The sequence below is a fragment of the Pogona vitticeps genome, chromosome 6, assembly GCF_051106095.1.
Source record: "Pogona vitticeps strain Pit_001003342236 chromosome 6, PviZW2.1, whole genome shotgun sequence".
NCBI lineage: Eukaryota > Metazoa > Chordata > Lepidosauria > Squamata > Agamidae > Pogona > Pogona vitticeps.
The window spans coordinates 8458366-8517500 of record NC_135788.1 but is presented as its reverse complement, the minus strand read 5'-3'; the positions used below and the strand labels follow the sequence as shown (position 1 = coordinate 8517500).

Sequence of the window (59135 nt, the reverse complement as noted above, 5' to 3'; positions counted from 1 at the left end):
CACAGAGGAACGCTGGAATGAAGAACTGCTGGATAGCTCAGTGGTTTAAGTGGAGCCAGGGGTTCAGAGTTCAATTCCCCACAGTGCCTCTCTGACAGGAGGCTGGACTTGATGATCTATAGGGTCCCTTCCAGCTCTGCAGTTCTGAGATTATCATTACAGTGGACCCTCTACTTAAGGAATTAATCCGTATTGGAATAGTGGCTGCAAGTCGAAAAGTCTGTAAGTCGAATCTCCATTGATCTACAATGCACTGAAAACCGATTAATCCCATAACCAGTGGTTTTTATTCTATTTTTATTCCATTTTGGTTTTTTTCTGGTCTGTAAGTTGATTCTCCGGCTGCAAGTCGAATCTAAATTTTGCAGCCAGAGAAGTCTGTAACTCGAAAAGTCTGTAAGTCGAGCCGTCTGTAAGTCGAGGGTCCACTGTATAGATTACTATCAATTGAACTCTAAAACATCTGGAGGGCATCGGGTTGAAGAAGTTTGGGTCACACAGCTTGGAAATGTTGCTTCTTTTGGACTACAACTTCCAGAATCCCTAATCGCCAGCTGATGGCCTAATAAAGGTGTTACTTCAAAATAAATTTTAACTGCTGGATAGCTTGATGGTTTTGGTACCTAGCTGCAGAGCCAGAGGCTGGGAGTTTGATTCCTTGCCATGTCTCCCTGATGGGCTAGACTTGACGATTCATGGAGTCCCTTCCTGCTCTGCAGTTCTGGGATTAGAGAGCTCTGGTTAAATTTAGCTGTGTTGGGACAAAGAGGAAAAAAAACCCACAATCTCTTGTTATCCTGAAAAATGCAGATTCTAGGGAAATGTTATAATATGATTGTGATTTCTTCTATTTATACCTTGCCTTCCCTCTAAGGAACTCAAGGAGATGTAAATGTTCTCCTTCCCCTTATATTATCTTCACGTTGACCCTGTAAGGTAGGCCAGTCTGAGAGGTTGATTTCATGACTGTGTGGGAATGCACATCCGCATTACAAAGCCCTGAAACATAATTCTTAACTGCTAGACTCCACTGCCTCTCACAATGGCCAAAGAATTGTTTTGTAGATAGAATTGTTTTCTGAGAGCCATTCACCTTTGTCTCATAACAGCCATCCCCTCAAACCATCCTACTTCTGTAAATTACAACGTTTGACACATGTCCTACCTTCTTGTAATGCCTCTCCAGACAAGGTCACGAGGAAGATCCATTTCCCTTGGTGACCATCTTTTCTTTTGCTATTATCTTTTCATTTTCCCCCCTTTCTTTCCTTTCGTTCTTCCCCAGTCGGGAGCCTTGACTGTAGTGAGGAATTTGACCAAAATGATAGAAATCCTCTGCCTGCAGGCAGCAGTGTATTACTATGGCACATTATTACATTACAGTAATCCAACCACACGTAGGCAGAAAATTGAGGTAATCATGGTCCAATTCCCCACTAGATCCTCCCACAGAAAGAGCTTGGGATTAAGTGGTGGAGTATGTATGAATGTGAGTTTAATATGTTGTGCCGCCTGCATCTATAGGTACCTTTTGTCGATCACAGCAAGTCCTGCGGTACTATGGTATAAGTGGGGAGGAGGCTACGTTGGCTGTAGGAGCTGGCCTTTAAAATCCTTAAGGTAACGGCTGTGTCATTTAGAATGTTCTAAATATCTGAAAGTAGCTCCTTGAAATGGTAGAGAGGGTTAGCCTTATGTTATACATACAAAGAAAGCAGGTGGTTGCCTCTCCTTGCAAACTTCTCTAAGATCCCGGCTGCATTTGTGGCAGAATAAAGAGATAAACCTTAGAATTGCAGAGCTGGAAGGGACCCTATGGATCATTGTCAAGGAGGCCCCGTGGGGATTTGAACTCGTCACATCTGTCCCCTCAGCCAGATGCCTAAACCACTGAGCTAGAATCAGAGTTTATTTATTTATTTATTTATTCATTCATTCATTTATTCATTTATTCATTTATTCATTTATTCATTTATTCATTTATTCATTTATTTAACTTATATGCCGCCCACACTACCCGAAGGTCTCTGGGCGGCTTACAGCATTTAAAATACAATAAAAAGGCAAAATAAAAGGGCAAAATAATTAAAATGCAATTAAAATATATATTCTAAAAATTGCCATCAGACCTACAGCTGATATTTCAGTTAAAAGCCATTTGGAACAGGAAGGTTTTGACCTGGTGCCGAAATGTCATCAGTGTCGGCCCCAGACGAATCTCAGTCGGGAGGGCATTCCATAGTCTGGGGGCCGCTGCCGAAAAGGCCCTTTCTCTACATTTCCCAAATGTAGATCAACCAGTGGGAAAGATACATTTTTGGTCTACAACTTCCAGAATTCTCCAGCTGGCATGACCATTGACAATGCTGCGTGGAAAATCTTGGAAGCCATATCTAAAAATATTAAATTGGTATGCTCTATTAGCTACCTACCCCGCCCCACGCATACCTGTTGTTCCAGTTATCATTTTGCTAGTAAATGAAAGAACTAATAAGCTTGCAAAAACTCAAAATATATCATAGTATTCATGACTGCACCGATCTGCCCAAATGCAGGGCTGGCTCTGTGGAAATCAGACAGCAAGTGCTTCTTTTAACTGTAAATTGATTCATGTCAAGGTCTTGAACAAAGGATTTCCTTTTCCTCTCCCCATCTTGTTTACTCATTTTGTTTTCCCATCTTAAAGTTCCAGGTAGGGAAAATCAGGTGCTGGAATAGGCCAGTTAACAACTTTTGAGACAAAAGCAAGCATTTTGTTATTGCTATGTCCTGAGTACGTAGCAGGTATCACCCTGGATGAAAGCTTGACATCCATAAAACTCCTACGTTCTTATGACAGAGGAAGAAATTGAACCACAGTGACTGAAAAGTAATGAAGGAGTGCTGAAGTCGATTTCAGACCTGTGTGAACCTGCAATCAGATACACATTTGGCAGCCAGTGAAATTCAGTAGCAAAGGCCTGGCTGGGTGTGGCACCCATTGAAATAGAAACCTTTGCTACAAAGGAGAACTTGATTAGTCTCTTCTTGTTATGACAGGCTGAGAGTGTGCAGGACATTTTCTGGCTTCTATGGAAGAGAGAGAGAGAGACAAGGTAGATAAATTTGTCTGTTAGCCGCCTAGAGTGGTCCTTAGTTGACCAGATAGGTGGGATATAAATCAATCAATCAATCAATCAATCAATCAATCAATCAATCAATCAATCAATCAATCAATGGCCTGCTACCTTAATCTGCTCTACAAACACCCAGAATATGGTTGCAGACAGATTTCTGGGAACAATGTATGTTTTATTTTAGGGTCACAAAATATTGCTGCTGTCCCTCTTTCCGTCAGTTCACGAGCATTCATCTGCCACAGTAATAATCCTGGACCCATCAAAATCTTGGGACTTAAGAAACATGTAATCATGATGGCACAACAGTTGGGTGCCTACAGAAGGCAACGGAGGTAAAGATTGCAAAGATTCCCTCCCTTATGTATACACCAATATGCTCTGGCTAACTAGACACACAAAAACAAAAACACACCCAACAAAACCCTAATGTGACACATACCTTTTACTGAGGAATGTTAAGTCTGGTTTTGGTTTTCGTAGCTGCAACAACCTAAGGCTAAAATATTGAGAGAGGTTTATCAAAACTCTAAGCCCTCTCTTCCTTGATGACTCAATGAAGTCTTAGCAGCATTCATAATACTGTAGAGGTTTGGGAAGATTTCTCAGCAAGTCTCTGTGGTTGCTGCTAGAGTGGTTGCTAATGACTGTTGCGGTTTTACATTTAATATAATGCACTGGGGTTTTTAAAATTCTAAAATATTTTTAAATGTCATGACCTGTTTGGAACTATTGTTGTTGTTATGTATCGTCAAGTCAGAACCGACTTACAGCGACCATAACAGGACTTTCAAGGCAAGTGAGATATTTAAGGAGCGGTTCAAATCTGCCCTGTTCAGAGAAGTGATTCTGACACTGAGCAATCATTCTTGCAAATGAACCCTATCCTTACCCCTTGACCTTTAGTCCAGTCGTGTCTGACTCTAGGCCACGGTGCTCATCCCCATCTCCAAGCCGTAGAGCCAGTGTTTGTCCATAGACAGTTTCCATGGTCACATGGCCAGCGCAACTAGACGTGGAACGCTGTTACCTTCCCACTGTAGTGTTACCTATTTATCGACTCGCCTTTACATGCTTTCGAACTGCTAGGTTGGTAGGAGTTGGGACAAGCGACGGGCACTCACTCCGTCACGTGGATTCGATCTTACGACTGCTGGTCTTCTGACCTTGCAGCACAGAGGCTTCTGCGGTTTAACCTCCAACACCACCACGTCCCACATTGATGCTCATACCTATGTTATGTGTAGCATAGACTACAAGGATGAAAATATTTATCCCAACATAACTGAGCCACCAAGCGCCCCTGGTGGTGCCAGGACTGATTATACTGGGCAAATCTCAGCCTGTATTTGTGCCATTGATATCTGGGAAATGGCAATCAATCGAGACCCCAGAATTCCAATACAAGAAGACAGAAAACCAATTTCCTCACCATCTTAATTTGTCTTTCTGATCTCTTAGAGCAAACACATTCTCTGCTTGTATAGGAATAAAAATGTCATTTTAATTCCGAAAGCCAGATGTCAATTTTAATTAAGATGCTTATTTACAGATCCATATCGTGCTTTCTGCAGGAGCTCACTCTCCTCCGCTTCCAGCTTTTGCTTTCAGAGAAAAACTGGTACAGTTTGTGCGGTAACAAAAGACCCATTTGGCATTGCCTGGGTTCCAAATTGCAGAGCTAAAGGGGGGCAGGGATGACGCAATTAAATATCTGATAATTTAACACCATGATATATCTGTGATATATCTCAGTCATCCAGGTGAGGTTATCTGGAAGTTGAGTCATGGCAACTGGACTTCTTTCTTATTAGGTTGAAACCTTTCACTTCTCATCCAAGTAGCTTCTTCAGTCTGAGGAGAGTTGGTAGGAGATCCTTGATGTATCCTCCATGGTTGGTTTCACTTCCCCCTGGTCTGAATAGGCTCCTTAGAAGGGCAAAGGACTGGGGGGTGAGGGATAATCTCACTTCTGCAGTCCTTCACCACCCATTGTCATGGGTCATTAACGTTTGTTAACAGTGATCTTTCTGGTGTATGTGGTCCTAATCCTTCTGGGGACGGATGAAAGGGGAGCATGATAAATAGGAGACAGATTATATCTAAGGCCATATCTAAGACCCAGCACCTGGGAATTTGGGCAAATGTTCCTTTATATCTGCCCCTCTTCCTCACACGTGGTAGCAGCTGAGCCTTCTGTCCTTTCACACAAGGACTGAGTGGTGGGACACTGGTTAAAAAAGGGAGAGAGCAGGAGAAGCTTCAGGATGGTCATCTTATATTGAACAACAAGTTTTACAGAGAGGAAAACAATACCCGGTCATGGGTTCCTATCTGGGCAAAGAACACTACTTGTTATTGAGAGGTGTGACCTTTCTCTTATCATGGATGACTCTGGGAAGTGTTTGTTATAGCTCCGTGGCTTAGGTCTCTGGCCATGGAGCCCGAGACTGGAATTTTGATCCCCACTCTGCCTCCTTGTCAGGGGCTGGACATGATGATCCACAGGGTCTCAAGAGGCAGAGAGGATGTGAAACGCTGTAAGGGAGATGGTGCATATGACATGGGAAGGAGGCGGGAAAGAGGGACAAGATGCTGGGTCTGAGGGCTGGTCATAGAAGGGAACGTTACCTTCTCAGCTCTGTTGCTTAGGCTTTGGGGTGGAATTAAAAGGCGTGCATAGTTTGAGGAAGCGAAATGAGGAAGTGAAATGAGGAAATCCATTCTGACGGGGAAATCCGAGCTGTTACCCTGACAACGCTTCACTCCAACATGTTTGGGTTGCAAGGGTGGGTAGAGAAAAAAGAACACTTCATCAAGGAGTAGTTATTTGTAGCATACAGTGAAGAGAATCTGCAAATGGAAATTAGACAAACACTATAGTTGGCTTCTTTAACAGCCCAATATGTCAAAAGGTAATCATGAATCTGCTTATACAGGGCTTCAGGATTGCTGTACATTTTTCTAGGTAGACACTTAATTAGGGTGCATTATCAGAAAAGAAGACAGTTATCACCACAAGGATGTGGAGGGTCATGGATAGTCACGGGTAGGTGGGGCTCATTAGCCTTGGAAGGCAGCCCATCTAGGAGAAGGAAAACTCCAATTTCAAACCTCCACTGCCTTGTGGCTATATCCACGGATGGAAAAGGCTTCAGGCGTTAACCTCGAGGCAAAATCCGGAGCCGGAGTCCTGAAGGCAGTTCATGACTGTGCAGTCACTCTCTGGCAACTCCTGCAGCATCAGTGGGAACCAGTTGTATTGGCTCTTGCCTTCCCATTGGACTAGTTCAGTGATGTGGAGAGGGGGGATTTTCTGCTTAGGTAACAGCCTATCTTCCATATTATTTTACCCAGGCTTCGTGCTCTGGAGAGGACACACCAGCTTCAAAACAACACGGGAAGTAGCAGTTACTAGTTATAAGTCTTTGCTAGATTGGCATAGAGCATGACACCAGGGTCTACTTCTGATGGTGGAAGGGTTCATTGCACCTCACTAGGTAGCTATCGCCCGCCTTAACCTGGGCAGCTCCCAGCCAGTAAGGTGCTGCCTTGCCACAGTCTGTTAACCACACAGGGCATGTAGGGTTTAGGGTGAAAGCCGACAAGCAGATCAATAACCCTGCACCATGCAACAATCATAAGAAAACATCTGCCCTAAAGTTGGGCATCTGGAATGTTTGGACAAAGACCCCTGGATTTTCTGACGACCTGCAGGAAATTGATGACACACACAAGACAGCTGTCATTGACATGGAACTGAGTAGACTGCAGATGGACATTGTTCCCTGGCAAGAGACGAGATTGTCAGACTCGGGATCTGTCAAAAAAAATTCTCATTCTTCTGGCAGGGAAAACCATTGAAAGAGTTCAGGGAATATGGTGTTGGCTTTGCAGTTGGAAATACTCTGCTGAGATCCATTGTTCTACCTACTGTGGGGAGTGAAAGAATCCTGTTTCTGCAGCTCCATTAATCAGCAGGACTGGTCACCCTTATTAGTGCATATGCACTAACACTGTTGTCCACAGCAGAAGTCAAAGACAAATTCTATGACGATCTGGCAGCTACTATTAAAAAAAAAAATCCCTGAGAGAGAGTCACTGTTTATTCTCAAAAACTTTAATGCTAGAGTTGGTGCTGATCACAATTCTTGGCCCACTTGTCTAGGTTGCTTTGGCATTGGGAAGATGAACAAAAACGGCCAACATTTGCTGGAGTTTTGCTGTTATTATGGTCTTTGTGTCAGCAACACATGCTTTAATACAAAGCTTCGACACAGAGTCTGTTGGAGACATCCAAGATTGAAGCATTGGCATCAGCTTGATTTGATCCTCACTAGATGCTCTAGCCTTCCTAGTATTATGGTCACATGCAGTTATCAGGCTGCTGATTGTGATACTGATCACTCCCTGGTGTGTAATAGAGTAAAACTGCAAATAAAGAGATTGTATCACATGAAAAAGGAAGGAAGACCACGAATTGACAGCAGCAAGACTCGCGATCAGAGAAAAGTGGAAGAATTTGCTCAAACGCTTGAGGAAACTCTTCCAGGCCCGGCTGGTGCAAATGCACCTGAGCAATGGGAACATTTCAAGAATGCTGTTTATAACACTGCCTTGTCCGCATTTGGCAAGAAGACCAAAAAGACGGCAGAATGGTTCGAAGCCCATTCGGAGGATTTGATGCCAGCCATCGAGGAAAAGAGGAGAGCTCTAGCAGCATACAAAGCCTGTCCTAGTGAGTACAACTTGCAGGCTCTTCGAGTTCCTTGTAGCAAATTCCAAAAGACTGCCGGGAGATGTTCTAACAATTATTGGCTTCAGCTCTGCTCTCAGATACAGATAGCAGCGGACACAGATAACATCAAGGGAATGTATGACGCTATCAAGCAGGCTTTTGGTCCAATACAGAAGAAATCTCTCTTGAAGTCTGCTACAGGCATGATCATGCAGGACCGAGCACAGCAGATGGAACGCTGGGTAAAGCACTACTCTGAGCTAGATCTTACAAAGGCCTTAAATTTGGTTAGCAGGGATGGCCTTTTTAAAATACTTCTCAAGTTTGGATGCCCACTTCATCTCCTTAACATCATCAGATCCTTCCATGAGGGAATGAAAGGCACTGTAGTTTTTGATGGCTCAACATCACATCCCTTTGACATCCAAAGTGGAGTGAAACAAGGTTGTGTCCTTGTGCTGACCCTGTTTGGGATCTTTTTTGCTGTCATGCTGCAACAGAAGGTGTCTATCTCTGGACTAGATCAGATGGGAAGCTCTTTAATCTCTCTAGATTGAGAATAAAGACCAAAGTCCAGCTGAAATGCATGGGGGACTTCCTCTTCGCGGATGATGAAGCTGTTGTTGCCCATTCTGATGAAGAGCTCCAGCAACTTATGAATCGTTTAAGTAAGGACTACCAAGATTTTGGACTAACAATCTGCCTGAAAAAAACACAAGTCATGGGCCAGGGCCCTCTATTACCATCTCTAAACAAGAATTGGAGGTTGTTCATGATTTTGTGTATCTTAGCTCAATGAGCTCTGACATTCTGTCCCTAGATGTCGAGCTGGATAAACGCATTGGCAGGGCAGCTATCATGTTCTCTAGACCAGTGGTCCCCAACCTTGGGCCTCCAGATGTTCTTGGACTTCAACTCCCAGAAATCCTGGCCAGCAGAGGTGGTGGTGAAGGCTTCTGGGAGTTGTGGTCCAAGAACATCTGGAGGCCCAAGGTTGGGGACCACTGCTCTAGACTCACAAAGAGAGTATGGCTTAATAAGAAGCTGACGGCATACACCAAGATCCAGGTCTATAGAGCCTGTGTCCTGAACACACTCCTGCACTGCAGTAAGTCCTGGACCCTTTGTGCATGGCAGGAGAGGAAGCTGAACACCTTCCATATGCGTTGCCTCCAACGGACTTTTGGCATCACCTGGCAGGACAAAGTTCCAAATAGAATAGTCCTAGAATGAGCTGGAATTTTTAGCATGCATGCATTACTGAAACAGCGACGTCTACGTTGGCTTGAGCATGTTGTGAGAATGGCTGACGGTTGGATTCCAAAAGATCTCATGTATGGAGAATTAGAGCAAGGAAAGCATGAATGAAATTACTTTAGAGAGAAAAAATAGAGGATGAAATTAGCTTAATAGCATTATAACAGTCAATATTAAAAACTAATTCGAAGCAATTGAACCAATATCCTATTTTTAAAAAAACTTAAACTAATTTAAAACATATTACAAAGATAAAAAGACATGCAACTCCTATTTATATCCACCTATGCTCAATCTATAAGTGTGGAAATAAAGGCAAATGCTGTAAAAATGAATGTTGAGTCTCCAGTGAGAACTCTTTGTGACAAGAGCCAAATGCAGGTAAGTGATCTCACTGCAGTTTTCCTACCATCCAGGGAATGTGCGTGCACATAGAAAGTAAAACCATAGCAATTTTCAAAAAACAACCCATCACCATTTTAAAATAGTCATACAATATTGGATAAAAGCAATATATACAACTCTCATAGAATAATAATAATCTCAGGACTGCAGAGCTGGAAAGGACCTTATGATCATCGAATCAAATCCCTGTGTAACAATATTCCTCTCTAACTGTCATCTAAAGGGTCTGAAGAAAATATGTTTTAGACATGATGTTGTTGTTTTTTTTAAAAAAAATAGTCATCAAATTAGAACTTGGGCATGTTTGTTGTTTGCACTGCCACTCCCATCATCTCCTAGCCAGCAGACCCTGGGAATTCTGGATTGTAAGGATTCCAGTCCCTTCAACCTGTTGCTAATGCCTGCATCCCTCTGCTTTTATGGAAACAGAGAACCTCTAATTGCATACGTGTGTGTCGGGTGTGTGTCTCTTCTTTTCTGTGATTTTATGCAAAGATGGCTGAGCAACCGATTACAGCTGGACAATAGTTGGATAAGAATGGACCCTCGCAGCTCTCCTCCAGATCACTCTCCTTCTCCTCTCTGCTCCCTAATTCAGCCTCTGCATTGTTCTAATTTATATTCTGCTCCTGCTGCTCTCAAGTGCCCTCTCCATGTCTATCTTTTGGAAACAAGGCTTTCAGTTTTGATTCGCTTCCATTTCTTTGCCATGACCTAGATAACGAAGCCTCTTCCACAAGCCAAGACATGATGAGCAACCTGAATGCTTTGCAGTTGAAGAATTTTAAGTGGACTCCCCTTTCAGAGTGCCATCGTGCTCTGTCCTGGGACCCCAGATTAACCCCCTGAAGATTACACCCCACAACAGTAGAGACAAGAGGGTTTACAGGAGAAAGCGACCACATGAACCAAACATTGGTGGGAGAGCCCCCCTAGGAAGCTGGCGGGAAGTGGTTTCCCCTTGGCAGGTGGGAAGTATAAAAGAAGATCTTCCCTGCTGAAAGTGGAAGACAAGGAGGCGATCCCACTCCAGAGGAGGGGCTGTCATTAAAACCAGAAGGGCTGAAGACCCTCTTAAAGACAGAGGAGGCAAAACAAACCTTTACCTGTAGAAGGAAGAAATTCCCCAGAGTCAGGAATGGAACCGGGGAATGGTGGGCCCTGGAGAAGTTTATGGACACCCCCCCAAAATCAAGGGAGTCACGGAAGGAGTGTCCAAATGACCCATCTCAGAAGCTGTCTTAAGTCTGGGAAAAGGAAGAGAGACTGAGAGTTTTGAGATAACCAGGAAGGTCCTTGTGGAAGAAGAGTGGGGGAATGCCCAAGAAGAGTGGACAGGGAATGACGGGGCTAAGGAATCACCCAAAAAAGAAATCCCAGGGAAATGGGAATATAACAAGGAAGACTCCTGGAGGGGGGTGTAGGTGCAGTTCCAAGGACCAATGGGAGGGGCTGCTAAATATGGGCCTGAATCCCCACTCCAAACTTCATTGTGGGTCAGCTCTGGTGTGCCTTAATCTGAAAGACACACAGTGTCAGTGGCAGCCACTACAAAAGCAACGTTATCAGTTTTGCTACTTTAGCCTATATCTGAAACTGGGAAGGTCCCTTTGGAGGTCTACAGCAGTGATGCTGGCTAGCACGGATGGGTAGTTGGAGACCCAACCACTCCAGCAAAAGAAGTCAAAAGAGATCCCATAATATTTGTCTAAGGCTGATTTAGATGCAGGTTAGGTGCAAAACTGGAAAGAACTGCAATGATTGAAACAGGAATACAGCACCTCTCACCACAGTCAGAAAGATTTTGACAAGGTGGTCCTCAGTGTCTGTCGATGGACAACTCTAAAACCCCATTTGGATGATTATTTTTTAGGTTTAGACAGGGCAGTTCTTCAAATGCAGACTCTACTCAGGCCTAGGTGTCCTTTACAAACAGAGGACTTCCCTCTAACAAGTACAGTGAACCCTCAACTTACAGACGGCTCGACTTACAGACTTTTCGAGTTACAGACTTCTCTGGCTGCAAAATTTAGGTTCGACTTGCAGTCAGAGAATCGACCTACAGACCAGAAAAAAACCAAAAGGGAACAAAAATGGAACAAAAATGGCCGGTTACGGATTAATCGGTTTCCAATGCATTGTAGGTCAATGGAGATTCGACCTACAGACTTTTCGACCTGCAGCCACTGTTCCAATACGGATTAATTCCGTAAGTAGAGGGTCCACTGTAGACTGATTAGGCCCTCTGCTTGGGCATGTAATTACGGAACAGCAATGTGGACAATCCCTGTTGTTCTCAGGTGTCATCAAGTTACTTCCAATGTAAGGTGACCTGCAGAGCTGGCTAAATAGCTCAGTGAGTTGGAGCAGGAGTAGGGCATTCTACCCTCACCCACACCTTCTGATAGAAGAGAGAGCCTATGTGGCCTTGGGCAAGCTGCATGATCCCAGAGCTTGACCAGAAGAAGGGAGTGGTGACATACGTCTGAGTATTTTATACCTAGAAGTCTCTGAGAAGGATCACCATAAGTCGGAACCAGCTCAAAAGCACACAGTAACTCAAAATGAATAACCTCCAAAAGGTCCTATCGTTTACAACCCTGCTCAGGTTTTGCAAACTAAAGGCTGTGTCTTTCTTCTTGGCAAGCCCTAGGCAGTGACTTTATTCTAGTGCCTCTGCCGGTGGAATCTCTTGGGAAGATGAACTGTAAAGTGTTGCTTAGCTGCCCTTCAGCCACGCCACTGAACTCACAAAAGACAAGCTTTCTCTAGAGTTAAGTTGCTGTTTTGGACTAGATCTCTTACTGGCCAGTCACTTTCCTAGCACGGATATTCTGAGAACTGTAATCCAAAAAGTACAGCATGTGAAATGCAGAAGGGGAAAGCTCCTCCTGTCTCCGTCTCCTGCAACTGTTAATCTGTGCAATGTATGACGTCCCAACCCCGCCCCCCACAAATCTGCACACCTCTAGTGTAAACCATTACTTACGAACGGATGGCTTGTAACCATGGTGGCAAGGAAGGGAATGAACACTTGCAAATACTTGGATCCCCCCCCCCCAATTCCAGTATGCACAGCAACACCAGTAATGAAGCCTTAAAATGTCTGAGTCACAGCCCTGCTTCCTGCAGTGTAAATGTTTCGCTTCTTTCCTGCCTATTGCCGTGGGGCTTGGCGTTATTGCTTTTGATCAACACGTTTCTATATCTTCCCAGCGTGAGCCGTTTTGACACCGGAGCTGTGCAATATTTCTCAGGTCAGCCTAGAGACCATATTTAGCTTGATGAAACTGGCAGGGCCTGCCCTTTTGTATTTCTCGGAGGAGAGAGCAATGTTCTCGGCAACGTCCACGCCGCATCATATTTTGCTACTAAATCTGTCTCTTCATCGCTAACTGGCTTGCCCTTCCTCCTCTATTGTATGTGTGGTGAGCTTAATTGACAGTTCCTTTATGTACGGCGAGCCTTCTACTTTCTTTTCAAAATACAGTAAATAAAGAAATAAATTCCTCATGATTGTTTTACTGCAAGATCCATCTTTTAATTGTTTGCTGTCCTCAGATGAGTCACCCCAAATTATAAAGGCCACTTAGAAACAGTAAGTATTTGCTGTAACTGTCACAAGCACAGAAAGAGCCATGCTTGAACTACTGACAGAGCATTAGACATGCAACTGCAGCGGGAAAATTCTTAGGAACTTCAGCTGGGAGAGAACATGGCAGTCAGACATAGAAGAATCATAGACTTAAAGAGCTTATTTGGCTACCTGTTTGCTCCAGATCTAATACAGCGGTGCCTCGACTTACAAACTTAATTGGTTCCAGAACTCCGGTCGTAACTCAAAATGGTTGTGAGTTGAAGCACCATTTCCTATAGGAATGAACTGAAATGCAATTAATCCATTCCGGCCAAAGGGGGAAAAGAAAAGAAAAGCAGACAAACTGTGCAAGACCCTTCAGAAATGGGAAAAAAGCAAAGGAAAAAGCAAACAAACCATGCAAGACTCATCAGAAATGCGATTAATCTGTTCCGGCTGAAGGAAAAGAAAAGCAAACAAACCCTGCAAGACCCATCACAAATGCAAAAAAATCAAAGCAGAAAGCAAAAAAATCGTGCAAGAGCCATTGGAAATGGGGGGGACCCCAAAAAGCAAACAAGCCCAACAAGAGCCATCGGAAATGGGGGGGGAATCCCCAAAAGCAAACAAACCCCGTAAGACCCATTGGAAATGGGGGGAAACCCCCAAAAAGCAAACAAACCCTGCAGGACCAGAGGCCACAAAATGGGGAAAAGATATGTTGTGTTGTTTAATTTTGTTTTGAGCATAACTCCCAGAATCCCACATCTAGCATGGGAGTTGTGATCCATAAAGGTAACTTCTCCTACTTACACACTTCCTAAGTGAGTGGGTCAGAAAACAGACAATCCACCATCTCATTTAAGCCACTGATTTTGGAGGTTACTGACCATGGGATTTTCTACAAGAAGGGGATTTTTATTTCTGCAGAGAAATATCCTTCATTGGCAAGGCTGTTAGAGAACAGTCCTCCGTTTGAAGAGCTTTCTAATCTGAATCCTAGTCAAAAGAAGTTTGGGCTTACCCAGCAACAGTTGTTAGCAGGCAAGGATGCTCAGGACACGGGATCACAACGTCCCTTCCCTACTACGGTGAGATGTGTGGTATTTCTATGCAACCTACAGTGATGGTTTTTTTTCAATTTCCATGAACATATGTAAAATCTCCATTTCCTTTTGGCCTTTTTTGTGTGCCCCTCTTTTTTTGACAAAGCCCAAATTGGCCACTCCATAATATATCAGGGACAATTCATGCATTCTTCTCCTGTGCCATTTGAAGTGTTACAGTTACAGGCTTGGCACCTCAGTGAGAAGCCAGCCTCAGACGCAGCACCTCAGGTAACTTGGTATATAATTAGAAAACTTGACATCCTTGTCTGTTTGTTCCCACCTGTCAAGGGTCTATGGAGAGACAGAGCCACTCTTCCTGAATCAAGCACTTTGCTAGAACATTGAATTTGTCAAAGCTGTCAGATCCTCAGCAATTAGTTAAATGCCTCCCACTTTCACCCCGTGTTTACTTTTCATTTCGACAGCTAAGGTCCCCGTCACTCCATCTCTGTCGCCTACTTTACCAAGGGGGGGGGGAAGTATCTGTTGGTTGTTTTCAAAAGTAACAAGAAGACAATGACTATTTCAAGGAGGGTAAGTTGTGTTCTTTAAGACTTGGAAAGATGAGGCTAAGTTTTTGTTGTTTGTTTTTCTAGCTGTCTCATTTAAGGTCTCACAGAGCTGGCTGAAATTAATTATTCTGAGCTGATGTTAATGAATGCCCCTCCCCCCGTGTGACAGGGATGTCAGCTAGAGAGCTTGACTGAATCTCCGCCGAACTACAGCAGAGAATCCTAATACAGTACTCCAAACTGCAAGTCCCAGGATTCCAAGAAATGAATAGGGTGGTTGTGTCAATATCTGACAGTGGAAGTGCCATAAAACTGCCATAACTGTACAATGCAGACACATGCGAAAGTAGTGGAGGTTAAGACCAAATGTATCATGATCTGGTGGCCAAGTAAGAAATTTTCAGTAACGCAAATCCTCAGAACCACTCCACTTGAAGGCAGTCCACGGGTTCCACCTGCCCAAGCCAAGATGAGATGTACTATTCCTGGTGTTACTGCCAGCTTCCTTCACTGCTGTCTTATCCTTGTGCCTACTAGATGTAGGCATCCTTCAGTCTCAAGAAACTATGGGAACATGCTCTGAATAGAGGTCTTGGGACAGTTTCTAGTGTGGCTGAGAAGGCCAATTCGAGAGTGACCATGCCTTCCACACTGAAGACAAATACAATCTGCCCCTTGTCCAGCTCCCTGATTTTGCTGGTTTCAGGACCGCCTCTTTGCCTTGGCCTGCTGGACAAGAGTCTCTTCAAATTGGGAGAGGCCATGCTGTATTGCCTGCCTCCAGGCTGAACAGTCAGAGGTCAAGGTTTCCCATCTGTTGAGGTCCATTCCTAAGGCCTTCAGATCCCTCTTGCAGATATCCTTGTATCGCAGCTGTGGTCTCCCTCTGGGCCACTTTCCCCACTACACGTACACCTTTGTGCCTACTACACCAAGAGAAATGCCAATCCTACCTGAATCTGCTGTTTACTTAGTGTTCCTTCCAAAGAAAGCTGTTGTATACCAGGAAGTCTGGCACAGCAAATCCCCGGTGACACCACTAAAATAAAATTTATTTATATTTACATTGTCAACAACACTCAACACAAGCCTCACAGTCCCAGCGATCTGTCCAGGTGCAGCCATGGATCCATGTTTCAGGATACTAATATAGCACACAGAAATATAATGGAGAGAAAGAAAGAGAAAACTCCAGAAATGACATGAACGGCTGCTGGGTATACTGTATGCCCTCAAATAGATTTCAACTTACACACAGCTTGGAAACAATCAATGGTCTCAGCAGAACCAAGACGTGCTAAATTTCCTGTCCACTATTACTCAAGTTGAATGCTTTGATCTCATTTTCCAGGAAAAGGATATATCACATTTTCCCATTTATGTGCTGTACCATGATGCTTCTCTTCTCCTTATACAATTTTACATTAATTTTATTTTTAAAATGTATGCACACACATACTTAGCATTCTCTATTTCTCTTCTGTTCATGTCTTTAAAGCTTTGCTCCATCTCATTGCTGAGATGTACTCTAATATTTACTGGGATAGGCAGGAAGAGAACTTTGCACATGGAAAGAGGAAAAATATGAGTCTTCCCCTAGATGGAAGAGGTCCATAAGGACACACCATCACTCCTTGAAAGAGCTATCAGTATTTGAAGCTTGGGCAGGTCTGAAAGTTGAGTCAAATTAGAATAAATTATTTTATGCATTGGTGACAAAGCCAACTTAATTCATATACAGTGGTGCCTCGCAAGACGATGTCAATTTTTTCCGTGAAAATCGCTGTTAAGCGAAAACATTGTCTTGCGAAACGCATTTTCCCATTGAAATGCATTGAAAACTTGATAATCCGTTCCAATGGGAATGGATTGTCATCGTAAAGCGAAAATCGCCATAGGAAACATCGTTAAGCGAAACACATTCCCCAAGTAAAAACAGCCGTCTAACGAAACAGCGACCATTAAAAGACCCGTCTAGCGAAGCAAGACCAAGCTGTCAAAAACATCGTAAAGTGAAAAACAGGGACCTAAAATTTAATCATCTTGCGAGGCAAGGTCCCTAACATCGTAAAGCGAAAATCACCCACAGGAAACATTGTTATACGAAGCGCAAGATCGCTCCGAAAACCTCATCGTAAAGCGAATTTGTGTATAGGTCAAGTTTTGGGGTTGTTCTGTGTCCACATTAATAACATTTTGGGGTATCTACATGCCAACGATCAATCTGCATTCCATATATCATTCATAGATGAATATTGCCTTGCAGAAAAGTTTTTGGTCAAGCTTTTGTAAACCTCAGTATGAATACATGAATTTTTAAACTTACTTCAAAGTAGAGATGCATCATGGGTTGCAGGTTATAATACATCAAGATCTGTTTCATTGCTTCCCTTTGCAGCGAGAAATTAATGTTTATCATCTTGGGAGCTCTGAAAGGCAGGAAATGAGGCTGAAAATGAAATATTCCTTCAATGGGATTTCTCCTACCTCCACCTATCTTGACTGAAAAGCATAACAAATTATCAAAACAGTATGAGTAAAAATGATGTTTGGGATGTGACCTCCCTCCCACCCTTCTTTTTTAATAGAAATCTCTCGATCTTTTATATCGGAGGCTCCACTTGAAGCTGTCCCTGTGCATGCTGAGAACCTCCTTTTAAGACAGGAAGCTAGGCCTAGGCTCAGCCACAAAGCCTTCCACCCTAAGCCTTTCCCCCAGATGAGTCACATTTAGGTGTCAATAGGATTCTACTTGTCAGGAGAGATGCCCAAAATGGAGAAATCTGGGATCTGTAATCCAAGGAAATGATAGCATATCCCTAATAATCAGGGATGGAGAGAAGGAACGTTTAATACTTGTTTTTAAGAATGGGGAAATATCTTGCAGTATTGTCTTCTCCTGTGTTCAACTTTTTTTTCTTCCAAATCTTCAGTTCTTTCCCTCTCAAATTTCCAGTCCCCTAGAATGAGAAGGAAAAACCACTGGGCCACTCAGGTATAAACCAAATCCCTTATGAATACACAGTGGAAGTAAAGAACAGATTTAAGGAACTAGATTTGGTGGACAGAGTGCCTGAAGAACTTTGGATAGAGGCTCGTAACATTGTCCAGGAGGCAGCAATGAAAACCATCCCAAAGAAAAGGAAATGCAAGAAAGCAAAGTGGCTGTCCAACGAGGCCTTAGAAATAGCAGAGAGGAGAAGGGAAGCAAAATGCAAGGGAGATAGGGAAAGTTACAGAAACTTGAATGCAGACTTCCAAAGAATAGCAAGGAGAGACAAGAGGGCCTTCTTAAATGAACAGTGCAAAGAATTAGAGGAAGATAACAGAAAAGGAAAGACCAGAGATCTGTTCAGGAAAATTGGAGATATTAGAGGAACATTTTGCGCAAAGATGAACATGATAAAAGACAAAAATGGGAGGGACCTAACAGAAGCAGAAGATGTCAAGAAGAGGTGGCAAGAATACACAGAGGAATTATATCAGAAAGATTTGGATATCCCGGACAACCCAGACAATGTAGTTGCTGACCTTGAGCCAGACATCCTGGAGAGCGAAGTCAAGTGGGCCTTAGAAAGCCTGGCTAACAACAAGGCCAGTGGAGGTGATGGCATTCCAGTTGAACTATTTAAAATCTTGAAAGATGATGCTGTTAAGGTGCTGCATTCAATATGCCAGCAAGTTTGGAAAACTCAACAGTGGCCAGAGGATTGGAAAAGATCAGTCTACATCCCAATCCCAAAGAAAGGCAGTGCCAAAGAATGCTCCAACTACCGTACAATTGCACTCATTTCGCACGCTAGCAAGGTTATGCTCAAAATCCTGCAAGGTAGGCTTCAGCAGTATGTGGACCGAGAACTCCCAGAAGTACAAGCTGGATTCCGAAGAGGCAGAGGAACTCGAGACCAAATTGCTAACTTGCGCTGGATTATGGAGAAAGCCAGAGAGTTCCAGAAAAATATCTACTTCTGCTTCATTGACTATGCGAAAGCCTTTGACTGTGTGGACCACAGCAAACTATGGCAAGTTCTTCAAGAAATGGGAGTGCCTGACCACTTTATCTGTCTCCTGAGAAACCTATATGTGGGACAGGAAGCAACAGTTAGAACTGGTCATGGAACAACTGAGTGGTTCCAAATTGGGAAAGGAGTACGGCAAGGCTGTATATTGTCCCCCAGCTTATTTAACTTATATGCAGAATACATCATCCGGAAGGCTGGACTTGAAGAAACCCAAGCCGGAATTAAGATTGCCGGAAGAAATATCAACAACCTCCGATATGCAGATGATACCACTCTGATGGCAGAAAGTGAGGAGGAATTAAAGAACCTTGTAATGAGAGTGAAAGAGGAGAGTGCAAAAAACGGTCTGAAACTCAACATCAAAAAAACTAAGATCATGGCCACTGGTCCCATCACCTCCTGGGAAATAGAAGGGGAAGATATGGAGCCAGTGTCAAATTTTATCTTCCTGGGCTCCATGATCACTGCAGATGGAGACAGCAGCCCTGAAATTAAAAGACGCCTTCTTCTTGGGAGGAAAGCGATGACAAATCTTGACAGCATCTTGAAAAGCAGAGACATCACCTTGCCGACAAAAGTCCGAATAGTCAAAGCTATGGTTTTTCCTGTCGTGATGTATGGAAGTGAGAGCTGGACCATAAAGAAAGCAGACCGCCGAAGAATTGATGCCTTTGAATTGTGGTGCTGGAGGAGGCTCTTGAGAATCCCCTGGACTGCAAGGAGAACAAACCTATCCATTCTAAAGGAAATCAACCCTGAGTGCTCACTGGAAGGACAGATCCTGAAGCTGAGGCTCCAGTACTTTGGCCATCTCATGAGAAGAAAAGAGTCCTTGGAAAAAACCTTGATGTTAGGAAGGTGTGATGGCAAGAGGAGAAGGGGACAACCGAGGATGAGATGGCTGGACAGTGTCTGCGAAGCAACCAACATGAACCTGACACAACTCCGGGAGGCAGTAGAAGACAGAAGGGCCTGGCGTTCTCTGGTCCATGGGGTCACGAAGAGTCGGACACGACTAAACGACTAAACACACACACACTTCCCTCTCAAATAGGTGATCTGAGAATTTTGCCAAATTCTTACAAAGGAAAACTTCATCCATTGGCATGGCCAAATTCAATAGGTCAAGCTGTTTCCACAATGCAGAGCACTGTGTTGTACCTGATGTATACAGCAGAACCACAATATCTACAGGAGAGTGGTTCCAAGCGGGTGCGCTATACACAACATTGTCTCTTGCTCCCTCGGTAAGGTAAAGGTAAAGGTTCCCCTTGATAATTTGTCCAGCCGTGTCCAACTCTAGGGGGCGGTGCTCATCTCCGTTTCCAACCCATAGAGCGAGCGTTTTTGTCCGAAGACAATCTTCCATGGTCACGTGGCCAGGGCGACTAGACCCAGAACACCGTTACCTTCCCACCGCGGTGATACCTATTTATCTACTTGCATTTACATGCTTTCGAACTGCTAGGTTGGCAGGAGCTGGGACAAGCAATGGGACCTCACTCCGTCACGTGGATTCGATCTTACAACGGCTGGTCTTCTGACCTTGCAGCACAGAGGCTTCTGCAGTTTAACCCGCAGCGCCACCACATCCCATGCACCATGGAAATGCATATAATATTTCAGTGAGTTTTTTTATTTAATATTCTCAGGCGGCTGATAAGTGCATGTGTGGATACTGATGTAGCAGATGGCGGTTATGTTGTATGTGTTAGAGACGTGGAACATGCTCAGAATAATAGGTCAAAACCCTTGAGCAGCATTAACATCATTCAATACACAGGAATTAAAACCTAGGTGTTCAAGGGCTGAATGGAAAAATATCTCAGTTTTGGCTTTTCCCAGTTTAATCCCTCCCCGTGTCATTCAACCTCCTGCCCCCAATTCCAAGCATGTGGATTTTCGAATCTCTTGTAAGGAGGAATTGAAACAAAATTCTGCCAACCCCTAGCATTATTTATTTCAGAATTTTAGGGAGAGCAGAAATTAGAAAAGTTGCTTTGTTGAATTAAAATGGTCAGAAACCCCATAGTCATCAACAGCAATGACTCTGGTGCTCAGTGTGGTATAGTATGGAGTAGTGGATAGAGTGATAGACCAGGAGACCTGGGTTTGAATCCTGCTTGGCCATGGAAACTTAAATGAGTGTGGTGGATGGAACTGGTAAAGCAAAACATCTCTCTTACCTTGAAAAAGCTGGATATGGTGCACACACATGTCTCCACACGAGGGAAGAGGACATATGATGGATAGATATTCCTCTGCAGCCAGGTAGAGTGGGGACAGGTAACAATTATTCTGTTGCCCACTGAAAAGGTCTTTGCCATTTTTATTTAGGTACCTTTTCCATTTAAAAAGAAAAATTCTGTTACGACGCTCCTCAAATCGGCTGATCTATTTATTTTCCCTCCCTCAACAGCTATGCAGCATAAATCTCGCGAACACTTAGTTTTGATACTTGGTTTTTTCAGCTGAAAAACAGCAAAGCCTCTGAACCACCAGATTTTTTTAATTTTTTTAATCCTGTTAGCCTTGTTCTTGGTCTCAAAGCTTTTGAAGAATCAGCACATGCGTCCTCGAGAGAGTCGATGCTACACATCAGAAAGCTCTAGGAAGCCAAGTGAAAAATAAAGAAAATTAGCTCAACCCCTGCAGGACAGCTGGCTTTTGTGAGCCTTGGTAAAATGTATGTGTCATCTGTGCTGCATAAATTCAATGACCACAAAGTGTAGGGAAAAGGGAAAGAGGAGACTTGGTATTTCATATCACACAGCGCCAGCGTAGCCTGAGGTCACTGGCCTAACGAAGGGCTTGTGTGTCGATGTGTGAGGAATGCATGGCAGTCCCCAACAAGACGCAAGTTAGCTGTAATCCAGGACCTTTCCAGAATGTTTATGAGATGGGTTGTAAGAAGCTGCCTTGTACAAAATGAAACCACCGATTCATCTACTCCTTGTATGCTGGAAGCATTCAAGAGAAAACTGGACAACTGTCTGTAAGATCTGCTTTGATTTGAATACTTCCATTGAGTTGGGGTGGGACTCGACGGCCTTATAGGCGGGGGGTGGGGGGACTTGAGTTGTGGAACTCACCGTCACATTGGACTTCAGTTGCACCGCTGACTCAACTTGGACTTGACCCTGTTTGTTTTTTTTTAATTCAGTGCCTCAGGCTTGACTCATTACTCGAATCCTGCCCACCCCTCCCTTTTCACCTGGGTTTTTAAAAAAGCTTGTTTTTAATAGGGACTTGGACTTGGGACTTGAGAGTCAGGACTTGGTACCCAAGACTCAGACTCACACTTGGGACTTGGAGCCACAGGCTTGCCGACATCCCTGCTTATGTAGATTCTACTGTCTCAGGGCATTGCCTTTCTGGCTCTCTAATGATTTATAGTGAAGAATTAAAGACTTAGTTATTCCCCACCCCCAACCCCGCTCTCATATCTTCATAAAAGGTGACCAGGTCTTTCTTTAAAAGCTCTGATTCTCCTTCCTTTTCTTGGATATAGAAAATATTGTGTTCTGGTGGTATTCACTACCCTCATCTCCCACCTTTTTTTGAAGTGATCAGAGTGTCTTTTTCTATTCTCTCTTTCTCTTTCGCTCATTCATACCTGGCCAGCTCTTACTTTAGTAAGAGTCTCCATTTTAATTTACAATAGAGTGAAGACAAAGATTTGACTCCCATCTGTCTCTTGTTTCCCCTTGAGTAATGTCCCTGCCACATTGGTACCCGTTCTACAGTCTGTTCCAAAAAGCCCAAATGTCACCTGCAAGACAGCTCGTTGGATCAATTTTAGAACATGAATAAAAATGGTAATGAAGCTTTGGTAGTAAAACGTTGCTCTTCCTTCTTCATTCCAGCACAGGAAGCCAAAGCTGTGGTATACAGCGGTCATTAAAGAAGAAGAACAACAGAGACAAAATGCCAGTTAATATAATATATTTTAGAATACCCAAGGTAAGGCATGACCTATTCAGAAGCAGTAAACTTTCTTTACTGGCACTGACAGGACCATCAGGGTGCACCAGCCAGGAAGGCGGCTGTGAATTTAATGCTTGCTTCTTCTTTTTTCCAGTCAATTGTCATTCGGCAACCCAGTGTTGCTCAAAGATGCTCAAAGAACACTGGTGCTTGGTGCTGATGGAGTGGCCTCTGCATATGAGGCCTCCCTAAGAGTCTTCCCCCTGGGGGGGGGGGGAAGGCAAGTCACGAGTTCATCAATGGGATTCTACAGTGGTAGGAGGAGGTGTGTTCCTTACTCTTTGAAGCAAAACTGGCTCTATCACTCAGCAGCTGCAGAGAAACAGAAAATGGGGACCAAGTGCAGGAAGACAGGTGTGTGATCTTCCATATGACCCTCAGGTGTGGCTCTCATCATCTGGATGTGTTTTGTAAGAGGTGCCATCTAATCCTTTGTCTCAGGCAGCAAACTCTTTTGGGCTGGCTTTGGCCAGGAGGAACATGATGACAAGGGGAAGCCCTCTTGAGACAATTCATCAACCATTGAAGAAGCAGCTGCTTCACTGTTGATGTTCCTCCCCATTCTTATTTCCTTTTGTCCTGTGCCTATCAGCTCGCTGGCCGGGACTGTCTTATCTTTTAATTTCCTTACAATGCTTAGCTTTTTCTAACATCCATGTTAAGATAATCTTCAGTATTTGTATCTTTTCTGTGTTGATTTGCCTCCTTCCCTCTTCCCTCTTAACACATGGATAGATATCTAATCTGCCTAATGAGGGTACATTCCATGCGTTTGATGGGCTGCGGTTTATGCCCAACAGAAATCTGTAAGTCCTTAAGCTGTTTCAAGACTCTGTTGGTTTTGTTGCAGCTCAGAGACCAATATGGCTGCTGCCTGAAATACTGTAGAAATTAGGTGCTTCACAAGTGAATGATGACAGTGTTTGAAACAAAAAAAATCTGGAGATGCTGACCCCTTTCAGCTTTTAGCACCTTATGATTGACATCTTTGTCATGGCACGTCAATCCACTGTTAGATAAAGCATTGCTATTCTATATTAAGTGTGTGGGGACAGTTGATGGAACAACTTTTCGTTCCATCAACATCTTATTTTGACAGTGTAAAAAGCTAAGAATGAAGAGAACGACTCATTGATATCTCCAGCTAATTGCAACAGAATAGCAGAATAACAGAATAACAAGGATGTTGCATGCATTCCCCACGGAGAAGTGGTTGGACTGCCGTACTGCAGCCAAGCCTCTGATCATGACCTGAGTTTGATACTTGGGTTCAAGTAGCTGGCTAGAGGTTGACTAGAAACATAATTATGCAACAATTATGTAGAAAGGCTCCTCTCCACCCCATTTCCTTTCCGACCTATTAGGGAGCAGGCCGGGTAGGTGGGGCTCGTCAGCCTTGGAAGGCAGCCCATCTAGGAGAAGGAAAACTCCTGTTTCAAACCTCCACTGCCTTGTGGCTATATCCACTGATGGAAAAGGCTCCAGGAGTAAACCTCAAGGCAAAATCCAGAGCCGGAGTCCCGGAGGCAGTTCATGTCGTTCTGGCAACTCCTGCAACATCGCTGGAACCAGTTGTATTGGCTCTTGCCAGAACACGGCGAAAGAGCCCAAAAAACCCACAACAACCATCAGATCCCAGCCATGAAAGCCTTTGAGAATACACAGAAAGGTCTTTGTCTGCTTCTGGAAGGACAGCAAAATAGAGGCCAACATGGCCTCATATGGGAGGGAGGCCCACAGCGTGAGACCAGTGACAGAAGAAGATCCTTCTCATGACCTCACTGGGTCCATGTGATGTTATGGACTGAGTAAAGCAAAGCAAAAAGCAAAGCGTGCTGCTTATATACCGCCCCACAGCACTTCAAGCACTCTCTGGGTGGTTTACAAGTTAATTAGGCAGGCTACACATTCCACCACCACCACCACCCCGTGAGCTGGGTACTCATTTTACCGACCTGGGAAGGATAGAAGGCTGAGTCAACCTTAAGCCGGCTACTTGAGATTGAACCCCGGGCCATGAGCACAGTTTTGGATGTAGTACAGAAGTTTAACCACTGCACCATGAGGCTCTTGCAACAGACTAGACTCGAGGAAACTGGGTTCAAATACCTGCTCAGCCATGGAAATTCACTGGGACTGTGGAACCGGTAAAGCCACTCCCTAAATACCCCACTGACCTTGAAAGCCTTATTAGAGTTAGTATAAGTCAGTTCTGACTTGATGGCACATAACAACAGCAGCAGCAGCAGCAGCAGCAGCATGATCTCACCAAATGTACCATATTTTTCCATGTATAAGATGATCTGATGTATAAAATGACCCCCACTTTTCCAACCCCAAATAAGAAAATTTGGTTGTTGCTTCCCCCCTCCACTTCCTAAGCCTCATAAAAGCAGGATCAAAGGGCTGCGGAAGTGGAGGAGGAAACCTGCGATCTTAGGAAGTGGAGGGGTAAAGCAGCGATGAAGGGGCTGCAGGATTAAAGGGCTGTGATCCTGCAGCCCTTTCATCGCTGCTTTACACCTCCATTTCCTAAGCCCTGCAGGGCTTACAAAGTGGTGGGGAAAGCAGCCATGAAAGGGCTGAAGGATCAAAGGGCTGCAATCCTGCAGCCCTTTGATCCCTTCCCCTTTACTTCCGTGTGGAAGACGACCCTCAATTTTTAGTCTAAATATTTTAGATAAGTGTATCATCTTATACACAGAAAAATGTGGTACTTGTGAGGGTGATGCGCTCGAGAGAAGCATCTCATTGATGATTTTAAAGCCCCAGCAGGCTCATAAAAGAAGATGCTGTCTTTCAGGTAGCTTGGCTCCCAATTGTTTAGGAAATAATTGTCAATCAGCATAGGCTGCAGTTGTGAGCTTGACAGGGCTATGCCTGTGTAGCTCTATTGCCAATTCATCAGCTGATATGTCATTGTTTTCTTCAGGCACCATATCTGCCACACTTCACAAGGAGACATTCTAGGAAACACATGAATAGCAGGAGGCAAACCAACTGTCCTTTCTCTGCCTCTTCACATGAGAAACGTATTCACTCAAGTGTGATTCTACAAAAGTGGAAGCCTCCTAGGAGACATTAAGCATCTTGGAAGGAAATATTTTCAAGGCCCTTGCTTTATTTTCATCTGTACTAACTGAACCGAAAAAGAGAGAGGGAGAGAAACCTGTTGGTGAAGAGCTTTCCTAGTTTCATTTATTGCTGTTCTCGGGATAAAGACTGACTTCTACCATTCCTTCTTTCTCTTTTTTCTTGAACGCAAGTGTGCAAGCAGGAATTTCTTTCACATAAACAGGAGAGACACATATGGTCCTTTTTAGTAGGTTTTCTAACATTTGGTAGTTCAAAAACTTCAGCCTAGAGTTCAGAAGCACTCCCTTGTTTCTTTTGGACTACCATTTCCAACACTCCCCAGCCAGCATTCTGAGACCTGTAGTCTGAAAAGGAAACATTTCCGGGTTCTGCTTTGGCTTAGTTACTCTGCATTTACTGCTCCTGTTAAAAGCAGACCTAATAGTACAAAGCTGGTGCTCTGATCCAATGAGTCATTTCATTTCAGTCCCTCCAGTGCACACATGGAGCTTTCCTGCAAGCAAAGTGTTCCATGTTCAGTACAATATCAGACACAGATGCATTGCACACATGTTCATTACATGCAAGAGGATACAGTCACCAGTGCACTGAATAGAGAATCTTGCACCCACTTGAAGTTCTGGATGTGTACTGAAGCACCAGTGAAACTCTATATTGCAATGCAGATGATCTAGAATGTTTCAGTCCTCTGAAAACCTAACTTTGGCTGCATCCTTGCACTATGCTACATAAATCAAGACTGATGTATCCTTTAACATTAACCACACGTTCAACCACACAGTCAACTTTCCATGTCGCTCCTTGTGATTCCAAGGAGAATTATGGGCAGCAGCTGCAGGTGATTTCTTTAGATCTTTACAAAACTTTACAGAGTGAAAAAGAGAGACTATGCAGGTCTCTCTTTATGTTCCTGTAATTGCCAGCATGTGACATCAGTGTGGTGGCCATCAGCTAGAACAGTGGTCCTCAGCCTTGGGCCTCCAGATGTTCTTGGACTACAGCTCCCAGAAGCCTTCATCATCACCTCTGCTGGCCAGGATTTCTGGGAGTTGAAGTCCAAGAACATCTGGAGGTCCAAGGTTGGGGACCACTGACTAGAAAACACTTGCCCCATGCCAGTTAGGGTTCTGGATCTGTGCATCTGAGCTATCATGCTTACTGGCAAATCCTGTGCTTTCCTGCTGGTGACTAATCACAAAGCCAAGCAAACTAATTTGCAAGCTAAGAGAGACATGGAAAGTTCAATAGTCTGATGTTCTAAGCAACTGAGGAATTCCTCTTCTAATGAAGGGTTGTCTATGATGCATGGTTTGCTCCTAACAGAGCTATTGCTTGTGTAAGATACCGAGCTCAGCTGCCTAAAAATAGTATAGTGAAGGACATGTTTTTCCCCCAGCACAGTGGAATGCTGATGGTGCTCTGCATTCATTTCTCTTTGCAAGAGACTGCAAAGCATCTGTCTTTTTTGACTAGCGAGCAAGAAGCAATCTCGGGTGAACTCATTTGTACTCTTGTCAGTCCAAGATATTCTGGAAGTTTTGTCCCTGCTTCGTTGGTTCTGTCGCAGAGGAAATAAGAATTGTGGCGACCTCTTATTTCCTGTACTTCCTGTGGGTTTTTTTTCCCCCAGTAGAAAGCAGTGGCAGCCAGACATAACTTTACCTGCCCCTCAGAGAGACCTCCGTGTTCTGAGACTAGAGGAGGTACAATGAGCCCCTATGTTTCTTGCCTTTCAGCCCACCAAGAACTTACAGTCTACTGTGGGAGAAACTCACTCTGCCATTTTGGGGTGAATTCCAGCGTCTTCTCTAGTCGTACCCACGGCTGCTTCAACACACTGTGTGAGTTCAGGAAATTGCACCCCATTTCTGAAAGTTAGCACAGGAATGTAGGCCTGGGCCTTGGTTTTCCATAGTGGCCTCTCCTTGGCTCTCAGAGCAACAGTCATCATACTACCTATGCCTAGTTTTTAGGAATACGAAAGAAGATCTATAACAAACACTACTAGCCACATGATATTTCCAGGCTCTGTCTTTGCATATCCCCATCTCAGTTATGGTCTTTGTTTGGAGGATACAGTCCAGAAAGTATCCACTCTTGTCGCCTATATGGTCTCATCCAGGTACATATCTGGATGACCTGAACCTCCATAGGCTAGGGGCTCAGGGCCACTGTTAAAGCGGGGCATGTTGTGAGGACGCGGCTCCATGTGGAGCAACAGTTCCCTCACATAAGGAAGTTCTGGAAAGCAATTGTGAGATATTACAGCTTTCCCTTACAGTGAGGGTGGGCCAAAAGGTTAAATCAGGATCTGCTCTGCCTGATTTTTAGCAGATTGGCAAATTTTGCACTAGGGACAATTCTCAAAGTTCTGGTTTTGGGTTTTTTTTTTTAAATCAAGTTGATCCAGCAAATTGGCCTGCCTCCATTTTTTATTTTTGTATTAGCACTTGAAAAGCAACATGTCTGGGGAGTTGCCTTCCCTCTCCCCAAAGTGGCATTTGGATTCCCCCCCCCCCCCAATCCACTCTCAGTTCAAAGTAGACTTGCAGAGATCCTGATTAGCCATGTTAAGTCTGTGCTAGCATACCAGGCAAAAGAAAAAGAAAAAAAATAAAGAAGACAAGCACAATGTGGCACCTTAAAAGCTAACTGCTATATTTTAATGCGTGCTTTCGTGGACTCTGAGGAAGTGAAAGTCCATGAAAGTTGACATTAAAATATAGCCATCTTTAACCTTCTTATGCTTAAGTGATCCTGATTTCCCCCTTTTACCATTGTGAACACTGAAATGTGCTTAAGGGACTTGCCTTTGAAATGTACCCGAACTGCACAGTAACAAACCTCCATAGCTTGGTGTTTTAAGTCTCTTGCTGTGGGGCCAGAGGCTGGGAGTTTGATTCTCCACTGTGCCTCTCCAACAGGGGCTGGATTCAAGGATCCCTAGGATCCCTTCCAGCTCCTCAGTTCTAAGATGATGATTACAATGACTTTCTTTTAAATCTGGAATGCCTTAGAATTTAATGAACAATGTGGTAAACAGAAGCTACTACAGTGGGGTCTCTACTTAAGAACTTAATCCATATTGGAAGGTGGTTCTCAAGTTGAAAAGTTCTTATGTTGAATCTGCATTTCCCATAGGAATGCATTGAAAACCATTTAATCCGTATCTGCTCTTTTCCGTCCATAGAAACCACAGTGGAACCTCTACTTAAGAACTTAATCCGTTTTGGAATGGTGTTCTTAAGTTGAAACGTTCTTAAGTTGAAGCAAAATTTCCCATAGGAATGGACTGAAAACCAATTAATCCGTTCTGGCTGTTTTTTTGTTATGTAGAGGTGTGTTCATACATTGAAGCATTAGTTCCCATAGGAACTAATGCAAAGCTGGTTAATACGTACTCTACCACTAGGGGGAGAATTTTTTTTAACCTAAGATGACCTAAGGTTAAAAAAAGAGCAGGAAAGGTTTTTTTTTCCTGTTCTTATCTTGGATTTCTGTTCTCAAGTAGAAGCAAAATTTAGCAAATGGAGCTGTTCTTAAGTTGGATTGTTCTTAAGTAGAGACGTTCTTAAGTAGAGACCCCACTCTATTCTTCCCTAGAAAAACCACATTTAATAACATCTCCCCTCCTCCCATATTTGGAAATCTGCAATAAAGATTCCCTCTTGCTTCAGAGCTGCAAGTGTTCCCTTTTCAAAAGAATGAACCATTCCGAATTCCATTATGACTGTGTCAGGTTGAGATGTGTTGCCCTTGATCTCAGCCAAACACTGACAGCCTCCAGACTTGTTATCCTTATTGCTAGATGTAGCGATGCTGTTCAGTCTGAAGGGGAAGGTATCTGCTATATTTCAACCCCGGAGGCTGGGTGGGAATGCCTTGTTCTCTGTTTCCATCAGATTTACTGCCTCCGAGCCCAGTTTATGCCCTTCTCCTGAGCTGTCCAGTTGGTCACTGTGAGAACCAACCTTTCATTTGATCTGTAATATAGAAATACTACAATGACTGGCTGGGGGAAATCTGGGAGTCCTAGTGCGAAAAAGTAACTTTTCCAAACTCCAGTTTTATACTCTGGCTTTTATATTCTCTTGTGAAATCAAACTAATAGTTTACAGCTCTTGCCTCTGGGCACAATCATTTATATTTTTCTGGCCTACAAATGAAGTAAGAAAGACTGTGTTATACCTACATTCCTTTAAGTCCCGATTATATATATTCAGCATATTCCGTGACTATGGGGGGTATTTATCAGCCAACATTCAAAACATGCCTTTTTAGCGCTCCTTATTATATTTCAGTGCATGATGTTCTGTATTTTTCCCACTGAACTGTCTAACTGTGTGAAAAGCAGTATTAATCTCCCAGTTGGGGAAAGAAAGGTTAGCTAAGTTGTTTCATTGCTTGTTACATATTATCTTGAACTTTAAAAGGTCCATAATAACACCTTTCCAATATATTAAGCTCATAACAAAATAAAACAAAAGCTTCTTTGTAATGCAGCCTCATGTTCATATGCCACCCCGTTTCTCTTCAAAGTGATGTTAAATTTGATGTGAACAAACGATAGGAGCACCATAAAGCAAAAACACCAGGAACGGTAAGAGAACAATGGGAGCAATAAGTATCAGTGGGAAATCAATCCTTTTGCTGATGCCACTGTAAGATAGAAAGCAGGCTAATTCTTATAGCCAACTCAAGAGCACTTATATGCAATCTTATACCAAGCTCCAGCCTCGTGTTTGTTTCTAGACCTGTCATTGAACCCTGGAATAAAGGGTGAATGTGCTTCTGAGTAGGAACAGAGAACATTTTCCCAGAGAGAGCAAAATCAGCCAGATTCATTTGCTGAAACCCTAGAATAGATGGATGAATCCATCCATTTCGTTTTCTTGCACACTTGAATGTTTTGGTTTTTTTTCATTCCAAACATGAGAAAAATTCCCAGTTCTGGGAAATTTGTGGAAGAGCAATTGAAATAAAATGCTCTCCCATCTTTGCATTTTTCCTCTTCATTAAGTTTAATAAAAAGTAACTTACTCTTGCACATATCAGGGATTCGAAAGGATGGCATCTATGCTTCTTGAGCCCTGTTGTCTCTTGCAGAAACAGACCATTGTCTATTCTCAAATGCCAGTCCGTGCATCATTCTAGACTAACGGAAGGAGGCCAGGTTTATTCTTTTTCTACAGCCTAAATGAACTACAGTTACTTTGCATGATTAATAACTTGTGCCAAATTGCCCGTTTCTCCTGCTCCCCGTCCCTGGGGATCATGGCTTCCATTCCAGGATAGCTCAGTGGTTGAGGTCTCTGGCTGCAGAGTCCAGATGCTGGGAGTTCAATTTCCCCATCATCCACAGGGTCCCTTCCAGCTCTGCGGTTCTAAGAGGATTATCATCACAACAATCCTGTGAGCTGAATTGGAGAAGCAAAAATGGGTTCAAAGTCATCAAGACAGCTTTGTGGCTAATTACAGATTTGAGTCCAGCTCTCCTGGATCTTAAGACTGACTCTCTAAGCACTAATCATGTTGGCTGTGCACACACATGCCTTGTATGGGCCTTATCTGTGCATTTTCCTACAACCGTTTCCTTCGGTCTCCCACAGTCTCCTTGGCTCCACCACGTCAACCACCAGGTGCTGCCTCATCCATTCATTTCACTAGTTCACATTTTCTCCAGTGCACCCACGGTAGACCCTGTTCTTCCCTGCTTTCTGCTCACAACAGCCCTGTGAGGTATATCAGGCAGTGAACAGAGAAAACTGTGCTTTTTAAGTTCAGAATTTTCCAGAGGAAACGTTTTTCAACTGTCTCGTCCTGATTCCCAGCCCAGCCCCACCCCCTGCTGAAATCTGGGAAGTAAAGACCTCCGTTCCCAAAGCGCTAACTTTTTGCTTCTGGTTCCAACATGTCAGAGGTGAGCAAATATCAATCTTCCAATGTTGTTGGTCTGTAACTCCCATCGTTCCTCACCACTGGCTATGCCCTTTGGAGCTGCCGTCCAGCAAACATCTGGAGGCTTGCATTAGGTCCACTCTTGCAACGTGTGCCATTCCTTTTTTTTCTGCCATCTCTGCATCCACACCGATGCATCATTGAGTTGTTCTGCTCCAGGTGGTGTGTGGGTGAAAACTGCCTGTCCGTCATCTCTTTAGGCAGCACCTTTTGGCCTTGTTTAATCTTCCAGCAAGTGCTGAAGTGCTCTGAGGTGTGCTCTTAAGCTGTCAGAACAGCCCAGTTGCTCAGCATGCCACAACTCAGCTCCCGCTCCCCACCCGCCGCCACCTGCAACAATCCCAGAGTCCCACAGATGGAGGAAGAGGCCTCTCTGTTTGACCGCGCACATAAGCGAAGCCTTCGGGACCGGTTGCAAAAGCTTTTGCCTGAGTGGAGATAAGATGCATATGAAAAGTGCATTCAAATTAGCTTCTCCAGTTGTTTGCTTCCGTGTGGCTGAGGGAGAGTGAGGGCGAGAGAGAGAGAGTTTTCCTGTTGTTGTTTTTGTTTTTGTTGTTGTTGTGATTGTTAGGTGCTAGGGTTGCACAGCAGCTACAAATGTCTGCCTGTGTGTCTTCTCTCCTCCACCCCAATTTCAATCACTTGGGTTTGATGGGATGTTCAGACGGTGGACATATAGGGAAGGCTTCCGATCTAGCTCATAACTCCCATGCTGGCCAGAACGTCTGGATGTTGTAATCCATAAACATAACTTTTCACAGCTCTGGCTGTGCCTTGAGTAGATCCTGCAGAGATGACTTAGAACAGCTACCCTGCCTGCCACCGCTCTTGAAGCAGAAGGCCAGTTCAGAGAAGCCAAGACAGGCTGAGTAGCGCACAGAACTCCATCCTCCAAAAGAGGGGAATCATTGGGGCTCAGGAGGAAAAAGCTTAATGGGGGAAGGAGCCGCCGCTGCCTTGCCTTCCGCGTTACTTGCCTTTGCCTCATTTGACTTCCAGGCCACCGTTGGAGCAATATTTTCAGCTCACCTCTCTGGGCTGTCTTCCATCTTCATCTGAATTGGCTACTAGCTGCAGACTGAGCTGGCCATGGTGCTGATCTTCTGTGATCTGGCCTGTTGCTGCTGCTGCTGAGCTTTGTGCCCTCTTTCGTAGCTGCCTGTAACTGCCTGCTATTCCTAGACTCTGTCCTATGAATTCCTATAGTACTTTGTTATACAGTAGGAATGGTCAGTGGGGTTTGGCCAAAAGCCCTCTGAAACAAGGGTGAGATGCCTTAGCACACACATAGGGTTGTCCCTTTAAGAGGGAACAGATCACCACCCCCTTTCCAGATGTTTCGATTGGCATAATTTCAGATGCCAGGCCTTTTTAAAAATGCACAATCACATCAGCTAGTATTCCCCCCTCCTTTATTCAGTGTTGACTTTTGTCTGTGTGTGCGTGCATGTGTTTAAGTGGACTAAACTGGATAAAAGGAAATAAAAAGACACTTCGGAACCTAGTGAAGAGTAAAAGTTATGGCTAAAATTCTCATGTGTGCATGAAAAATAGCAGAAGTTGCTGTGGCAAACAGGGACGATTTGATAAGGTGCCAGATGTGCAATTAGCCATGGCCACTTCTGTGATTCCTCCTGTTCATGCACATGCATGTTCCACAGCATTCCACCCTATGATGATATATCCTTGTGGCCGAAGCCATTTGACCAGCATCTCACTCTGTCTGTCTGTTTCTGGTTAGAGCCACAGAAGATCCATCAGCTGAAAAATGTATCTTTTCTCTTCTCTTCTTCCTCATATCAGAATAATGCCACTTTCATACATTATATTAGGTAGATGTTTATTGTGCTTTGCTAAGTAAGGCAATGCAACTGCAAAGTTACACCAGCAGCAGAGAGAATGACAACAGTGGAGGCCTTAGAGAAACAAAAGGATGTTCTGTTGGTTGTGTATGTGTGTGTGGAGAGGGTCTGTTCTTGCACTCAGACTGCCTACTTGTATTCTAGGCCCTCCTGCTCTCTCTTCTTAAAAGACCAGAGTCGTTGGTAGGCTGTTTAGGGAAATGCCGAACCAAACCAAAAATGTCACTGGCAGCATGTAAATGCCCTTTTCAAGTACCGGTTACCATGGTCATTACCATTATCAGCAGCATTTATATGTAAGATTATGGAGTACATGAAGAAATCAACTCAAAGGAATTTCAAAGGACTTCTCTGTATTTACATATAAAGGTTCAGTAATTGTTACTGCATCTAGTGAAGGCTTTCTGTAGTTGAATGGCCCAGACCTAGCACTACTGCATGAACGAATGACAAGTTTATCTGCCATCATCATCCTGCTTCCAGGTGACCCATCTCTGTACAAAAGGGACCCATCCAGCCAACCACCTCCTGGCTCCTCAAGGGGCCACTGCCTGTTTCTGGGAATTATGTTCTCCTGATGCTGCTCCCCAAAAAGTGCCATGCATGGTCTATTGCCTCTGAATAGGGAGACCCTTGTGATGAAAAGCCACTTATTGTAGAGCAGGGGGAAGTGTGGTCATCCAGACATTTTGAACAACGGCTCCTACAGTTTCTTAACACGGGCATACTGGATATGACTCCTGGGGGAAATGATAACAACCTTAGAACTGTAGAGCTGGAAGGGACCCTATGGATTATTGAGTCCAGTTCCTAGCGAGGAGGCACAGTGGGAATTGAACTCACAATCTCTGGCTCTGCAGACAGATGACTAAATCAATGGTTCTTAACCTTGGGTTTCTTAGGAGTTTTGGACTGCAACTCCCAGAAGCCTTCACCACCAACTGTGCTGGCTGGGGTTTCTGGGAGTTGCAGTTCAAAAACATCCAAGTAACAAAGGTTAAGAACCACTGGACTAAATCATTGAGCTATCCAGAAATCCCTGAAATGGCTGATGGTTGGATTCCAAGAGATCTTCTGTATGGAGAATTAGTGCAGGGAAAGTGCCCCAGAGGGAAACCACAGCTGTGATACAAGGACATCTGTAAGCAAGATATAATGGCCTCTCCCATCTTGAAGAGACTCTTGTCCAGCAGGCTGGGGCAAAGAGGCAGTCCCAAAACCAGCAAAATCAAGGAGCTGGACAGGGGACAGATTGTATTTGTCTTCAGCGTGGAAGGGATTGTCACTCTCGAACTGGCCTCCTCAGCCACACTAGACGCTGTTCCAAGTCCTCTATTCAGAGCACGTTACCACAGTCTCTCGAGACTGTGAAGGATGCCTACAATCAATCAAGAAATCCCAAACATGGGGGGGAGGGCAAAGCCTCCTAACTGCTGTGTTAAACAAGAATCCAGAATTATATGAGGGAAATGTGTGCAACATTTCATAAACCAGTATCACATTCCAATTTGCCCCCACTAGTTCTTTTCCCTAAACAAAGAAGCTGCTTACACCTTAGTATTTCTTTAAATACTCTGACCTTTGCTCATTTTTAATCTTTTTTGTGACACCCTGAAAATGAGTGAAACCTATTATGCAAATTATATTTGCCAGAGAAGAAATGACCCCTGAATCAATGGGGTATGTACTGTAAATACAGAAGGATGAATCCCTGTGACGACTAGTTCCTTGTGTCTTAGAGCATATTTCCATTTATTCAGTGAAACAATTCATGGAAACCTTTGTAAATATCATTCTGAAGGCATATCCATATATGTGTGTTTTTTAAAAAATATTTTATTTACAGTATTATCCTTATCTAGAAATAGCAGTACAACATCTAGTTCATTTTCAATAGGTGATTTAAGGAAGTTAGCATCAGAGCAGAGGATCATCATCATACCAGTGCTGAACGCCTCGAAAAACATAGAAATATGCTTGCTTTGATGTTTCAAAGAAGGAACAGATTAATATCAAAGAATTGGGGGTGGAGGGAGGGAGGGTGGGAGAGAGATAGCAAAGTATATAATGGAACTAGAGGGAGTCACTGAAAAATTCTGTTCTGGCTCTCCTCTCCCCCGTAAAAGATGCTCATTAGATTCTGACCAAAGAATGACGGGCCATCACCCTGTTTCTTCTAAAAAGCCTGTGATGTAGCACAAACATTAACAGCAGCATCATTCACTGTGATTCAAGGCCAGGCAAAAAAGATAAAAGAGAAGATTTGACTTTAGATGGCCTCCCTTTATTAAACTGTAATGGTCAAAAATGATTAACAGATACCGAATCTCTCTCTGTTTTACTGCTAGTACCTGGCGTACTATGTAGCAGATTTTGGAAACATAACAGAGGAAATAGTTTGAAGCTTCTCCCTCTGTTGGAGGAATCTTTTCGGTGCAGAGCATGCTGGGAATCGTAGTCCAAAAAAGAGGAACTTGGCCACACTCTGATCCTTTCCACCCCCAATCTATATCACTAACTGGTTTTGGAAGTTCAGTCTGCTTCAGAGGCGACTTAATCACTCCCTAATTCCAGGAAAAGAGGGTGAGGTTGGGACTGCTCTTTAAGAAACCCCAAGTACAAAAAATCAGCTGGGCAAGTTGAACCAACTGGTTATTTGTGTGTCTGAATCACAAGTGCGAAAAGTTGTGTTCTTGAATGACAATTTCCGGTATACCTCAGCAAGGAATTCTGTGAATAATAGAACTGAGAAGGTAACTTATTTTGTCTCTGAATGGAATTTTAAAAATAAAATAAAATAAAATAAAATAAAATAAAATAAAATAATAATAATAATAATAATAATAATAATAATAATAATAATAATAATAATAATAATAATAATAATAATAATAATAATAATAATAATAATAATAATAATAATAATAATAATAATAATAATAATAATAATAATAATAATAATAATATGCCATCAAGTCAATTCTGACTTACGGTGACCCTTTACAGGGTTTTCTAGGTAGAGAGTACTCAGAAGTGGTTCCCTGTTCCCTTCTTTTGGGAGCATCCTGAGACTGTGCAGCTTGCCCAAGGACGCACAGGATGGCTCTTCTGGGTTGCACAGTGATAACTAAACTCCCGATCTGTGGCTCTCCAGCCAGATACCTAACACACTAAGCCATCCAAGTGGAATAAGTAAAATAAAGAAATATACTTTAATAGTGCCAAGGAGGTATCCCTTCCTGAGTTCATCAGGATTTCTGCCGTCTTCCTGCCTTTAAAACCAACCGGAGCTCAAGTGAAATAGCCATGGTTTGTGTATCCTCTAAGGCAGGAGTCTCTAAACCATGGCCCGGGGGCCACATCCGGCCCACCTTGTCATTTTATCTGGCCCGTTCCCTTCAGCCCATGGGGGTGGGGGGGGCAGGTGTGCATGTGGATGGGCGGGGGTGTGGGTGGGGAGTGTGTGTGAACATTCTTTCAGCCCTCAAAAATGTGGAAGATATATGATGTGGCCCCCACACTCAATAGTTTGGAGACCCTGCTCTAAGGCAACCCTTCTCAACCCTTTTTGGACCATAGCCCTCTTAGGAGCTCTTCTCAAGTTCCAGGTGCCCCTTTCAAGCAAGGAAAGCCTTGGGCTGGGTGCAAACAAGGATACAACACCTAAACTCCCGATCTGTGGCTCTCCAGCCAGATACCTAACACACTAAGCCATCCAAGTGGAATAAGTAAAATAAAGAAATATACTTTAATAGTGCCAAGGAGGTATCCCTTCCTGAGTTCATCAGGATTTCTGCCGTCTTCCTGCCTTTAAAACCAACCGGAGCTCAAGTGAAATAGCCATGGTTTGTGTATCCTCTAAGGCAGGAGTCTCTAAACCATGGCCCGGGGGCCACATCCGGCCCACCTTGTCATTTTATCTGGCCCGTTCCCTTCAGCCCATGGGGGTGGGGGGGGCAGGTGTGCATGTGGATGGGCGGGGGTGTGGGTGGGGAGTGTGTGTGAACATTCCTTCAGCCCTCAAAAATGTGGAAGATATATGATGTGGCCCCCACACTCAATAGTTTGGAGACCCTGCTCTAAGGCAACCCTTCTCAACCCTTTTTGGACCATAGCCCTCTCAGGAGCTCTTCTCAAGTTCCAGGTGCCCCTTTCAAGCAAGGAAAGCCTTGGGCTGGGTGCAAACAAGGATACAACACAAACAGATAAATCTGTGCCCCATTTCAAATGTTCCGGAGCGCCCGAAGGGGCCATATGACCCCTGTTGAGAATGGCTGCTCTAAGGAGTTAACATCACAGCATGGGTCATTTCCCCTTTCATAAAAGGGCATGGACTTCAAGAAGGGAAGATCATCATTCATTTCAAAACACGTCACAGGCTGTGTTCAAGGGGTGACCATCACACTCACGGAGCAAGGTGCCACACAACATCAAGAACTGCAATTGGACCAAGAATTGTGAAGCAAGAGTAGGTTCTCTGGAAAACAAAATATTGCTGCAGAAAACACCAGTATCTCCATAGCTACCTTCCAGAAGAAGATACAAATCCCCCCAAACAACAAAGCATTAATCAGGAAATGATTAAGTTATCTCATAACCTCTCAAGATTCTTCCAAGAGGTCCTGTTAGTCTCTAGTTCTCTCTCTCTTTTTCTCCAAGGTGAGGAAGGGTTTTTTAAAAAATGTACCTGGATTCCTTTCCCTCCGGTCATTCATGGTTGCCTAGAGAACAGACTCTTGAAGGCATTGTTGTAGTTCTTGTTGAAGGCTGTATATATCAGGGGGTTGAAGAAGGAATTGGAGTAGCCGAGCCAAAGGAAAATGCTTTTCCAGATGGGTGGGATATCACAGGAGCAGAGCGGGTGGATGAGTTCAGTGATGAAGAAGGGAATCCAACACAAGACAAAGACTCCGATAAGGATGCCCACCATGAGGGCAGCTTTCTTCTCCTTCTGTTCCCTCCACGTGTCTCCATCCGTCTGGAAAGTCACCGTGGCGTGGCGGACGGTGAACACCATCTGAGTTTGGTGGGACGCTTCCTTGACCTGCCAAATAGAAACAGAATTGTCAAGGACTACACTTTGCTGGCTGGTCTGCAGCCAACAGCCAAACACAAAATCACGCAAGGTTTTGTGCCCCCGAGACTTTGCCGACATGAGGCTTGATGGTGGGGTGATAAATCTGAACCAGGGTCACACAGTCATGTACCCTCATTCCGATGCATGCAAACAAACACCTAGGCCATCACCACCTTTTAAGTCTCAATTCTGTTTGTATGTTCCTGGAACATCCAGAGTCACCTCCTTCTCGCGAAAAGCAACAGAACTTTCATGGAGCTGCAGAACTAGAAGAGAAATAGTATGGTCGCCGGAAATACTCCTTTCCTTGATGTGCTGTGGGATCTCACAAAATATGGCAGTGATGGGCAGATTGGGATCTGCTGGTAGACCTCTGGATAATTTAATTAAGTCTCCAAGGATTTCTGATTGTTGGATGACAGCAGAAACACAACCCTTCTTTGCTCTATGTTATACTGTCGAAATGAAGAATGTTAGGGATGGTGACCAGGAGCAGATTTTTGCATGATAGCTGCATGAGCTACATTGAGTTCTAGTGCTCCAAAGAAACTCTTGGGCTTAGAACTCTTTAAAACTGGAATCAAGTTGATATTTTGAACCATCAAGAACTTAGAAACAAACGAACAAACCCCCCAAAACCCAGATCCAGCGAGCTTGAAGTCTATCCAGCCATGAAATATGGAGATATTGTTTTGTATCATTATCCTCACCTCCAATACACCCACCCACCCGTGCCTTCATTAATCACCAGAGCTGCCAGGAAGTGCCAGATGCTACAGACAGTCCAGCTGCCCACATGAGGAGAAGCCTGGCACTAGCAGACTCTGGTTTACTGGCTACCCGCTGTGACACTTCCCCTCCCAAACAAACATCTGATTGGACTTTATTGGGAAGACTGGAAGAACATGGGTAGTAAAGCAGAGTCATAAGGCATTTCCCACTTAATGTTTTCTCCCTATAATGCATTTATCATAGTGATCCCTCACGCTATGTAATGATGCTGGAACTTTATGGTCTTTTTCTATATCACCTGTTTTTCTATCCTTGTATCACAGACGGCTACAAGGATAGACCTGGGTGGCCTTGGGCAAACTGCACAGCCCCCAGAGCTGCTCCCAGAAGATTCAATGGCTCGAATCTTGTTGCACTCAAGTTAAGAAATCTCCGTAGACATTGTCTGTTGCATGCCAAGTCACACAGCTCACTATGCAAAAGAGAATATCTGCAGAAATTGCTTAACTTGCAGCAGTTTGAATCTACACATTAGACCATTGGCATGATTGCAGAACAGGAGTTTGGCCAATGAACCCAAAGCAAGGCTGTACATCTTTGGAAGGTCTTGGAGGCATTTTTTTAGCCCCATGACCCATTGGAGACCACACCAGCCTTGGAAATGAGGAGGAACAATTTTAAAGAAATAGAAGAGGGGGGAAAAATCAAAGCCAAATATCACCAGAAGTCCATTTTAGGATCAATTTTATGGTTTATAGCAGTGGTGTCGAACTGTGGCCCTCCAGATGTTCTTGGCCTTCAACTCCCAGAAATCCTGGCCAGCAGAGGTGGTGGTGAAGGCTTCTGGGAGTTGAAGTCCAAGAACATCTGGAGGGCCACAGTTCGACACCACTGGTTTAGAGGCATGAGAGGGACTAGGAGCCCTCTACTTTGTTTTACTGATCCTGGTCTACAGAAAGATTGGTTGCAAGTAACAGTTCTCCCACACAACAAATCTTTTTAAAGATGTTTCTATAGGGGCATCGTGTGTGATTTCTTTAATATCTGACTTTGTGTAGGCAGTCCCTTTTTGGCTTCATTATTTGGATCAAGAATCCAAAGTGCAGGACATGATCACACCCATTAACCCCTCCAACCATGCTTGAACTGGATGTCGCCTTCACTACACCACAAGACTCCTGGCTGAAAGAAGTCATACAGTGTGTGCTAACGGCGGGGAGTTCAATTCCCCTCCGTGCATCGCAGGAAAGCCAGCCTGGGTGGCCTTGGGCAAGCTGCACAGTCCCCAGAGCTGCTCCCAAAAGAAGAGAATGGTAAACCCCTTCTGAGTCTTCTCTGCCTAAAAAACCTTGAAAAGGGTCACCCTAAGAGTGAATTCACTGGATGGCACACCATTATTATTCATTTGGATGAACAGATGGACGTTTAAAAATAATTAGCTCTTTCAATTGAAACAGAATCCACCTCACATAGTTGGTAGGGAAGGTGATGACTAGCTGATTTATTTGCCAGCTGCTCAATTTGGTTTCTTTGTAATATTTTTACCCCACATTTCTCCTTAAAAGGATCCAAGGCAGTTTCCATGAGCAATTTCACAGGCCTTTCGACTTCTCCACACAGGCTGGCTCTACTCGCAGGTGGCGCAGTGGGGAATCGAACTCCATGCAACATCCTGGGATACCGTTTGCCTCCATGCTCTCTTTTACTGGCCTGGGCATATGCTGTCCTTTTACCCCCAGGCTGTCTGCTAGAACCGAAACACTCGGCCTCTGCTTTCTCACATACTTTCCCCTTCCTTGAAGTCCACAGCGTCTATAAAACTAGCCCGATGTTTTTCCCCCCGCTCTGCTGTAGCCTCTGGGGAGGCAGAATGTCCATGGCTTAATACAGCAGAGATGATAATTAAATGTTAAATGAGAGCTGCAAGACAATGAGCTCGGGGCTGCTTCTCAGCTGAGGTTGTGAGATTACAGCTTGACAGCGCTGTGTGCCAAGGGATGGGTCACGGCTGCTTCGGTCTGGACCGGCTGCCAAGCTTTGTGATATTGCCACGCTGCCCAACGGAGCTGTCGGCTGCCACTTGGTATATAAATCTGGAAGTGTTTGAGTCAGTGGTTTTAACATTCTGGATAAAGTCAAGACCGCACTGTGTTATTTTGCATATGAAGACATTGTTACCCTGTGGCCTCTGCTCCCTAAATATAGATGGACTGGGAGGTATTGAAGAGCTAAATTCATAATTGAATTTAAAAAAAAAAAAAAGTTAACTGCTGATACTCCCAGACTTTGGCCATGACACAGAGTTAACGAGGGCAAGCCTAGACATTACACAGATGTTTGAACAGGCTCCTGCCTCCTGATGGTTTAGCACTTTAATAAACTGAAACACAGCTTTTAGAAGCTCTAATCCAACACTGAACAGCAATGGGGGAAGGAGAAGTTGCTTAATTAAAGTTCAAGTTACTCCAAGTGGCAACTGACTCCAGGACTTACATCTGGGGATGGGTTTCTGGGCAGCAGCTTTGCATGGGGAAATTTTTTTTCTCTATCTCAACGTTGGCATCTAAATTTCTCTACGAACTCAATAACGAAACAGAACAACACACCGCCAGATCAACCACCCAGAGACATGAAATGGGAAGGTGTTCAAACACCTGAAATTTAATATTCTATACAGAAAAGCTTACAACAGAATCCAACATCCACCAAAGAGCAGGGCTAGGGGCCATGAAGGCTACAGATTCCTGAGAGCGGCAGTTAAAAAAAAAACTTTTCCAGAATCAAAGATAACACAGTGGGAATAATAGTACTGAGCCTCTAGATAAGAAAGAAAGAGGGGGAGAAAGAACCATTTCTTTCTGGGTGGTTTATTCCTGTCTTACATTAACAAGCTATTGTTGTGTTCTCTCACGTGTTGAAGAGAAATCATCACAGGTATCAAGGGAAAAAGTTGATAATACAACGTAGCTCACATTGAATATGAACGTGTCCACTGCAGCAGGGGTCCCCAACCCCCGGTCTGTGGCCCAGTGCCGGATGGTGGCCTGGGCTGGACTGGGCCACAGAGATAGATCTCAAGCCACCCCCCGCATGTACAGCCCCCTCACACATGCGCATGAGTCATGCGTGCCCCCCGCAAGCGCCCCCACTCCTTTGCCCATGCATGCCTGCCCACGCCAGCGCCCCTGAAAGGCACCACCTCTTCACGCATGCGTGCGAGTGCGCCCGCACCTGCGCAAGCCCCTCCCCTTTGTGCATGCATGTGAGCATGGGGGGTGCACCACCTTCCCTGCACACGGATCCTGTCCTCCCCCAACCAGTTTGCGGTGACAGAAAAGTTGGGGACCACTGCACTGCAGGGCTGTAACTGGCAGTTTTGGCACTGGGTCTGTTGCTGCCCTACTGTTTCAGAGTGGGTCACTCAGGGAGCAAGAAGATGAAGGAACCCCTGGGTGGGAGGATGTGGCAGCCGCGGTGGTTCCATACTAAGCCTATGTGCTTTGCATTTCTTTCTGCCTGGGTGGGATACGCACTTGGTGAGGTTTGGGTCGTGTTTCCCCAGCTGCAAACACCTACCATCCTTCCTATTGAAATGTTTTGTGCCCTCTAAATCTCAGTGCCCTGGTCAATCCCTGGTCACCAACCGTAGCTATGGCTCTGATCCACCTCCAGCCCATTTAGCAGCAAAGGCAAGAGTAGAGAGGTGCTTGCAGCGAGAGAGCAACACAAGGTTATCCGTTGCTTTTTTCTTCATATTCTGCATTGAGCTAAGACGAAAGTATGCAACCACCGTCCAGTGTCTGCCGTCTTTCTAAGACTGCAAACAGGCAGAGGAGGCTAAGCCTTTCCTTTGCAGTCTTCTCCACTGAAATGGAAGGTATCCTTGTGAATTCGTATTTCAATGGGGGTGAGGATTTCTAAATTAGCATCTGTACAGGTAAATTGGCATAAACAAATGATATGCAAATCTGCTTTCCTGTTCTGGGTGATGTGTTTGCTCTGTGTCTGGGGTGGTGATGCATAAATAGGTACCCTAGTTCCAAGTCACAACTACAAGGAACAAAGAAGAAGAAGAGGAAGAACTCTTAGCCCATTATCCAAATTATGTCTGAGATACAGTTTGGAGGTTACCACAAAGATAAGCAAGAATGTTCTTCATTCCTAACTTCCAAACATCCACAGACCTTCTGTGTTAATAATCATGTTGGTTAATAACCGCTTACACTCCTATACTCTGCACCTTTCTAGAGTTCTTCACATAGATGTCTGGCCATCATCTGGTCATCAGGGCAAAAAGCCAAACACAAGTGTGTGTATCCCAAATGTAGATTTATGTTTGTTTGACAAACTGCTGTAAGGTACTCGGAAACAGTAAAAGGTGGTGACTGAGGCAGTAAACCCAAACGAAAATGAAATGAAAGATAACAGTGGCAAGCGTATAAATCACAGCCTTTGTATGGCTGTGCAGTGTTTGGAAAAGGAGGGAGGCAGCTCTTCATACATGCGATGGACAAAACTGACCGGATGGATGGATAATGGATGGAGTCCCACAATTCCACCATCAGCCGAGAACAGTCAGGCGCAACAGGGTTCTGCTGGTGCCACCACGAGTGACCGGCCCTTCAGGTTCTTCTGCACCCAATGGTTCAATGCCACTGAGCCCAGACCAGCGAGATTTTATGAGAAGGCAATACAATGTCTATTCTTTTGCTTGGTATCTCATGCCTTGTGCTGCCTCTTTGGTAAAACAAAGACTAGAAACTTTTTGGTGTTTGCGTAAGGTTTGTGTAACTTGCCAGCAAACTGATAAGATGCCAGGGTGTGCTGCAGCGACACATATGGTGGTGAACGCAGTGGTGTTGCCAAAATATGCCGTGGCATCTTCGTATCAGTCATGGCAAGTTCCCCAAATCCTACCCAAGCAGCTACAGGATTCTGGCCAACAAGTAGGATTGCCATTTGTTTTAAACCAGCAAAGGTCAGACAGCTAAAACTCAGAGAGGGGAAGTTGCTGGAGCTCAATGGCAGGGAACACATTTCACATCCCTTGTTGAATCTGGGGCCTCTCCAGGCAAGGCTAAGGCTTGACAGAAGCCCTGGAGATCTGCTATTACTCAGAATCAATGCTGGACTGAGGCAGATGGATAAAAGGTCTGGCTCAGTTTAAGGCAGAAATGATGGCCATGCAATAACCCTTATCTCTATGTCAGGAACAGCTTCATCAGCCGATGTCTGCCTGTTCCGCACATTCTCTGTCTGTGAAAAGATGACAGCTCCCATGTTAATCTTTTAGATTTCCCCATTATTGGAAGGTTAATTTTTTTTTGTTTTGTTTTCAGTCTGCGTGGCTGGCTAAAAACCAACCAACAAATCTTGAAGGTGGTCATCATGCCATAAATAAACATAATCAGAAGTTACATGGCTTAACAGTACTGCTGTTGTTTAAAACAACGGAATTGTTCAAATTCTTTATCCCAGTCTTTTCTATCAGTCTTGGTTCAGCATGAGAGTGCTTTCAGAAGTATAGAAATATCTCAACTATCAAATAAAAAGCATCTACATTGCACGGGTCCTCCTCCTTATAAACTGTAACTTCTATCATGTTTAACTATTAAGGGGCTTAATCTTCCTTACTAATGCCAAACCCATTTGTGTCAAATGATGGAGACAGCAGCTAACACACCACCAACAGTACACAGAAGGGAGGTAACTGCAGAGGGAAGGAAATCCTAAGGTTTGCAAAACTTTTTTTTAAACAACAACAACACCCAACACCTTTAAGAGGAACTGTGGGAGGGTGAACCCAGAAACAGCTCTGTGAAGGCCAGGCACACTCAATGGGTATGGAACACTACATGACTGTTGGGATGTTGGAAATAAGGGAAAGGGGTGGGGATGGAATGGAGCATTCTCAACAGAGCACTCCACACTGCCACATTTTGCAGCAGAGTACGTTTGCCAGGCCAAATTTAAGAATGAAATCCTCTTTCTGATCTCAGTCGCATTATGAAACACTTGCTAAAATCTCTGGCACAAAAATCAAGGAGTCTGAATGCTCGGCACTAAGGTGCTTGCAAGTGTTTAAAACTCTTTCCAAATGTTATCCTCACTGCAACCCTGTAAAAATAAATCAGTATTATGATGCCTAAACTCTAGGTGGGGAGCAAGACAGAAAGCAGTGAGCTCATGGCAGAGGTGAAGTTTGAATCAAAGGCTTGCTGTTGCCACTGTGTATGTGTGGGCAATTTGGTGAATTTTTGTGCCCACATTTACTTGATACAGCGCAACAGCATTAGCAGAAGCACACATGCCCCAGGAAAGCACATAATCACCAACAGAGTTTGTAAAGCTCTGTTTTTTGGACCACAGCTTCCAGAATCACAGGAAAAGAAAACTACCCAAGTTCTAAATCCAAAACACACTCTTCACCTGTATATGAAACATAAATACGGCTGGTTCGTAGCATGATTATGGTGAGCACCCAATCCTGGAGCCACTCCTGACCAAGGACTCACCTCCAGAGCTTCAGGACTAATGGGAGTGATGGAATTGCTCTTCCGGGATCCGATGCGGAATTTGGCTGCCTTGTAAATTTTCCAGTATACAAAGAGCACAACGCAGAGGGGCAAGTAAAAAGCTCCAACAGTGGAGAAGATGGTGTAAGAAGGTTCCCGGCTGACTTGACACTCCTCGTTGCCCTCCGAGTAGGTCTCACCCCAGCCAAAGAGCACCGGAGCCAAGGAGATGATGGCAGAGAGGAGCCACGTCAGGACGATCATAATATTGGAGATTCGCCGCCGGGTCCGCAGTGTGTACTCCAGGTGCCGGGTGATGGACCAGTAGCGATCCAGGGCAATGGCAGTGACGTTCCAGATGCTGGCCGTGCAACACAACACATCGCAGGAGATCCAGGCTTGGCACAGGATCCTACCCAGGCGCCAGCGGCGTCCAGACAACTCATGCACCAGGCTGAGAGGCATCACCAAGGCAGCCACCATCACATCCGAGATAGCCATGGAGGCGACCAGGTTGTGGGGGACCCGGTGGAAGGTACGCACCCTCAAAATGGTAGCCAGCACCAAGAGGTTCCAAACAAAAGTAGCCACCACCAGCATTGCCAACAGAGTCAAAACCAAGACACTAAAGACAGACAAAGGTCCTCCAACCTCTTCAAGGAAGTCCATGGGAGAGCCGGTCCGGTTTGACACTGCCGAAGTGGTGACGGAGAAGCTGGTGAAGTTAGGGGACCAATCCATCATGTATGAGATTAAGCACAGGAAAAAATCCCAGGTGGTGAGGCCAGATGGATTCTTCTAAATTTTGTACAGCTGGGCCGCTTCTATCTCCAAAAGAGCCTCATAATTCAGAAGAAGAAGTTGGAAATGCTTTATTTCGGAGTTCTGGCATGCTCCCAGTTCGTGGAGCATCAATCTGGCGAGCGTAGGCATAGAATACACTCAGGACACGTTCACGAGTAATTCGAGATTTCTCAGGGAGTCTGTCCAGCCTGTAACTCAAAGAGAAAGAACCATATTCATGAGAAGATAGGATGTCACTTGAAAACATTTTTGTCATTTCCTTTTGCAACATTACGAAACTGAGGAATGCTTTTGTTCCGCAAAGTTCCACACATACAAGGAGGGAGAAGAGAGGCATTTGCAAGCAGTTTAAGCCAAGGGAAAAATCTTGGACAAGACCGGATGGTCACGGTTGTGTCGTTTCCATCCTTCTGCCCCATCATATTTCGCACCAGTGCCTATATCCTTGCTTGGGTGCCTTCCAAACCTCCCTCCCCGCGTTGACACCCAACAGGTATGTTGAACTACAACTCCCACTCTCCTTAGCTACCACTTGAGGATGGTGGGGATAGCCCTGCAGCATGCAGGGTGGGGGACAATAATCCCCATCATCCTCAGCCACCACTGATCATGGTGGCTGGGAGAGATCAGAGCGAAAGCCCAGCATCTCTGCAGAAACAGAAGTTTGGTTGTCCTGCATTATAGCTCTCAGGGCTATTGTGCAATAAAGAACCATCCCTCTGTGCATGTGCAAAATGCCTTTCCCGTCCTCACCCATCAGCCGCTACTAGCTAGGCATCTGACAAGGAACAGGCGCAGGAGACAAGTGGGCTAACCAGAACCCTCCAAATTGCTTCCAAGATGACTTGCAGATCCTGCCTGTTTTGGTTGTGTTGCAAGAAAATGCTTTTACACACACACACACACACAGTTTGCAACTTGCAGATGCCACCAAATCTTGCTCCTTGCGACCCTGTGCCAGGGACACTGTCGCTGCATCTCTTCCATTCAGGGGGACGCCATCGCTCGGAGGCGACTGGACGGGACCGACCGGCCACGGGGGCCTCCGCTCCAGGGCTCCCCGCTTGTCATGCAAAGGAGGGCTCCAGCCGACGGCCAAGCTCGCTTCTGTTTTGCAAGGGAAAGAGCGGGGGCTGCTGTCTCACCGCCGGGGCGGGTCTCCTCCGGACAGCGGTGCTCTCTCTCCGGCTACCGCAAAGCTCGGGAGGGAGAGTCCGGAAAATTTAGGAAAAAAGGCATCTGGACAGAGCCCGGAGGAGATCAAAGTTGCCGGCAGGCGCCGCGTCCACCCTTGTCTGTCCGGAGCTGGGCGGCGGCGGTTGCGTAACGCCAGCCTGCCCGGGGGGCAGCCAAGGGGCGCCAAGCGGAGCCCCCCCACCCACCCCAGCCCGGGCGTCAAAGCAGAGAGATGAAGAAGCAGTGCCCCTCGCTGCGCCCTCCAGCACCGCAAAAGTGTGTGTGGGGGGGAGGGTAACCCTCGCCGACCAGATGCCCTGCGCTAGAACTGGGGAGGAGGGGGGGAGAAGGTGCTCACACGAGAAGCACCAGCAGTTCGAGAAGAAGGGGCAACTGAGCACTGGGGGGAGAGAGAGAGAGAGAGAGAGAGAGAGAGAGAGAGAGAGAGAGAATACGATTAACCCCTTCATTGCTACCCTTTCAACCAGACCAAGACGTGTTGCCAGAGGCAGTTTTTTTTTTTTTTAAATTGAATCTAAGGAAAGGAAAGCGGCGGAAGGAGGGAGTCTTGCAATATCTTCAAAAGCAATAGTTCTGCCGGCCGTGGATGGACAGCCCACCTGGCTGAGCTACCTGTACCTAAGCGAATACCAGCACGGTAAAAAGCCACGGCCCCAAACCAATGCCCCGGAGCTTCCCAACGCCGCCGCCTCGGAGTCTTGCAGCGCCCTGGCAAACCTCTTTGGCCCCCAGAGCCGAGCTCGCCGGGTCTCCTCGCAGGCAACTCCCTCCGAGTTCACCCGGACCGCCTCCCGAGGAAGCCCGCGCCCGACCGCCGCTCGCCTGGATGGAGCCTTTTCAGCGGCGCTTCCTCACCAGACGCCCCGTTGACGGGAAGGCAATGCCGGGGCGATCCAAAAATCTCGGTCTCCCCACCCGCCCCAAAAGTGCGCCCGTTCGCGGGATCGCGCCCCGCAGGAGCCGGAGGACGCTTCCTTCCGAGGAAACAGGGAGCGGGGCTGCGAAACCGCCTCCGATCCCAGGGAAAGAAACACCTGCCGAGGCCGGCGCTGCTCCCTCCCTCCCGGCAAGGGAGGTTCGGCGACCAAGGGAAGCCAGACAGACAGACAGCCTGCCTGCCTGCCTGCCTGGCTGCTTCTCTCCTCCTCCTCCTCCTCCCGGGATCCAGGTGGGCGCCCGTCTCCTCGCTGCCAGAGGCGCAGGGGCTCCCCCGACGCCCAGCCGCGCCTCGCCGGCTGAGGCTGGCCGCGCTCCCGGCCGCGCTCCCCAGCCGGACCCGCCGGGCGGACCCCCTCTCCCCCCCTCCCCGCGCTCCCCGCCGCAGCCGCGCCCTGGGAGGAGGCGGAGCGGGAGCCGCGGGTCCGCAGGGGACGACGCCCGCCTTCCCTCCCTCCCTCCTCGCCGCCCTCCCCCTCTACCTTCCCGCAGCGGCTCCTCCGGATCGCCTTCGGCCGGAGCTCCCTCCCTCGGCGCCCGGCTGGGCCAGGGGCGTGAGCGGGGCTGCTCGGCGACCGCGACCGCAGAACGAGAACGTCTCCCTCTCTCCCCCCCCCCCTTGCCTTTCGGGTATGTTTTATTTTCTTTCGGGAAAGGGGGGGGAGAGAGATTCCCGTGCACGAACCTGCCGGGGTGCCCCGAAACTTGGGATCCGCCTCGCCGCCAAAGGCGCGTTCACACGACGCGACACGCTAAGGATTAAGACGAGGATTCTAGTTTGCTGTTTTTCTTTTGGATGCTTTCTTTTTTCGCGTCCTTCCTTATGGGAGGCGAGGGAGCGGTTTGTGTGTGCGGGGACCACCTCCAACTCAGAAAGAAAAGCTTGGTCTCCTCTTCCCATATCCTCTCCGAATGCTCTATTTTTTTGGGGGGGGGGAGCCTGCACGTAGGCTGAGCGAAGGCGATCGTTTTCGTGCCTGCCATAGGATCCCATTTTACGCAGGTCTTCCTTATACAGTACCTTTAAATCCGACCTCGCCGCCTGGAAGGAGCTCAAAGCCCTGTACAGTATAGGGAGGGGCTCCCTTCTCCTGCTGAGGTTCTCTTCACAACCACCCTGTGAGGTAGGTCGGCTGGCCCCAGGGAGCTTTCCGGCCGAAGCAGGGACTGCCAGGTTTGCTCAACTCCTGCTCTTAACATTTTAAGCAGTTTTGCATCACAATTGGGTCACTAAGTTGAATGCCAGTGGAAAACTCGGCAGATGTAAAGTTTTTCATGAACTAACAACAACAACAACAACAACAACAACAACAACAACAACAACAACAACAACAACAATAATAATAATAATAATAATAATAATAATAATAATAATAATAATAATAATAATAATAATAATAATAATAATAATAATAATAATAATTTGCCATCAAGTCAATTAGGGTCATACTCTCCAGTGTTTTCTAGATAAAGAGAAATGTACCCAGAAGTGGCTTCCCCTTCCCTTCCTCTAGGGGGCGCCCTGGGACGGTGCAGGTTGCCCAAAGCCACACAGGTTGGCTTTTCTCCCTGGAGGCACAAGTGGGGAATCGAACTTCCAGCCTCTGGTACTTAACTCGCTGAGTTATCTAGCCAGCCATTCTTGTAAAACCCTCTTTGATTTCTCCCTTCGCACACAGAACACCACAGGTCTTGTTTATGTAACAATGGGCATGAAAAGAAAAATGATTTCCCAGCCATCACTAAGTAAGTGCCTGAAGACCATCTCCCTCCTTTCTTCTCCATGGAGCTGGTAAACATTGTGAACATTTTGTGCTGTGATCCTGTTAGTTCATCAGAGTCCTATATTGCCTTTCCATGTAAATTTATCAGGGCTGTTTGCACCAAGTTTTAAATAATGATTATGCAACAAGCAATTCTGTAACGAGGCAAGATTGCTCAGAAACATTAAGGAGATATTTGCTCAACACTGAGAAAGTACTGCTGTCAGACAGAGCTCCCTGCAGAAGAATTTCCAAACCTGGGAGCCGTACTCAAAAGACACTGCTTGATTCGCCTCTCTTCAGTAGGGCTTCCTTCCCAGATGCCCAGTTAATGGTGATGGCTGGCAGGCAGGTCTGAAAACAAGACTCCTGTCTAGTCTCTAAGCAATGCTGAATTTGGAATTCAAAGCCAGCAATTTCAAATGGGCACAGGGATTGGGCTCTCGATTGTTTTGGAACAACTTCTCTGTTTGTTTGTTTTTTACAAGACAATTGTGACTGATGCTCAGTGGGCCCTAGACTGACAGGGCGAAAGCATAGCAGCCAGTAGTGAGCAGAGTCCAGACAAAAGGAGACATATATATGGGCAAGAGGGTGGGTGCGTGGGCAACGAACATATGTGCAAAGAGAGGCAGAGAGACACTCCTTCACCAGCTTTGTTGTTTAGTCGTTAAGTCATGTCCGACTCTTTGTGACCCCATGGACCAGAGCACGCCAGGCCCTCCCATCTTCCACTGCCTCCCAGAGTTGGGTCAAATTCATGTTGGTTGCTTTGATGCCACTGTCCAACCATCTCATCCTCTGCCATCCTCCTCTTGCCTTCACACTTTCCCAACATCAGGATCTTTTCTAGGGAGTCTTTTCTTCTCATGAGATGGCCAAAGTATTGGAGCCTCAGCTTCAGGATCTGACCTTCCAGTGAGCACTCATGGTTGATTTCCTTCAGAACGGATAGGTTTGTTCTCCTTGCAGTCCACGGGACTCTCAAGACTCTCCTCCAGCACCACCATTAAAAAGCATCAATTCTTCGGCGGTCAGCCTTCTTTATGGTCCAGCTCTCACTTCCATACATAACTACTGGAAATACCATAGCTTTGATTATGCAGACCTTTATCGGTAAGGTGATATCTTTGCTTTTTAAGATCCTGTCTAGATTTGTCATCACTTTCCTCCCAAGAAGCAGGCGTCTTTTAATTGTGTGGCTGCTGTCACCATCTACAGTGATCGTGGAGCCCAAGAAAGTAAATTCTGTCACTGCCTCCATATCTTCCCCTTCTATTTGCCAGGAGGTGATGGGACCAGTGGCCATGATCTTCGGTTTTTTGACGTTGAGCTTCAGACCATGTTTTGCGCTCTCCTCTTTCACCCTCATTAAGAGGTTCTTTAGTTCCTCCTCACTTTCCGCCATCAGAGTGGTATCATCTGCATATCGGAGGTTGTTGATATTTCTTCCTGCAATCTTAATTCCAGTTTGGGATTCCTCCAGTCCAGCCTTCCGCATGATGTATTCTGCATATAAGTTAAATAAGCAGGGAGACAATATACAGTCTTATTGTACTCCTTTCCCATTTTTAAACTAATCAGTTGTTCCATATCCAGTCCTAACTGTTGCTTCCTGTCCCATGTATAGGTTTCTCAGGAGATATATAAAGTGGTCAGGCACTCCCATTTCTTTAAGAACTTGCCATAGTTTGCTGTAGTCCACACAGTCAAAGGCTTTTGCGTAGTTAATGAAGCAGAAGTAGATGTTTTTCTGGAACTTTCTGGCTTTCTCCATAATCCAGCACATGTTAGCAATTTGGTCTCTAGTTCCTCTGCTCCTTCGAAATCCAGCTTGTACTTCTGGGAGTTCTCGGTCCACATACTGGTGAAGCCTACCTTGGAGGATTTTGAGCATAACCTTGCTAGTGTGTGAAATGAGTGCAATTGTATGGTAGTTGGAGCATTCTTTGGCACTGCCCTTCTTTGGGATTGGGATGTAGACTGATCTTTTCCAATCCTCTGGCCATTGCTGAGTTTTCCAAACTTGCTGTCATATTGAGTGCAGCACCTTAATAGCTTCACCTTCGCCAGCACCCCCTCTTGCAAATCTATGCTCCAGTTGTTGAAGTAGAGCTGAGTTTTTGTAGAATAAATTTGATCTTCTTGCATTTTTGATCATACCAAGCAACTGGAGATTTGAAATACAGGGAATCCTCAAGGACATTGCACAATTCAGTTTTCATTTCATTTTTTTAAAAGCAATTTTAAAAGCAAAAAGCAAAATGTGGGAAGAGACACCCAATAAGCAACCAACTGCAGCACCTAGTCAAAGGGATATTCAGTGCAGGAAGTCCACTGACCATCGAGAATTTGCCTATACTACTTTTTTCTAGTAGCTTTGCTGAAATTCGCCAACCAGCATAACTAGGATTCAGAAAGTTGTGTTTTTTAAAAAATTGCCAAGCTATGGGCTGGACAGGGGGATTGTAGTCACCCAGCTAGCTCCTTACCTTTGAGAACCTCAGGAAGTTAGATAATGTAACTGAGCCAAACTGGTTTTATAGCCATCACCATCTTGCAATTTGGGTTTATTTGTTTGTGACACAAGGGAGTATAGAGGTGAGATGTTTCATTTCTTTGTTGTTTTATTTCATGTCTTTTTCTGATGTAAGCCACTCAGAGTAGTGGCTCACCACAAGATGGTCTTGTAAATAAACAGAAAAATACATGTTAAAAAAGAGTCTAATTTGTAAAATTTATTAAAGGCCAACAGGCGAGACTTGGGTCAAAATTTTTCAGGAAATGAATACTATTAGTAGTTCCAAAACATGCATAATAAGATGATGAAGCAGCCGAACTCCTGTTGGGCTAAGTTCAACTGTGAATAGGTTTGTCCGGTATATGCTTGACATTTGCTTTTATTTTAATCATGATTTTATTCATGTTTTCTGATCTGTTGTCAATTAAGCTGCTGTTCTGTGGGTTGAGTACTATGAAGCATGTTGCTAATACAGATGCTCAATAAATTAATTAATGTGTTGAGCAAGCAGGCTAGAAAATTCAACTAGAGATTCTTATCTAATACGACTAGATATTTTTTTATATAATACATGCATTTTAGTATTAGGGCAATGTTGCCAGAACAAATCCTGGAATCTGCCAGGAAAACAGATGGCAGTAGCGACAGGAAACTGATGGCACTAAAACTCAATCACCACTGATGTGGCAAGGCTTTCTTCCATATGGCAAGATATGGGACTGATTTGTTTACTGCCAGCTTTCTGGAACCTTGGAGGACAAACTAGGCTATGGATCCAATAAACAATTGACATCATGAAGGTTGATTAACTCGCAGATCAAAGGGAGAGTCAAATATACAGGTATTTTGTGAACCTCATTATCAGCCACCTTTGCAATCAATGCTTTGAATCTGGTCCTTCCGTGGGTTTGGTTGAACATTTGTTCCTGCATTCAGAAGCATTTCATTTGCACCAGTTATGAGAACTACTTCCCCTGCTTTTAGGAGGTGCTTTGTGAAACTGTTACTCCCACAGTTTCAATTGTTTTCTAATTATTACCCTTCAAACCCACTCATTCAGGGTGTAATTCAGTTCTCAAACATGGGTCCCCAGACGTTCTTGGATTGTGTCACGTTCCTGCCTGTCCCTTGATTGTTTCGCCAAACATAGGGCACAAGCTACGTGTCTTTCAGCTGCCACCAGCTGATTACATCAACATTATGTGTTATTAATAATTATGTGTTATTAATAACCAAGGTCCAGGCCACATGTCATTTTAAATAGAACCAAACAGAAGTTGTTTATTAATACAGGTCTTTAACTCTTAGCCAAACATCCCACTTCATCCATCCTCAACTGCCAACCCACCCCTCTACTCCAAACTCCCAATTCTCAAAACCTCCCCACTCAACTCCCCCACACCGCCTACTGCAGAGATTCTTATATATGGTGACTCCGCCTCTTCAGCACTCTAATTGGTACATGCAAATAGCTTATTACTATTCATGACATGGGCGGATGCCACAGATTGCAACTCCCATAAATCCTGGTCAGCATAACAAGTGGTGAAGGCTTTTGGGAATTGCAGTCCAAGAACGTCTGGGGACCGCAGTTTAAGAACCACTGGTCCACACTAACTACAAAATAAGGTAAAGGTAAAGGTTCCCCTTGACAATTTGTCCAGTCATGTCCAACTCTAGGGGACGGTGCTCATCTCTGTTTCCAACCCATAGAGCTAGCGTTTGTCTGAAGACAATCTTCCGTGGTCATCTGGCCAGCGGGACTAGACATGGTACGCCGTTACCTTCCCACCATGGTGGTATCTATTTTATCTACTCGCATTTTGCATTTTGCATGCTTTCGAACTGCTAGGTTGGCAGGAGCTTCGACAAGCGATGGGCGCTCACTCCGTCACGTGGATTCGATCTTACGATGGCAGGTCTTCTGACCTTGCAGCACAGAGGCTTCTGCAGTTTAACCCGCAGCGCCACCACATAATCCTATGTAACTGTACCCAGAAGAAAAGTATTCCTTCTTTTCATTTTTCACAACAGCCCTGCAAGTAGGATAGGCTAAGGAGAACTCTAATAAACTTTAATAGTGATTTGGGTTTTGCTGGTGCAGATCCATGGGTTGAACCTAATATTTGAGCTTTGACACCACATACACGCCACATTGAAAAGGACTCCAGTCTACCCACACTCTTTGCGGTGGAAAGAATGGAATTGCATCAAGTTTTCCACATGCACAAGAAAGCGATGCCAAACTTGTTACCTTGACTCCCAAGCAAGTTAATTGCTAGCCCTAAAGCTATCCTGGGGAGGGGAAAATGCAATTACAACAGCAAGTACTAAGTGATTTCACCTAGTTAGGAGTTGAACATGGGTAAGCCACAGTGTGTCTAATAAAATGCAAATCTCCTTTTCTGTTTGTTGTGTGCACTGTGAGATAACTGCTTTGGAACAAGTATTAAAAATGATTTAATTCACAGTCATTTTAAATGCAAGGAGGCATTCCTGGCCTTGCAGCCTTTAGGCCAGAGAAAGTTGGTCAGGGGAGCAGAATTAGAGATAAGAGCATTGCAAAATGAATTGGAAATATAATGGTCTACAAGGCCACATTAAAGTATTTCTCCCTGGCCTCCACAATAGAGTCACTTCCATGCACCAGGACGCAAAACAGCAAAGCGTATTTGATACCTAGAGGAAAGATTATTACAGCTGTCACATATTCCATCAAATGTCACATTTAAGGACTTGACTTTGTTCTTCCTGCTGCTGCCACAGAAAAAGTAATTTTTGCCACACCATTGCTTCTTCCAATGCTATGGGCATCGGTACTTTATTGGGCAACAGAGACCTTGATAATTCATTGCAGAGCATCCAAACCAAAGTGGAAACAGCGCCAAACCCACCCGGTGCTGGGAGAAGGTTATGGGCTGTTCCACACAACAGTCTGCTACTATATGATTCCACATACTGTATGGTGATCACATTTTTGACTGCTCTCCTACAAGCTTGTACAAAACAAACGCATCAGAAGGAAAACAGGTTCTGGTTTCCCCTTGGAAAACCTACTTTTGAGGGAGTGTATGATCCTTTGACTCCATTCCTTCCTCAGTCCACAGTGGCATAGTCCACCAAAAGATGAAATCACATGAAATTACTGATCCCATGGTCTGCTTTGGAATTCCACAGTTGTATTATGGACTGGACCTTAAAGAATGCTGACCACTGAAGAACTGGAGCATAACGAAGGCTCACTGCTGAAGAATTGATGCTTCTGAATTGTGGTGCTGGAGGAAACTCTTGAGAGTCCCCTGGACTGCAAGGAGATCAAACTTATCCGTTCTGAAGGAAATCAACCCCGAGTGCTCATTGGAAGGACAGATCCTGAAGCTGAGGCTCCAATACTTTGGCCTTCTCATGAGAAGAGAAGACTCCCTGGAAAAGACCCTGATGCTGGGAAAGTGTGAAGGCAAGAGGAGAAGGGGACGACAGAGGACAAGATGGATGGACAGTGTCACCGAAGCTATCAACATGAATTTGACCCAACTCTGGGAGGCAGTGGAAGATAGGAGGGCCTGGTGTGCTCTGGTCCATGGGGTCAGGAAGAGTCAGTCACGACTTAACAACTAAACAACAACAATTCCTCATTTGAGCCTCGCACTTGCAGGGATTCTTTAAGCCAGTGAAGAGCATTTGAGGTTTTAAAAGGAAAGGATTTCTGTTTTCCAGATAATAGAGCACGCTCATGTTGCGTGCATTCGTGCAGGCGCTGCATGCATGTATCGAAGAGGATGAAGTCTTAACAGGCAAGCATTTTTAGAATTTGCACAAAGGCTTGTTAGACCAGCATTAAACCTTCAAAAGACAATTACCTTTATTAGCCCATTACCCAAATTTGCAAACTGCCATAATTTTAGGATTGCTTCATCAAATGCGAAGAAGTAACAAAAAGCAAGTTGGAAAGGTGGGACTTTTAGGCTGACTTGATACTGAAGTCACTCGGCGGTTTCTAGCTGCTCTTCATCTTCCAGCTTGTGCAGGAATTCTCTCCAACAGAGGGCACTCCTGCAAAACAGGAGCTGGAACAGCAGCCTCAAAAGCATGGATCAGTAAAAGCAGACCTTACTGATAAGAGCTAGAATAATATAGAAGTGAGGCCAGCTATAACAAGTTGCTGTGTGATGTGCTCCTGTTCAGTCAGCAAAACCCTTTTACAGGAGACACCATTCCATAAACCTTCTCGTCCACTTGTCCACCCCCTGGCACTCACCTGCAGGAGACAGTACTGTTTCTGGTTGTAAAAGAGAGAGATTTCCCAGGTGGCCCTTTGCTGTTTTCTGCAGTTGAGGAGAGAGAAGGGAAATGCAGGCTGGGGGTCAGTAATGGGATTGATGGAGTGTATAAAGATACTTGGAGGCAGTGTGGTATTGTGGAGTGGTCCCCAAACTTTTCTTTCCCATGGATGAGCCTTTAACAATAAGTTTTCATATCCAGACAAACTTTGGGAGGATTCTTGCAAACAGAACAAGTTCAAACAGGGCACTTCTGACGCTTCTCTTTCTGCTTCTGGAACAGGCTTGAATGCCTGCATGCCACGGGTTTTGTAAGACTAACAAACTAACATAAATGTCATAAAGTACCGTATTTTTCCATGTATAAGATGCCCCCATGTATAAGAGCCCCTCACCTTTCTAACCCAAAATTAAGAAATCTTAGTGGGGCTTAGCAAGTATAGGGGAAAAGGGATCAAAGTGCTGCAGGATCACTTTGATCCCTGCTTTCTACCTTCATGCTAAGCACCGTGGGGCTTAGCAAAAGGAGGGGGAAAGGGATCAAAGCAATCCCGCAACTGCACAATCACTTTGATCCCTTTCCCCCTTATAAAGCCATAGGGTTGCTTTGATTCTTTCCCCCCTCCTTTTGTTAAGCCCCAATGGACTTAGCAAGCAGAGGGGAAAGCAGGGATCAAAGCAATCCTGCAGTGCTTTGATGCCTGCTTTCCTTTTGCTAAGGATTAGCAAGTGGAGAGGAAAGCAGGGATCAAAGCCCTGCAGAAATAATTTGATCCCTGCTTTCCCCTCCACTTGTTTTTGTACTCTCCTCAGCTTACTTCCGTGTATAAAATGACCCTCAATTTTTAGTCTAAAATTGTTAGACAAAAGTATAGTCTTATACACAGAAAAATACGGTAAATATATCTTAAAGTCAAACTCAGCAAAACAGAAGACAAAGGTAGCTGGTAGTGTATGGGGGGTACCCCATTACTGAATGTTGCTGAACAAACATTCACATGATCTTAAGGGATATTAGAAATTGTTGCCATTTTTCAATTTTTTAGATGTGTTTTTCCAATTTCTTGCAGAACTCTTGACAACATTCTATAGAACTTCAGCTGGGAAGCACTGGGCAAGTGGACAGAGGAACAGACAAAGGGTTGAGGAGCCCTGGGTTCAAATAACCAATCAGCCACAGATACTCACTGCAGGCATGGCAGTATTAACCACACATTGAGCATCTTATGTATTTTTGAAAACTCTATTATGGTTGCTTAAGGGTAGATTGCAACTATGTAAAATACTTAAGCAATAAAATCCTTCTTATAACTCTTTGAGAACCATTGTCTGTGTTGTGAGTTTCTGTAAGTTGGAGTCCGAATAAGTAACTTTTTTCAAATGTTTCTCCTTCAGTTCCAGAAACAATTATAGATTTTTTAATAGAACACAAACCACGGGAAGCTGGCGTTTTCTGTACAGAGTTTGCTTTCGAATGAAGTCTCTGGCAGAGGACTTTATACTTGCTGTGAATTCTGTTGGGAGAACGCGTCAAATAGGGTTCAGATCAGAAGGCTGTAAAAGAGCTTAACCAGGTGTTAAGTATATACCCCAGGGAATTTTCGTACATACTGTAATAGTATTAGGAAAAAGAACCTTAAAACATATTGAAATAAATGCCTCTTTTAA

The 59135-nt window shown here is 44.9% G+C and overlaps 1 protein-coding gene and 1 long non-coding RNA gene across 3 annotated transcripts; one reads left to right on the top strand and one right to left on the bottom strand.

Annotated features, from left to right (window-relative positions):
• Window positions 1–35458: 35458 nt before the first annotated feature.
• On the bottom strand, window positions 35459–48282 carry HTR5A (5-hydroxytryptamine receptor 5A). Its single transcript, XM_078378512.1, has 2 exons — window positions 45967–48282; window positions 35459–38686 (listed from the first exon to the last, which is right to left on the bottom strand). The coding sequence occupies exons 1-2, from the start codon at window positions 46708–46710 to the stop codon at window positions 38354–38356; spliced, it is 1077 nt and encodes a 358-aa protein (XP_078234638.1). The 5' UTR covers window positions 46711–48282; the 3' UTR covers window positions 35459–38353.
• On the top strand, window positions 48282–58873 carry LOC144583783 (uncharacterized). Of its 2 annotated transcripts, none has more exons than XR_013537725.1 (2): window positions 48282–49135; window positions 58538–58873. It is a non-coding gene; the product is annotated as an uncharacterized LOC144583783 (long non-coding RNA). The 2 variants fall into 2 exon arrangements; XR_013537724.1 differs by lacking the exon at window positions 48282–49135 and adding an exon at window positions 49340–49533.
• The last annotated feature ends 262 nt before the right edge of the window (window positions 58874–59135 follow it).

Coding starts and splice junctions, on each gene's coding strand:
- HTR5A (XM_078378512.1), bottom strand. CDS start 46,710: ATGATGGATTGGTCCCCTAACTTCACCAGCTTCTCCGTCACCACTTCG. Junction 38,687..45,966: donor TTAGTCCTGAAGCTCTGGAG/GTGAGTCCTTGG, acceptor TCTATTTGGCAG/GTCAAGGAAGCGTCCCACCA.